Raw genomic sequence first — 54,633 nt, 5'->3', positions numbered from 1 at the left:
GATGGACAAAAACAAATGGATTTTGCTGCTTCTGAAACATCTGAATACTATATCAATCCATACATTCAGCCATCCATTATGCAAGCCACTTATCCTCACAAGGGTCTTTGAACAGTCGGCGAGTATACCCTGAACTGGTTGCCAAACCAATTGCAGCGTTCACAAAGTCGACTACTCACACCTACGAGCAATTTAGAGGACCCAATCAACCTACCATGCATGGTTTTTTGGGAATGTGGGAGGAAGTACCCAGGGAAAACCCACATAGACACAGGGAGAACATGCAAACCCCACACAGGAATGCCAGGACCTGAAATCAAACCCACGACCTCTGCACTGTGAGGTGGACGTCCAGTCGACCACCGTGCCACCCTAAATTTGAGGGTTAACTTCCCCTTTTAAATACTCCTACCACTTGCTGCGATCATAATAAAACGTATTCAAACACGCTTCCAAAACACAAACGTGTTTCAACCACAAAGTAACCATTTTCTAATCTTGACTTTATTTCAGCGATCATACTTTGTCAGACAAAGGGAAGAAAATGCGGAAAAAAGGGTCACATGCTCACTTACCTTTCCAGACAGGTAAGACTGAGGGATGACTGACGCAGTTGTCAGTGATGGACATTACATCCAGTGAGTAGTCCTGCCCGCACTCCAGAGAGCTGATACTCAGCTCAGTCTCAGTGGTGTTATGAGAAGTTTGTGTGCTGTTGTGTGAGAGCACAGCGATGTAACTGTTCGCCTCACTTGACCCGTTCCAGCCAATGGTGAGGATTAGTGACTGACAGTCTAAGTTGGCATCCACTTGGGGCCCACATGGAACTGAGAGGAAGCAAGCAGGAAAAAATAAAGGTTTGAATTTGAGAAAGAAATGCAATTATGTTATATGTGAATAAATGGAAAGGCTATTTGACAAAATGTCCTTGATCAACACTCTGGGAAATGTAATTTAATTGAATTACTCTCAAAAGAAATCCCACCAGATTCCATGTAGATGGGTTGAGAAGGCATGCTGGGGCAGATGCTATCATGATGACAGACGGTAATAGTGTAGAGTTGGCCACATTTCAGGTTTGGTACCCTGCAGGTGGTTGTAGTTGAACTACAGCTCAGAAGTCGGTCATCTTCATCCACAATGGTGGCGGTGTAAGAGTTCATTTGAGGTTGGCCATGCCATGAGATGAGCGCCTCATTGGCTTCACAATCCAAAGAGGCCGTGACATTACTTGGGGGGCAAGCCGCTAAAAACAGAGGTTGGACACGTTCCTTTTATGAAAAACTAAAAACATGTTTATGCATTTGTGTTGCATGACACTTGTTTATTGTCAATAGACAGAAAAGTGAAAGGGAGGTTTAACAAGAAGAGTAACACCACCTGTCTCTATGGTGACCGCCTCGCTTTGCGTGCTGTTGCACTTGAAGTTGGAGCCAAGGACATGTGCAGTATAAATCATGCTGCACTTCAAGCCAGTGATCGTACATGTTAGGTCCATTGTGTTACATAACACCCCTACTGTCTATTGCCATGGCAATGTAGAAAAGTGTACTGCCTGACACTGCCCAGGTGTCATGATCCGTCTGTTTTCGTTTCAGCAAGTGGGCGTTTCCTCCGCGCGCGCCCCGTCGCACGTCACCGGGCAGGCGCGCCAAACCACGCAGCTGACGCTCATCATCTCGTTGATTACGGACTACTTAAACCGCCGCCGAGGATCGCTCGGCGTCGGATTATTATCCCGCAATGCTCATGCTCAAGTTTGTTCCATGTTTTCTCGTGTGTTGATCTTTTCGTTCATAGTGTTTGTTTGTACAGCTACTCTTCGGCTCGCCTTTGGTTCTCACGTTCGTTGTTTGGAACTTTCTTTCCCTTTCGTGGTAAGACTATTTTCGTTTTGTAGTATTTCCTTGCGTTGCAAGCACTTTAAGTTATCTATCGTTTTTTGTTCCTGGTGTGACTTCGTCCTCCAGCGTTTTCTGTTTCCGTCGCTCGCGACGTTAGTCATTAATAATATCTGCCTAAATTTATGTATTCCCCTGGTCCATATCGTAGTGTGGATATGGATTGATTGTTCGCTGCCGGTCCCAATAAACATCTGGTCTAAACCTCTTCTTGTGGTCAGCGCTTTAAGAGTTCACCCTCCGCTTCCGGCTTCGGCCGGACAGCGATCGTATCACCAGGTCACTGTAATGGAGTCAGCTCCACATTCCTTGACTGCTGACACATTGTGATGTGTGCATGGGACTAGAGGAAAGAGGGCAAAATATAAGAATCATCTCATTTTTATACTCATCAACAATTACACACACACAAAAAAAGAAAAGTCAAGTGAAGCTGTATTGTCCACATCATTCATTTTCAGTCCAGTTTGAAGAACATGAGCAGGCTTTAAGGACTCAGTATATGTGTTCTGCCATTCTATATTATCATAATGGTATCTTGCTCAATAAAGGGCATCCATACTATACATGTTCTTTGGATGTAATTGGCCAAAAACAGGTTTGTGAAATAAACAGCCTGACCTGTTTCAGCAACAGGTCCCAGCCTCCTTGGACTTGCGCATTCATCATCAAAAGCTGTGATAAAGATGGTCAAGTATTCTCCACAGGGGATATTCTGGATTGCACAGCTGTTGGAAAGTGTGCTGCAGTTGTAATGGCTTATTGCCAAAAGCCTCCACTGTGTAACGCAGTGCACCCTCAGCCAGGTCCCACTTGCTGACCAAAAGGTTGGAGTTGCAGTCCGCCGAGGTTTGCAGATTCTGGGGTATACAGGGTGCTGGAGGCAAGCAAATAAGTTTCATTGATGAGATTATTTTAATTACCTCTTTGTTATCATTTGCATTTTAGCATCACTATACCTGTTCAAACATCAACTGTTGAACTTGTCTGGCTCTGGCACTGCTGTGATATGGAGTAGACTGTGAAGGAGTACTGCCTTCCACACTTGGTGTTGGTGAAATAACATGAGTTGTCCACTGTCAGGCATTCTTGAACCTCTCCCTAGGAAGAGAAACAGCATCAAAATTTGTATCGTGAAAGCCACCAAAAACAGTTTTTACCTCAAATAATCATTCATACAAACCACAAAACAGTACCTTCGAGTCTACTGCCGTGGCCATGTAATGGTCTGTGTTGTTTGTATGTTCCCAGGAAAAGATGATGACTTCACTTGAACAATCTCGCAACAACTCCAGGTTATTGGGAGGACAGGGGACTTAAAAGAGACAAATTACAATTACCAATGCACAGTTTTTTTTGGGGGGGGGCTGAAGTTTTTTGTCCTACATAATTACATAATTAATCACAAAAACCGGTTGGTTGTTGGGACTTGCAGCTTGTCCCATCAGGGATCAACCAAGTGAGTCACGCTCAGGTTTTTGTGGGCACAGCTTTTACACTTGACAGACACCCTTCCTGACATGTCCCACCCATTTTTTTTATTATCCCTCATTAATCACAACAATGGGTATTGTAGAAAAATTGAGGATGAAAGCAGCTCAAATCCTGATGCTGAGGATTGCACTATACTGTGGCTTTGTGTTCCTCCATATGAGGTTTCAGGTTTTGCACAAACAGAAGGCCATTCTAAGCAGGATGTACAGTATAAAACACAATGGGATAAAAATGGGAGACTCCGTTTTCACAGGAGACATCTACCAATGCTCACAAGTAAACATGGACTTGGGAAATTGGAAAACAAGTATTCCCAAAGGAATTACTGTATACAGTCGCCTCCAAAAGTATTGGAATGGCAAGATGAAATTTATTTGTTTACCTTGTATATCCAAAATAACTAAAAAATATCCAAAACACTCAAAACACAATGAATTCCGAAGTCTACAAAAACAATTTTGTTGGACAGTTTAGAGAAAAGTGCATCCAAACTAATTGAGAGATTAGTCATCATACAACACGATGACTTAAGACACACTGCCATCTCAACAAAGGACTTCATCAGCGGGAGAAAGTGTACGGTCTTAGACTGGCCGGGTCAATCATCAGACCTTAAGCCAAAAGAGCAGGCCCAGGGCTCTATCCTGCCTGTTTTAGAGCTCTCCCTACCCCAAACACACCTCATTCAAACCATCATCACATCAACAGCCTCTGTAGAACCCTCAAACAATCCTGATTATTTGAATAAGGTGTATTGAAGAAGGGAGAGTTGTAAAATGGGCAGGATATGGCTTTCGAGGAACCGGAGTTTCCTACCCCTGCAATCGCGCATGCATTTATGTCAAGTCCTGTGTTATGTTGCTAATATGTTCTCTCCCACAGTCCATCCTGGTGGAGTAGTGGGCGGAGTCACAGAAGGGAAGCAATTCCAATCAGTCCTATCCACCTGGTGCTAATCAGCAGGCTGTAGTATTTAGGTTCAGCCTCAAACAAGCAATACTGCCGGAGTTTTGCCTTCCATGTGGTCCTGCTGCTTTCCAAATCCCACGGTCTCTCGAGTAGTGATGGGCAAATGAAGCTTTTATGAAGCGCTGAACCATTTGAAGCGATCGGTTCAAAATGGTTTGAAGCGTCAAAGCTTCAGTGATAATGACATCTGGTGGCGAAAAACTAGAACTGCAGTCACATCCTATCGCGGCTTTTAGGCAGTAAAACATTAGTATCTATACACACGGAAACAATAATTGGATACCTAGTTATTTATACTAAAAAAATATGTTTTTGTGGATTGTGGCAGTTTTTGAGTAAATAAAAAAATCCATATACCTTGTTTAATGTCCAGCTAAGTAATGTGAATGTCATTTCATTATTTTTTCCTGACGTCTTAACTAAACAAAAGTGTGAAACAATGTTACGCTAAGAAACCACGACTCATATGTTTACACAGTAAAGGATACCAATTTCATCCATCCATCCATTTTCAAGACCGCTTCTCCTCACTAGGATTGCGGGGGTGCTGGAGCCTATCCCAGCTATCTTCGGGCAGTAGGCGGGGGGACACCCTGAACAGGTTGCCAGCCAATCGCAGAGGATACCAATTTCTACATACATAAATTAACAAAAACTATGGCACAGGAAAAGTACATGTATTTAAAAAATGTGTATTTAAAAATATTACTTTTTCCACGGTCTTTGGATTTAGAGGTTTTTTTTCTGAGAAAAATGCGATCACATGGCACAGATGCGCATAAAAAATGTAAACCGTCAAGATGGGTGCGCGGCTTGCGCCGACCTCGACGCTACTGTTACCTCGATGAGCGGAAGTGTCTCGACGAGACGGTCTGACGTCTTCAAAATTAGAAAATAAAAATAATAAGTGTTTTATATGACACTTTTTTTCATGTTTGTTTTTGCACCACCCATTATACAAAGTCCACTGCTGTACTGTGGCTGATTTACAGCAGTCACTGTACTTAAATACACTAATGTTCAATGGTCAAAATCATTTTATGAATTTTATTCAACCTTAATATACGATCGCATGCACGTCTACTTATCTTGCTTCAAAACATGTATATATAGATATCGATGAATTGGCTTGCAATGTGACTCGAGCTAATTCTACTTTCAAACCATACATTTAAGTACAGTGAAACCCCGCTACTTCGCGGTTCACCTTTCGCGGGTTCAGTGCTTCGCGGGTCTAAAAAATATTCGGGGGCATTGTCGTTTCGCTGAGCGGCACGACGGGGCGCTGGAGCGGTTAGACGGCCGGCGTGCGCCGAAGAAGAGCGTGGGCGAAGAAGAGAGTGGACGGAGAAGAGCACGTTCCCCCCGCCACTATCGGGGGCGAGTTTCGTGCGGTTCGGACCGTACCAGAGCTCCGGCCGGCGTGCGTGGCAGTTAAGCCGAAGAGGAACAACTTCCGCCCGGGCACTCGCGCGGCGACATTTCGTTTCGTTCGAGACCGTGCGAGAGCTCCGGAGGAGACGGGCCGGCGTGCGTGGTAGTTAAGCCGAAGAGGAACACCTTCCGCCCGGGCATGAGGGGAACGCGAGGCTGTCAGTTATGAATGAATAAATGAATAAATAAATAAATGAAAAATGCCACCTTTCATTTCACAGGGCACACCGGACGGCGTGCCAGCAGGTAAAAGTCGAAGTAAGTAAATAAGTACAAAAAGAGGTAATTGAATAAATACATAAATAATGGCTGGGGAATAAAAAAATAATAAGTTTTAATAATAATTTTTTTTTTGTTATAACATAAATTTCACTCTCTCTCTCTCTCTACCCGTATATATATATATATATATATTTTTTTTTTAAGCATTTTTGAAGGTGGGCCACGACTTCGCACCTATAAATATATATATATATATATATATATATATATAGGTGCGAAGTATATATAAGTATTTTATTTTATTTTTATTTATTTATTTATTTTTTTTTTTGAAGGTGCGCCGCTACTTCACGGTATTTCAGTTTTCGCGGGTGGTCTCGGTCCCCATTAACCGCGATAACCGGGGGTTTACTGTATTTGTATACCTGACTATGATTACGTTCAATGAATACACTTAATTTGAAAACTGAAAGCTGCCGAGAAGTACTAACGCTCATCGTATTTGAGCGTCGAGGTCGCCGCACGCCGCGCACACCCCGTGGGAGACAGTCACAGGGTTTACTAGAGTTCATTTAGAGAACGAAACGAAAGCTATTGTTTCGGACGTCACAGGTCACGTGTTTTCTCCTGACTGAACGGAGCGTCGGAACAATGTTCCGAAGCAATTTTATTTCCGGGTTTGAAGCGTGCGCCGGAGCTTCGTTTTCAGAGTGCCCATCACTACTCTCGAGTTGTATCAATTTGTCTTCGCGCTGGTAGTATTTAAGGTTCGTTAAACTAAGTTCTACTGTGTTTTTGTGTTTGTGGTACAAGTCTAGTTAGCAGACCAAGAGTACTTAAGGTGTGTTTTTGTTTAAGTGCTCTTGGACAATTTCTGTTTAGTTTTTGTAAATAGCCTATTTGTTCCATTGGTTCTCGTCCACTAGTCGTTGTTAGTGCAAACTAGTTTTTACTCTTGCGACGATGTCTCGTGTTGTTGTTTTAATCAGTGGTTTGAATAAAGCCAGTGTCACTGCTCTCAAACACTTGCCTCCGCGTGGTGATCCCTTCTCTGCCCGTAAGGCCATCCATAACACATTTCATTGCCAGGGGCCTCACTTATCATAGAGTGCAAAATCATTAAACAAAAATACAAATGTCTGTATGGTGTTACCTTTTGCTTTTGCAAGTACTTTACATTTATAATGTCTAGGTACTTTTTTAAAGATGAAAGTTATAATTTCACGTCATCGAAAAGCAATTGGTTCCGATACAGAGTTCACCTCACTGCAGTCAAAGCGGCAATCTACATTTGATATTCTTAACCAAGAACCTGACATACTTGAACTTGTCTACTTCAGGTTGGATCTTATCCCAGACATGGAGCGGCACGCCACACTTTTTTTGTCTGAGTACCATAGAGTCGGAATTTAAAGTGTGGTTTCTCATCTTGACCGTGCCACACAGCTGCAAATTACTCCAACAAGAGTTGAAGATCCATTGATCATTTTTTTAAATCAAATTTGATTAATTTCCAGATTAAGAATATTCAGTACCATTACAATTTGTTTTATACTAAAGGCTTTGGACTTTTGGGTCATCTCATCCAGCCCCAGTGTCTACGTTACTGTGTGTGTATATACTGATTGAAATATCAAATTAATTGCAATATAATCACCAGACTCACCAGTCTGAAAGGTAGCCCAGGTGGTGTTGGGCATGTTCTCACAGTTTTCAGAAATGGGTGTGACATGAACCATGAATGTCTGGCCACAGATTAGTCCACTGATGTGGCATTCTGGCCCATTACTGTGGCCTTGTAAGAGTCTGCCCCAAACGTTGCTGTCCAGTGCACCATGACGGACTGAGAGATGCAGCTGTTGTCCGCCGATACGGCAGACACTGGAGTCAACTCTGCAAGTTAAACAGTACAAGATTGCTGTTACAGTTTGAGCAAATTAATTTTTCATCAGCTGAACATAAACCAAAGATTCATGGAGAATTTTACAAATGTTTATGGTTGGAAGATTGCGGCACAGAGTGGCGTATCAAAATAGCTTGATATTGGCTATGACGGAAGGCTTAAACTCCTGTTTTCTCCGTCATATATTCTGACACTTCTATAACATCTTGGTTTAGCTGGATTTGCCACTCATTGGCATTGGAAATTATGAAAACCATAATGCGTTGAACGCATCATTCAGAACGAGACATGATAAGCAACTACAATGGAGGACACTGGGCTCTCAAGTGTTTCCTTCATAGTGATGCTTTGAATGCTTTGAGAGACAAGTGTAAGTCATTCCATGACCAAGCTCGTAGTTGTAACTCAAAACACTTTTATCTAAAAATTAGTTTCTGCACACTGAAATTAATGGAATAACCCAGAATTTTTTTTTTTTTTTAAAAACAGCACTCTGTAATATTAGACCTGATAAGAACACGCACTCATAACATAATTAGATGCCGTTAGGAATTAAATCATCATGGCGTGTGATACGGCATATTTTGGTATTGATTTGGTCTTGATGAGATACCAAGTAAGTTAGGGCCAATATCACTGACGCTGATACCTTTAAGTAATTAAAAAGCATCATCAAATCACTTAATCTTAGTTAACGTTCATGATTTTAAAGGATTTTTGTGACTGTAGGAGCGGATTTTTCATTGCACAGATTATTGCTTGTTTTTGGTTAACTGAAGAGCCAATTTAAATAGGAATTTTCCCTTGCCCCTGTGGGTGTGGACAAAATAAATGGACCGCGGGTTCAAGTGGCAACTTTGTCTCAGACATTCATTCATTTCAACCACACCAGGAAAGCGCGTCAATCACAACCTTAAGATGCGACATCACAGTGGCTTAAAGCTTTGGCTTAGCCGCTACAGTGACATTTGCTTGTTTATTATTAAATACTTAAAAGCCAGAATATAATTATGAGAAAGGTAATTGATAAAAAAATACAACTTTATCCCCATACATTGTCTTGTCTAGAATCTTTGTCTTAAACAAACAAGATGTTCACCGTTTACAACTACACGAGACGCTCGCTATTCGCGGAGAATAAGGACAACAAAAATCCATATATAATTGACGGCCTTTAAAATGCAAAAAGTTAGTGTTAATGACTTGGCTCTGCGTACTTACTGTTAGTTGTATATGTGTAGAGTGTGGGCTCGCTTGGTTCCAAGAACCAGTTGAATGAGGCTACTGATATTGTATATATAGAACATGGGAGGATGTTATCCAGATCCACACTGGTGTCTGAAACGTTATACACCATTGGTTCATCGTTGGGTTCATCAATGTTTTGGACCTCTATTTGGTACAACAGAACATCCTCTACTGGCAGCCACATCACCCTTGCTGAGTCATGGCCCGTTTGTGTGACCATGACAACCACAGGAGGCTGCATCACTACAAGCAGACAATTAGAGAGGAAAATATATACAGATTCTGCAATCTTCATGCAATATTAGTTATAGAAGTAAACAGTACTGTATAATTGTAGAAAATATACCTTGGTTGCTAAATATGGTACAGTTTGAAAACAGAAACTAGTGGCCACACTGAGGGAATGGGGGCATTACCAGGTGGTATTTTACATGACAGTTCCCACCTTTTGCATGATTTTAAAGATGATTGAATGGGATTATTATGAAGGCAAAGAAAAACATTGCAGATTAATAAATTCCATCCATCCATTATCTGCACCACTTCTCCTCACTTCTCCTCAAAGGGGCGCGGAGATTATTGAATTATAGTTTCAAAATCAAATGTTGATTCTCTCAGTTCTGATGTGGTTATATTTTGGAAAAAGGCCGAGTTATTTGTGCAACATGCCTGCCGATGGAGAATGGGGGGAAAATGTCTCCTCTACTCTAAACCTTCAATCAACAGACAAGCATACCTCAGCCAAACAGAGAGAGGGGCCCTCCTTGATAAAGGTCTGGACGCCTCTGCCATACATCAGCCAGAAGGAGTAGCCCATTAAGTTAAAAGTTTATAAATATAGGATAAAATATTCATTCGCAATGTTATTTGTTATCACAATCGAGTGCTGAGTTTTGATTTTGACTTTTGAGGTCTGCCCATTAAATGTTCTCAAAATTACATGACAGTTAGTTGATCCCATCTTTTTTTTTTTAATCAACTTAGCTTTGCTCAGAAAATACAGTTTGCTGCTACATACAATGTGAATTTAAGAAACGAAAACTGTTGATTAAAATGATTTGCTATAATGTCAATTGTTAGCCCCAAGTCCCTCGGGGAAAAAAAAGCTCCGCAAAATTAGACAGTTGCTGCGCAAATCACAGTCAGTCATTGATTCGCAAAGCGGCTCCACAAGAAAGAAAAAAAAACATGTAAAACTGAGGTGTTGAATGTGATGCGGTTGCAAATATTGGTGCACTTAACTTTAGTGCTGGTGCAACCAAGAAAAATAATTGGGCACACCTGTGCAACCAGAGTAAAAAGTTAACCTAGAGCTCTGATTAATGACCTAGTTGGCTGAAAACCTCCTCTTTTCTTCTGCCAAATTATTATTTTAAGAAACAGTGGCAACGGGACCCTGCTTACCACCCAAAATAACATGGGATGTCACAATAGCCACTGCATTAAAAGTTGCTCAATATCATCGCAGTCTTGTTTTGCTACTAAATAAAATGTTGTTCTGCTTAAACTGTAAATTTGTTCGCTATATCACTCGCTTCACCACTAGATGGCAGAGAGCCTCCAACGCAAAGCCTGAACATTTGGCTCAGAGAAGAAAGCGAGTGGGTTTTGGGCAGAAGCCAGGGCCAAATTAGGTCAAGAAAATTGTGTGTTTCTACGAGCCATATATTGTTTATCTGTTTCCATCGTTACAGAGGTGCGTTATTTTGTAAAGCTATATCTGTTATTGTGACAGCCAAACCGGATGTTATTGCGCAATGCACTTCCCGTTTAGCGACGTACAGTGACGTTATGAGGATCACTGCACACTTCGTCTTCTGAGCCAAGCACAGCCTGTATGTATATGTTATAAGTATTCTGCGATATATGTCAGTAGTAGTGATGGGTAGATGAGGCATCCTGTATCGTTTCGACACAGTGACACAATGTACTGACACTGTGTTGACACTGTGTTGCTGAATACTGACACCTGGTGGACTTGCAGGAAATATTTGACAGGGTCATCTGACACTGATCTGTCAAACTAATTTTATCCAATTCCATTGATTAGCGACGTGATGTGTTTTTATATATCATATTTCGTATTACTTTCCATCGCACTAATTATTCTCTTATCTAATTTATATATTTAACTGAATTATTGTTGTATTGCACTGGAGAGGGGAGCTCTCTTATCTCGTTGCACACTTGAGTACAATGACAAAGGGATTTCTGATTCTGATTAGGCATTTGCTTTCACATTATTTTTACATACATGCAATTTCATAAAAAAAATCTTTGATATTCGAGACGCAGTTGATAAATTAAGAGAACATCTGTCTGAATGCCCAAGTAAAAGTGTTGTGAATGACAATGGACTCATTGTAATTAAAGATTTTTATTCAAAAGAAATTAGTTTCTCCAGCGTTTTGTTATTCAGTCTATTTCTTTTTTTGAGGCAATTTCCCCCGCCTTTGAGAAAATCCTCTCACAAGGCACGGAAGAGGCCGGTGTACGCAACGCCAGTGTGGCTAATATAAATAGGTGAGGGAACGTTCCCTCCATGGACTTCCAGTATAAGAGCGGGTCTTCCGTACGTGCAACGTGTCCTGCTGACATATAGCGCTGCACCTCTGAGTGCGCATCAACAGTGACGTCTTCCATCTTGCGGATATTTAATGCAAAGTAACGTGCCAATAACTCGATGTTTGTTTTGAGCGTCCATCTTGTTGACAGATGCGCTTCCTTATGAACAGTTTGGCGCGCGACCGCTGTGTCGACACGATTCTGGTAGTGGTCACGTGACTTTCTCAAAGCAGTACGCGCACAGACACGGGGTTTGACCTGGAAGCTCGGCGCGCGCATCGACGCCTCGGTGTCGCTGGACCCATCACTAGTCAGTAGTATTGACTCAGTACTTACATTCCGGCATGTGATGATATGTGCTTATAATTAGTCTTTAAGATAGCGATTAGCGCATTAGCTCACGATCGTTAGCTAGCGATTAGCGCATTAGCCCGCGAACGTTAGCATGCTAACTTGGCTAACTGTTCGTCACGTAGCAACAAGGTGTGGTACATTGTTTTGTTGTGTTTTATTATGAAACAACACTTGAGTATTTCATGTGTTTATTGTTACAGTTTTACATCTTCCCGACTTGCTTCTACGGTGAATAAATAGCAAGATTCATCAACAAGTGTGGTCATTGAAGGAGTTGTCTATCTGCCTAGCTGCAACGGGGACGTGGCGAGGGCAGAATTAGGGTTCGAAGTTAACTTTAAAAACTGCTTGCCCAGTGCCACTAAAATTTGCCTTGCCCGAGTGGCCAAATTACTTGCCCAACTTGGGCAAGTGACAATTTTTTTTCTCTTGCCCGAAGATGAAATTACCTTACCCTGAGTGACTTTTTGTATGACAAAGTGTCTAATTACAAATTGCATGAATTTTTTGTTTGGACAGTTCCTGCCTAGAAAGAATTAAAAATACGTTACAATCATAAGGGTTGCTTATGTAAAAATGTATCATGTATTAACACATTAATTAGGTGTCTGATGACCCAGGATTATGTTATTCCTTCATGAGTTCTATGTTGCAGACGTTGCAGGCATTAAGAAACAGTCAATGAAGCATATGTCCGCAAGGAGCTGGCAGCTCGCAGGTAGAACTGATCCTGTGAAAGATAGACTAAGAATAAAATGTTTATGGTTGTAAAATGTGTGCCACAAATGTAAATAAACATATAATCTGATAAATATAAATTAATCTTGTTTTCATCATCAACCATGAAACCCTGCTCACAACAGCATGTATCATCCTGTGCAGTTATTGAAAATGTTAATTGTAGTTTTAATAATTAACAAATCTGCATGTTAAATTGGGAAAATGATATTACAGCAATCCAGATGATCAATTTTAAGTCCAGGAGAGCGTATTAATTGAGGAATCACATGAGTAAATTATGAGTGTGGGAAATTTGTGTATTCCTTTAAGACCAGTGCCTGTGGTGCTGCCTCCATAAGTTTCATAGCATAAACAGAACACAGTCACTGACACTATGTCAGGTCACATGATGGAGCTAATGAATTAACAGCCAATAATCAAATATTACTCCCTTCCTTACTCACAACTGAATTGTCTACTTAAAAATATTTGAGCTATTTTAGTCATGTCAGAGGAATCCGAAATGTTCGGATTTGAACGAACTCGTCGCCACTTGTAAACATGCGCAGAAAGATGCGCAGAAGGTCAGAAAACTTCCGGCTGTCAATTTTTGGCCGAAATATCATAGGTTTTTGTTGTGTTTTTCAAACTTCAAATGAGGATGCAACTACAGCGAGTTCCAATACTGCGGGATTTATTGACGTTCACTTTAACTCGACATTCACTGAACTAACTGATCCCTAGTGATGGGTCCAACGACACCGAGGCGTCGATGCGCGCGCCGAGCTTCCAGGGCAAACCCCGTGTCGGTGCGCGTACTGCTTTGAGAAAGTCGCGCGCCAAACTGTGTTCATAAGGAAGCGCATCTGTCAACAGGATGGACGCTCAAAACAAACAGAGTTATTGGCGCGTTACTTTGCGTTAAAGATCCGCAAGATGGAAGGCGTCACTGTTGATGCGCACTCAGAGGTGCAGCGCTATATGTCAGCAGGACACGTTGCACGTACGGAAGACCCGCTCTTATACTGGAAGTCCATGGAGGCAACGTTCCCTCACCTATTTATATTAGCCACACAGGCGTTGTGCACACCTGCCTCTTCAGTGCCTTGTGAGAGGATCTTCTCAAAGGCGGGGGAAATTGCCTCAAAAAAAAGAAATAGACTGAATAACAAAACGCTGGAGAAACTAATTTTTTGGAATAAAAATTTTTAATTACAATGAGTCCATTGTCATTCACAACACTTTTACTTGGGCATTCAGACAGATGTTCTCTTAATTTATCAACTGCGTCTCGAATATCAAAGATTTTTTTTATGAAATTGCGTGTATGAAAAAATAATGTGAAAGCAAATGCCTAATCAGAATCAGTCATTGTACTCAAGTGTGCAACGAGATTAGAGAGCTCCCCTCTCCAGTGCAATACAACAATAATTCAGTTAAATATATAAATTAGATAAGAGAATTTTTAGTGCGATGGAAAGTAATACGAAATAGGATATATAAAAACACATCACGTCGCTAATCAATGGAATTGGATAAAATTAGTTTGACAGATCAGTGTCAGATGACCCTGTCAAATGTTTCCTGCAAGTCCACCAGGTGTCAGTATTCAGCGACACAGTGTCAATACATTGTGTCACTGTGTCGAAACGATACAGGATGCCTCATCTACCCATCACTACTGATCCCCATAGCGCCCGCCCATTGCCCCCGATAAGGCCAATGGACCATACCACAACGTAAAGGGGTGTCTGGGTTAAACCATCACCATACAGTGACTACAAACAGATCACACCACAGTTTTCGTCGAAATCAAAGATATTTGTCTGCTTTAAAAAATGCTTGCCCGGTCGGGTAAGTTGCCCATAATTTTACCTTGCCCGTGGCCAAATTTCACTTGCCCCGGGCAATCGGGAAGCGGTTAACCGCGAACCCTGAGAATAGAAGTAGATTATCTGTTCACCCATTTAAACGTAAACCTATCTGCCTAGTTTGCTTGGAAACGCTATCAGCCATGAACAATTTCAACCTATCACCAATAAAACTTCAATCTCAAAACTACACAAACAGAGATTTTCTTAAAAACAATAATAATAAAAACTTTTGACAGTTCGTTTCAAGCGCATAAGGAGATACACAATTTGTGTCTTCCAAAAAGATGAATATACAGTGAACCCCCGCTACTTCGCGGTTCACCTTTCGCGGGTTCAGTGCTTCGCGGGTCTAAAAAATATTCGGGAGCATTGTAGTTTCGGCGAGCGGCACAAGGGGGCGCTGAAGCGGTTAGACGGCGGGCGTGCGCCGAAGAGGAGAGTGGACGAAGAAGAGAGTGGACGAAGAAGAACAGGTTCCCCCGGACACGATTGGTGGCGACGGACACGACCGGGGGCAACATTTTGCTTCGTTCGGGACCGTGCGTGAGCTCCGAAGGAGACCGGCCGGCGTGTGTGGCTGTCAAGCCGAAGAGAAACAACTTCCGCCCGGGCACCGGCGGAGCGCGAGGCTGTCAGTTATGAATGAATAAATAAATAAATGAAGAATGCCACGTTTCATTTCACTGTCATGATCCGTGCCTGTCATGCCGCGTGTGTTTTTGTTTTTTCAGCTGTGTGGGCGTTCCTCCAGCGATCGTCTCGCGCCATGCCGTCAGCTGCTGCGAGACGCGCTGATTACACTGACTATATTGTGATAATAAATATCTTTGTATCACCACCTTTTTTCCCGGGTCTGCGTTTGGAGAGTCCTGTTCAATCCTCCAGTTCTGCTGGAGGATCATAACATTCACAGGGCACACCGGACGGCGTACCAGCAGGTAAAAGTCGAAGTAATTAAATAAATACAAAAAGAAGTAATTGAATAAATACAAAAATAATGGCTGGGGAATAAAAAAATAATAAGTTTTAATAATAATTTGTTTTTTGTTATAACATGAATTTCACTCTCTCTCTCTCTACCAGTATATATATATATATATATATATTTTTATTTTTTTTTTTTTAAGCATTTTTGAAGGTGTGCCGCTACTTTGCACCTATATATATTTATATATATATATATATATATATATATATATATATATATATATATATATAGGTGCGAAGTATATATATACACAGTGTTTTTTTTTTATTTATTTATTTATTTTTTTTTTGAAGGTGCGACGCTACTTCGCGGATTTTCAGTTTTCGCGAGTGGTCTCGGTCCCCAATAACCCCGATAACCGGGGGTTCACTGGATTTAACACCAATTGTAGCTTAATTGGCCAAGCGGCTGTTTTGGCATATAATGTAGAGGGCATGATCGGGGATCAACGTTAGTACTGCTCGATACTGCACTTTGATTATAATTCGAAAAAAAGGTGTTGAATTTACTCAACTTAATTTCTTCAAGTATTTGCATGAAATAAAATCATCAGGATCCAGGCACACTTTTATATGTATTATTTTATGCTTAATGAAATAAAATTGAGTAAATTCAACACACTATTTTATGTACGCACATTTTTTAGTGTAGTGGTGAGTGAGTCAGCCTATACTGAAAAAATATTTGTTGAAATGAAGTCAACACGAGATAGATAATTTGTAGTAAATAGATTATACATCCACTGAAAAATGTATCTTGATGCAGATGATTTTATTTTGCGCAGACACTTGACAAAATAAAATTGAGTACCCAACATTTTTTTTGCAGTGTATTAATTTCTTTGGGGATTATGAGAGACCTGCAAGACAAACATAAGGAAGTATAACATTAAAATCTTTTAATGAATTAATTTTGTGAAAATGTCCACAGAAGGAGTCCTGCAGTTAATGTTGTTTGTTGTTTAGCAGTTTTGTGCCATCTTTGAATGGGATTATTTTTTTAAAGCTGCAGATCCTTATGCAGTGGTGGAAAAAAAATCACAGTATGTTTGGTTAGGTTTCCTTTACTTCAAAGCCTTTTGTAGTTCAGGAATGGATCGTTCATGCATACATTTGAGCATTAAAAATATTAAGATACTAATCTGTACATTGGTTAAATAAAAACGGATATAAACATGCCCTTATTTAAAATGGCATTTTGTCATCTGGAAGATTCAGATAAATTGTTTAGGAAGTGAATTTCTATAGGTTGGAAGCTCTCCTGACAGTTTTTTGTTTGGCGAGGTGATTACGCACAATTCATTATTAATGCTGAGTAGGCTTGCTGACTTATTTTGAATTGTATATAAGATGTGACTTACATGTGGTGACAGTCCTTTCTTTGCTTCTGCCACCCATTCCTGCATGGTTTACGGCGTACACGAAACAATCGTAGTTGGTGGAAGGAGTCAAGTTTGCCACCTTCGTGGAAAGGTCAGTCGTGGTCAGATTGAATATTTGGCTCTTGTCCTCAGAGTTCACCTGCAGGAGGTAGTACTCAGCTGAGGGAACTACTGTCCAGTTTACTATAATGGATGTACTTGACAGTGCTCTACCCTCGATAATCTGAGAAGTGTCAGGGACTGGAAGAGAATGTACATAAGTCTATCAGTATCACGATAAACACATTTTACTGCACACAAAAAGCACTGAAATAATAATAATGAACTGATTACTTCTAAAATAAATAAAAAAGTATTTGTTTAAAAAAAAAAACTAGTTACCTGTAGATGCTTCACTCTTGCTCATACACACAACGAAGTAGAACTGAAAAACTTTCAGTGTCACACTATAGTTAGTTCCTGGTCGCAGCCCTCGTACAATCTTCTCTGTCTGAGTGGCTGGTAGAGTCACCACAACAGGGGCAGTATTTGTACTGTTTTTTTACCCGCAGGTCCAAAAAATAGTTTGTTGCCCCAATATATGGGTTCAATTTTACCAGAATAGATGACGGACCAGAAGGTGTTGCTGTTGAGATTTGGCATTCTGGAAGAAATATACAGCTCAGATAAAAATGTGGGGGAAAAAAATTCTCATTTTTGTTTTTTTGATCTACCACCGGCCTCCGCTATTGATGGGCAGGGATAGGGACATGGCTGGACCTCGAATAGAGAAAATCTGCGTGTAATTGATGCCCTTTAAAATGCATTGGATTTTTTTTTCAAATACACAAATATTTCCAAAGAAACACTGATAAATATTTTACATATGTTTTCCACTTACAACAGGCTGGAAATGGGGAGGAACAAAGAAATATTAAAATATATATATATAAAAAATATAAACATAGGTGTCAACTGTACACACCTTGCCTTGTCATCCATTATGTCAACTTAAATGATTTACTCACCTTCTGCACCACAAGATATCTGAAAATAACTAATTTAACATTATAAATACCACACCCTAGATGTTTACATTGTTGGATTAATTGTTGTCGTTAATCTACAAAATGTTTACCTTGGCCAGAAATAGCAATGCAAAAGAGAACCCAGCGGCTCCTAACCATCCCATCTTTGACATTGACTGAGGGATTAGTTTAGAGTACAAGGGCGTCAAATACAAAAGGGAGTTTGGATTCTTTTGACGTTGAACCTCTTTGGGAACCAATCAGTCTTCCCCAAATGGGGACAGGCTGAGCCACCAACAGCCTCAGGCTGTCAAAGGAAGAGAGAAACGTGGAGCAGATTTGGTGGATTCATTTGAAGGCTGCATTTTGATTCTTCATCTTTTTGCAAACCACTGTAAAGGCGACTTTTTACATTCAACTGGGAATCTAGTTCTCTCCGAATCATATGTCCTCAAATTAATTAATAAGAATACATTTATGTGGTGTGGTGTACAAAAATTTTGACAATGATTATGTACCGTTCAGGAGTGGTCCAATTACTATGTCAATGAACTCGTCCATTTTAGGGACACGAAATAAAATTGGACATTTTCACTTGAGTTCCTTTTAACCATGTACAATGTCCACAAAAACAAATTGCAAAAAAATATAAAACTATATTAATGCAATTACAAGCCTGAGGAAAATAACAGGCTATGATTATCTGTCATTTTAGTAATTTCATAAAATGGTTTCATTTTGTATTTTACCAAGAAAGACTATTTGAGAGATGCCATTAGTTGCTTGAACCACCGATTGCACCTTGAGATAAACATCAGATCAGGTGTAGATATGACCGACATGATCATATCTTGGCTGTGTCATAATGTCTTAAGAGGTCACTGCTATTTGACTCAAATGACCTACTAAACACAGGCAGTCACGTCAATTGAACTTTTCCAAAACTATAAAGTCTTAATTCCTCTCTTTTTTTGTATTTACGTCTGTCATCCAAATTCTGCTTTACTTTCTGTATCCGTTACGTTTCATTGTTACTTTTTCACATGAAACATCACAAAATGCAATGTTATGAGTCTCCTTTTCATCAAAACGGGTGACAGGAGAACAACCTAAACCAAAAGCATAAAAGACTGGGAGGGGCCATGAAAGCAAAGGAAAGAAGTACCACTGAAACCAAAGTCAAGTAAGCAAACTTGGGAATTGGGACTCTGTCTTAATTTCATGTGTTGTTTTTTTTGTTGTTTTGTTTTATTTTGTTTTCAAAACACATTACACTTGCAGATTAAAATCTCGGGTCTGACTGACAACAGTCCTAAATTGTTAGCTAATATAATTGAACCAAATAGTAGATTTCCTGTTTGACAAACCTACCTAAGCTGAATGCATGTAGGTTACCAGCTAAAAGGGATCTTATGATGAATGGTGGGATAATGCATCCTTTTGGCTGTCAAGATGTACAGCACTGTCGTCAACATGAAAGCTGACACCAGCCTTGAACCAGCTTTGAACTTTAAGTGCAAATACAAAGAGAAATGTGAGAAAATGCTTGTGTGAGGAAAAAAAACATTACACTCTAAAAGCAGATTGGTTAAAAAAAACTATGTGTAGTTGATAAGCTTAAATTGGATATTTTAACCAATATATTGGTCAGAATTTTACCAATTTGGTCTGAATCTGACAAATTTGGTTGGTTATGGGACTAACAATTTTATTGGTTAGCCAAACAACCAATGAAATTGGTTACAGAAACTATACTTCATTATACCAACTGTTAGGGTGTATCCATGTGCAGTGTATAGCAGATAGACATAGAGAACAAGTATATTAATTTAGAAAATAATTGTAACTAATACATTTGAATTCATATAATTTTAATTCATACATTTCATCTAATTAACCAATGAACCCTTGACCCTAACTAGTGAAGAAGAAACTGTCACGGGAAGACCAGGACTTGGACCCAGAAGCAGACATGACACGCAAGTTGGAAAGTAAAAGTCCTTGATCTACGAAAATACAAAGCAACTACAGCGAGCAGGGCTGGATTCAGAAGACATGGAAGAAAGCTTGACGTATTTCTCAGGCATTATTTTTTACTCTTCATGATATAGGTGAGGAACACAAGCTATTAACCAACACCTCCAATCTTGTTCAAATGGATGGACCCTTGGTGTGCTGAGCACTGACTCAGATTAACTCCTGGAGTAGTCATTTTCCTAGGGGTACTCATACGTTTTCCACCCGGCACTTTGAATGACCGTGTCCAATAAAAACATAAACATGGACTACAGTACATAATTGTTTGTGCTGATTTAGATTAGGCAGTGTTTGTCTATTGTTAATGTGACCTTGATGAAAATCGGATCACATTTCAGGACTAATTTATGCAGAAATCCAGGTAATTCAAAAGGTTCACATACTTTTTCTGGCAACTACAGCCATCCATTCATCTTTGGCATTTTTTCCCATTGCATTGTTAATTGAGGTTGTTTGTGTCAATAAACATAGAACAAACAAAATAATGGGGAATTATTTTATTCACAGAAACGTACATTGACATTTCAAAGGGTTTTAATCATCCTGAGCAAAACAATCAACATTGAGTTGATGGTGACCAAAGGCACTCATCATTTTTGATGTTCAGACTCAGGAGGCTTCCTACTTGCCAGAATACTTATGATTATAGTTTGGATGGATAGATTCCAAATTATATATTTTATATTTCAAATGTATAAAATCATTGGAGCAGAGTAGAAGAACAATACAGTTGTTACAGTAAGTGGTTATCACTGAGGTCCCTGACAAGACATAGGCTACATTAGGTGGAGAAAAGTCATGATGATTTTAAGAGCCAGTCACTGACATGGGACCAATAAAATTTTGTTGTATTTTCAATTTGCACTGGAAGTACTGAAATAGTGGAAAACAAAGTCATATTTTTGTTCTCAAGGGCCTCAAATGTGTGGTGGTGCTGCAGGCCTGACATCAAGGGTTGTGGATTTGAACGTCAACTTGGCCTGGGTATTGGAGTGATGGATTCAATAGGCAAGGTTTTCGGCAGGTGCATCTCCATCAATTAGACCAAAACAATATGATACGATACAATCAATATACTTTCAAAGCTGCTCTGATGTGTTACGATAAGATTCATTTCAATTACGACACAGTACAATATGATGTATTACAGTCTGATTCACTTTAGCAGAAGACTTGGCCGAGCCTTGCGGGAGTCTTGAGGATATTTAGTTGTTGACAAAGGAGATATTATCCTTTACACACTAAATGAAATAGCTGTTTACCAACTGTATTGCTTTTTAAACAACACGTCTCAAATCATATATTGTACTAAACAATATTTCAAATAAGGCCACCACTTTGCATTAGTAATTATGGCTAAATGCATGTTTTTTACATCCCTGCAAGCTATTGTAACTAGTGCGGGTCACCCACATGTGCTTTATCACAATTAAATCCACAATAGGATGTGAGTGTTGGTTGCATATTTATGTTGAGATAGTAAAAGAGAATGTTTACAAGATAACATCCATCAACTTAACATGGACAAATGATAAGATGCTTTTATAACTGGAGGATATTATGTGTCCAAACGAGGAGGGATGATGCAGATAGACGATGATGATGATGATGATGATGACGATGATGATGATGATGACGATGATGATGATGATGATGACGATGATGATGATGATGACGATGATGATGATGATGAGTTACCGTGTGATAGCGACATAATCTGACAGCAAACCGTGGATACAGAATAGGTGCAGTTACACAATACAATTTTAAATGTCAAACCTGTGTGAGTTAATTATTTTAATGTTACAAATATAAAGACTTAATGTGCAATATATATTTACAGTGCTTACCTTCCTGATCCACACTTCTCTTGCCTCTGTAAATCACTGCAAGAAAGTTGATTTGTTCATTTAGATTTTTTTCATGCAATTATACACTGATCATTCTAAAGATAATAATCTATTAAAAAGTAGCAAAACCTAGATGAATGTATTACATGATTAAAATATGACTTTATACTTCCTCATGTCATTACAAAACGCACTAACCTGTGCCAACATCACTTCCTGTGCAAGTGACTGAAAGAGAAATAATATGGAATCAGCCCAGATGTTTCAGCTCTAAATTTAAGGTATCAATATTGTTTGCTGAGCGTTTAGAGTGAGTCAAGTGTTTTGCCACTATACCTGAATAAACCCTTTGAGCGCAAAATGAGACTTTGCTGCCCCCTGGTGTCAACGGAGCTACCTCTACATGATAAATGTCTCCACAATTGACATTTACAATATTGCAGCTGCTCTCTCCCGCATCTGTAGTACAGTTGTAGGTGTTGTTGCTGCCCATTATTTCGGCTATGTAACGGTGGCTGCTGCCAGTGGTGCGCCAGTACAGCCGCAAAGAGTTTCCAGCCATCTTGTACACCCTCACGCCGGACGGACAACATGCACCTGCCAGACAGAGACAATATGAGGCAGTGACCAGCATATTGTGGCTCTCTTATTTAATGGGGAAAAAAAAGGCTTTCTTTTTTTTAAATCCAAGAAATCATTTTGTTATATATGTTTAAGTAAAAGCGGAATGAGTGACATCGTTAAAAATGCAGACTCATTCTTCTTTGTTACCTGTGCCTTTCTGGCAACAAGCAAGAAAAACCCACAAGGTGCCAAAAGGTTCAGCGGGCCATTAAGCCCAAATTAGGGAAAATCACAATATTACCTGTGTATGAATAAAGGTTGGTAATTAACATACTTGTCATGCAATGGCTGCAACATCTTGGAGTGTTTTTTGATGATACAAGATGCTGATGTTGTCAACAACACAAAATGGGCTGCACAGGCAGTAATATACTATGAAGTACATTCGGCACAAAGAACTCCGGCTTCCTTTAACAAAGGGGTGGGCAAACATTTTTATTGGCGGGCCACAATGGGTTCTAAAATTTGACAGAGGGGCCAGACCAGGAGCAGATGGATGGAGTGTTTTGGTAACCTTACCTCATCGGAGAAAAAAATACATTTAATTTTAAATGAAAGTGAAAAAAAGCATTACAACAATATATATGTCTATGAAAAGCCATAGTATTTAGAAAATAAAACAAGGTTTACTCATTAAATTTTTTTCATGTTCGGTGGGCCGGATTAAAACGTTTAACGGGCTGCATGTGGCCCCCGGCCGTAGTTTGCCCACGCCTGCTCTAACAGTTCAAAAACATGTTTGTTAGGTTAACTGAGGACTCTAAATTAGATGTTGGTGTGAATGTGAGTGTGAATGGTTCACATTCACTTGTGAATAGTTGTCTCTTTGCGTCAATCCTGTGACTAACGAAGGGCGAGTACAACCTGTGCCCAAAGTCAGTCGGTATCGGCTCCAGCTTCCCTTTGAACCTACATTTCAGGTCAAATAACTAGCTGGAAATGGAATAACTCACTTGACGAGAAGCCCTGATAAGTGCAGTTGACACTGCGTCCGCTGAGACTGAAAGCCTCCATGGTGACTGTGTAGTTTGTGCCACAAGTGATGCATCCCATGAGGCAGTGGAAGTCCTGGGTGTGGCAGCTTGCATGACCACGTGGTGATGTCAACGAGGTCATAAATGTATTAGCGCCTTTAGCATGAGACCATGAGACATTGGTCATTGCCTGAGTGACCTGGTGCACAATGTGAGTGGCAGGACAACATGGTTCTGACGAGGGAGAAAAAGAGTACAGCAACCAATGACAAATTAGGATATTGAGTGTTTATGTTTTTGATTCCCAGTATGGAGCAGCATTGATTCAGTGACAAAGATGGAATTTTTTACCTGTTTCGAGTGTTTCAGAGTAGCTGGATAAACTCTGCCCAGCAGTGCTGGTTGCTATGACGGTGACCTCATAGATGGATCCACAGGGCAGACCTGTGATGTCACAGCTTCTTCCACTAGAGGTGCAGGTGTGTGTGCCATCTTCTCCCACTGCCCTCACACTGTAATTGGCAGCACGGTTGTTTGCCGTCCAGCTTACACTGATACAGGAAGAGTTTTTTGGATCAAGCTGGATATACATGGGCATGCAGGGGGCTGGCCAGGAAAAGTAAAAGATATTTAGAGTGATAGATAGGCAACATTGTTATTTGATATTTCACCATTTGATGCCAAACGTATCATGTGATTCTTCAGTTTCCGAGGCTTCTCCAAAGTGTGGTAAAAGTATGACTTTTGATATACAGGCTTCCTCTTGTGCAGGGGGAGGGAATTCGGTTCCTAGAGAGCCATATTCTGCCTGTTTTAGAGCTCTCAACAAATCTTCAACACACCTAATTCAAATGATAAGGATTGTTTCAGGCTTCTACACAGCTTATTGATGTGCTGATCGTTTGAATTAGGTGTGTTTGGGGTAGGGAGAGGTCTAAAAGAGGCAGGATATGGTTCTCAAGGAAGCGGAGTTCCATACGGCTTCTCTGTGGTGAGTGAAGAATCATGTTATAGAGGCTTAAATTTGTTTTGATTTCCGTAAACCACATTTGCTAAGTACAGTTCAGTTTTGTTTAACTTTGGAGGTCAATTACATTTAATATTTTAAAACTGTTTTGAGGAAAAGAGGGAACCTTAGGGAAAGAAACTTTTATAAACTGTAATATTCCTTTTCCGGTTCCATTCGAGTTCTCAATGCTGCGGGATAGTAGAACTTATACAGAATAATACTATCTTATAAATAGACAGCATGGTGGACAACTGGTTAGCACCCCCGCCGCACAGTACAGAGGTTCAGGGTTTGATTCTGGCTCTGACCTTGCTGTGTTGAGTTTGCGTGTTCCCCTTGCCTGCACGGGTTGTCTGCGGGTACTCCAGTTTGCTCCCACATTCCAAAATCATGCATGGAAGGCTAATTAAACGCTCCAAATTGTCTTGAGGTGTGATTGTGAGTGTGAATGCTTCTTTGTCTATGTGTGCCCTGCGATTGGCTTTGATTACTCCGCCTACTGCCTGGCGACAGCTGGGATAGGCTCTCGCACAGCCGTGACCCTTGTGAGGATAAGCTGCTTGGATAATGGATGGGTGGATCTTTTAAATAATTAAATGTTAATTTTTCTTTTCATATTTTGCATTAAAAATATGTTTCATGTGTTTGTGAATAATTTTATTTTTTGTTGTTTATAAAAGATTATATATCATTATTTTAATGGTTCATCAGGCTTTACACTGTCAAGTTTTCCGGGAACATCAAATAATTCAACTAGAAACGTATAGTCATGGATTGCCATAGTTTAACTATTCGAAAAGGCTTTTTCTGTATTTAATGAAAGATTAGGTAAACTACAGTTTCCTCATGTTCTATACATACAAAATCTCACATTGGAGAGTGGATAAATTGCTTTAATAGTAAATGCATTTTGTAGGATCTAGATTTTACAGAAGGAGTTCCTGAAACTAAGACGCATTCAAAATATAATATGTAGTAATCAGAAAAGGTCTAATGGTACACTAACTAAGTATCATAATCATTATTTTTTTGTTTTGGTCATACCTGTGTCTTTGATGTGAGTTTTGCATGCAAGATTACAGCCACTCATGTCATTGCAGGGTGTCACAACCATACTGTAGGCACTGTCACAGCTCAGGTCCGAGAGAACGCACACGGGTGCAGTGTCATTGCACAGGATGACTTCTGAAATATCCGCTGCTCGAGTCTCATACAGATCTGCTCCCCGAGATGCCGTCCATGTAATCTCCAGAGTTTCCGTGCTCACCAGGGAGACGGACACACCTTCTGGACAACAGGGCACTGACAAAGACATGGTGCATACAAGTTAACGCACCGGTAAATAGGGTCCACAGAAATAAATAATCAAATAAGGTCCAAATACACAAAGAGGAACAGACTTACATGTGGTATAGTTGACAAAGGGTCCTTGGGGACTCGAGCCAGCATAGTTGTAAGCAAACACATACATCTGGAACATGAAGCCACATTCGCAGTGGTATGTGCAGTTGTTGCTGGTAGTGTTGCATGTCTCCTCAACACCATCACCTTTCTTGATGTAGGCCATGTAACTATCTGCATAGAGCTCAATATCCCAGGACAGAGTGCAGTTTCCTTCCACTGACTCCACCAAAGCTAAAGATTTAGGTGAGCAAGGGACTGAGAGGGACAGGCAACAACAATTACAGATGGTTATAAAACTGGAACAATACTGAACATATTATGTTAATATTGTCTCTTAGCATTTATACAAGTCTTTGTGTTTCTTAAAGGTTAAGAAATTCCAGTGTGAATCGAATTTTTCATACTCACAGGTGATGAACTCAATTGGACTTGAAGGGTAACCAGGCCCTGCTTCATTGGAGGGCATAACCTGGATAGTGTGCAGCTCTCCACAGCCCACTGGTGAGAGGACGCAGGAGGTGGATGTGGTGTTACATGTGAGGCTCTGGTCACTGATCACATAGTATTCTATGTTGCCATAAACGTCTTGATTTAATTCCCAGGACACAGACAGTACAGCCTGGTCTCCAATCATCTCCACAGAGACTTCAACGGTAGACGGCGTCGGAGGTCCTATAAATACACAAGGATAAAACAAGGACACATCCATTAATTAACTGGCTGTGCATAACTGTTCAAGGGATTTTAATTGCCAACAATTACATGAGCTACTGAAGGACAGAGTTGTCAGAATTTCATTCCTGTAATAAATTCACCAATGACAAACAATCAGATCAGACTTTCAACAATGGACTGTAAATGTATTTGTCCCACCACAACATCCGTTTGGAATCTTGTGCAACCCATATCCCTGTTAGAAGAGACCATCCATCCATCAATCCATCCATTACCTGAGCCGCTTTTCCTCACAAGGCGTGCTGGAGCCTGTCCCAGCTGTCTTTGGGTGGTAGGCGCGGTACACCCTGGTCCGGTTGCCAGCCAATCGCAGGGAACGCATAGACGAACAACCATCCACGCTCACGCTCACACACCTAGGGGCAATTTAGAGTGTCCAATCAACCTGTCATTCTTGTCTTTGGTACGTGGGAGGAAATCGGAGTACCGGAGGAAACCCACACAGGCACGGGGAGAACATGCAAACTCCACACAGGACGGCTGGAGCCGGAATCGAACCCACGAGCTCTGCACTGTGAGGCCATTGTGCAAACCAATCAAAAGACTCTTTAAACAAATATAAAATGTCAAAGTGCTTCCTTACGTGTTGTCTGGTTGATGTACAAACTTCCTTCTCCCTTTCGTTCTTCAGCATCCCAGCCACATCCCATGATCATGTAGAGTGAGCCAGCTTCCAACCCCGAGAGTGTCATATTTGTGCTGGTGGTGTTCTGTTTCAGGGTTGTGTTGGACAAAACCTCATACAGGGCAACGGTGCACTGGACAGCACCATCAATTGGGTCCCATGATATAAAAATGCTGTCATTACTGGGAGAAGAAGTGGAGGGCTGAAGAGGGGGCAAAACTGTCAAGGAGAAGAGAATGTTGATGAGATGTTTAGTTTGAACAATACAGTCTCTCCACAGACTAGGAGTAAAGCACAGTTATTTGGTACAGTAATTCTGTTACAGTGATATGCACTTGTTTTACATGAATATAATATCAATATTTTCAATTCAAAATGTATCTTCTGGGTAGGATTTATTCTTTCTTGCTTCTCAAACGTGTGATTATGAAACCTGACTCCAGTCTTGTTGGTATTAACTGGATCCTCAAAGAGGTTTTGGGCTCTGGATTTTATGGACTCTATTTTTGTAGACAGGCCCCCAATGCGCTTGGCGTAAAAATGGACACGACTTCATATTCATGCTGGGGCAAGTATAGTTTACTGTGCTTAGGATGGTATTGCTCCTTAAATGGGCATTCCGCCGCACCTGACAATTTAGCCACAGAAAAAAACTGTTGCAAGCCAACAACTTCTACCTTGGAACTCAGGGTAAGATTAGACGTATAAGAAAAGGAGGGATAGTAAAAAAACTCTAGGGGTAGACGCTTGGGGTAGAGGTGGGTCATGCCACCATGGTCGCCCAAAATGCACCTAGATCGGTCACCCATGTGCCAACAGTCAGCTGAACTGAACAGAGGTGGGCGCCTCTCCAATGGCCGTGCAAGCCTGTGCATGTATGAATAGCCCTCGAAAGTGGTCACTCATTGAGTCACACTCATAATCACGCAATCTGAGTGATGGCTGTTTTTTGTGTTTGACAGTTTGCACATTCTTCATGTTATCACTATACACAGACAGTAGAACGGGTGTTCGAAGTTTCTCAAAAGAATCAAATAACACTGTCAACAGGGGTGCAAACAGGACTTTTTCAGTCTGGTGGCCAAACATAGGCGGTGTACTCATCATTCGCATTCAAATCATATCTAAAAAAATGACAATCTAAATGTCGCTTTTAATTTAGGTATGTCCCTGGTTGTATTATGTGTGTGCTGGGAAAGATTGGTCTATATGTGCATTTTTTTCATGAAACCGTGACTGTATGGTGACAGTATGATAAACACAGACCTCCCTGTCATGTTGTTGTTCTACTATAGTGTGAAAGTAATTGTTTTGTTGACATTGTAGAAATCAAATGTTCCTTAATGAAGGAATAATCTTTTAAAGTGGTAAAGTGTTTCTTTAAATATGCAATTGAATTAAGTAATTGTGGCAGAGTGTCAAGCGGTCTAATTAATACTGCACCCATGTGAAAATGCCAGAAAAATCACTGGTATTGAACTCTTCAACGAGATGTACAGTTAGGGTGGCCAGAGAGTGATAAGGGCTATTGCAGCCCCTGGCCAGCATATAGCTCCGCCCCGGGATGATTAAGACTGTCAACAGTTCCATAGTTCCCAATTTGTAACTTGAAAAATGTTTAAGTGCATAAGGCCATTTTTTATATCCAAATGTCCAAATATTTATGACATAATTTTCTATGCTTCTATCAACTATGAAGTACATTGGTTGAACTGAATTGATTTTTTGGGCTTACACTGTGCCAGTGCCATGACGGCTCATAGTTTCTGGCGTTTCTAAGACAAATTGTATCCATTTTATCAACTAAAAATGCCTCATAACTGTGATACACTTGTTCCTTTTATGTATTATAAGAACTCATGGGAGTTTGTTCATGCTCAACTCTCTTTTAAGGCATTATAATTCCTTTCATTGCTTCGGTTTTCAGCCTCTGGTTTCAGTCAAGAACTTCCATTTCTGTGCATCCCCAGTGATTGTTTTGGTGTTTTTGCTCATGGATTAGATGTGGCCCCCTGAGTGATAGGCGACAATAGATGCGTACTGAATATCAGGTCAACACTTTGTGTTTTACATCGAAGGCTCAGGTAAAGTTGCCACCAATAAAGGACAACCCCGGAAGGCTGCTGTCATATTTCTCATATGATGACCTAGAGTTGCTTGAACATTGTTGATGTATCAAGTGAGTGTGATTGTATGTGCTATGACAATCGAGAAGATCCAATGAACCCTACTGAGTATGGGGTGTAATGTGACTCTTTTTTAGTTTGCTACATTTAATACAGTATACACTTTCTGTGTTATTCCCCATGGACTGAATTGAAAAAGCTTCCCAGACATGAAAGCGTGAAAATTGTACCTGTCTTTCCAGTTACAGAGAGAGACGGCTGGTTTCGGCCTCCACTATTCACCGCCATGATGCTCAACGTATACTCGGTGTATGGTGTGAGGGAAATGATCTCAGCTGGGGAGGAATAAATTGCATCCTCTCTATAAAAACCATCAGAACTCTGGACTCGTACAATGTAATGAGTTGCTCCTGTCACCAAGTTGAATTCAATTATTAATGTTTGGCTGTCTTTTGGCTTGACTTTCTGGATGGGATCCATCACCCCAGGAGCTGAAATATTAGAAATAATTTCGATCAGATCAAGACATTTAGGAAGGGGAAACACTTTCTTACATTTTCAAATATGCAATACTTTGTATGGCCTTAAAACAGTTGTCATCCACTGAGGAACATTCTACCCTCATCACATTTTAAAATTACAGTAAAAGTGGAAGTATAGGATTAAATCACACATGAGTCATTTTGTCATATTACTGATTTGTTGTACCACGTAAATGCTCACCTGTTAATGACTGAACGGTGAAAATGTCCAGTGGGACTTGGTTAATACCCAAAGGTTGAACAGTGAAGACATATAAGTTGTTCGGGGAGAGAGAGTTTACAGTGCCCATCACTGTGTTTTCACCAAATTGGGTGAAAGCAATGACATCTTGCGAGCCTTCGAGGGACACTGTGATCAGGTATGAGGTGGCTCCAGGATACCTGTTCCATTGGAGAGTTGCACTCCTGGATGTTTGTGCGAACACTGATGCTGTGAAAACTGAGGAGGTAAAAAAAGTTTGGCATACAAAATCATATTTTTCTATTGTAAAACACATTTTTATTTGGGTTATAATGATTTACAATATAATTGGGAAATATATATAAATATATATCACCAATATCAATAGAAATATATATTAAAAAAATAAAATAAAAATACAATACCTGTTTGACCTGAAGCCTGTAAATTCCAGAGAAAATAAATGATTAAGACAATACAATGCAACTTTATTTCTACAGCGCATTTCACAACAACTTGATTTTAATAAATTCATGTTGACATCTGTAAGTACAAATCTGTAAGTACATAACTTTTTAGTTTTGTTTTTTCGTCCTTTTCATCAACATTTTTAATAAATAAACTTACCTTTGAGCATAGACACACCAAGACAAAACCAATCAAACCCTTTAACGGACCCATTCTTCACGATTCACTTTACTGTTACCACTCTCTCAGCTATGATTCGATTTAAAACTCAGTCCCACACTGAACTGTTTCGCCTTTTTAAAAAATCTGTGTGGGTCGCGATACACATACCAAGGCACGCCTTGTAGCATGTGTATCCAATCAAAGCAAAGCAGACACATGACAAAGAAACTGAATTTTACCTGGCTTAAGGCTTTGTAATAATAATAATAATAATAATAACAATAATAATAATAATAATAAATATTATTACAATAATAATAAATATAATAATAATAATAATACCATATCTAATTTTCAGAGTGCTCAATGTAGCTTTATGATGTTTAAAAAAATAGATGTGGCGGAAATTCCGATGTTGAGGTATTGTTCGGGAGTCACGGGTTGATAGGATACAAATGAGGATATCAGAGGGTCAACCAAGGTTATAGATATTCTGGGGGAAAAGTTTGATGGTTTGGACTCGTCCATAGGAGAGCGAGTATATCGATAGTAGGGTGACGATGATGGAGCTCCCACAAAAGAGAGCGAGAGCAAGACCCAAGAAAAGGTTGACAGATGCAGTGAGGGAGACATGACGGCAGCTGGTGCCAAGAGAGGACAGAGGCAGAAAAGAGATTTCAGTGGAAAAAGATGGCAGGCTGTAGCGACCCCTAACGGGACAAGGCGAAAATAAAAGTAGAAGAAGCAAGTTTAAAAACAACAGACCCTGACCTGAATGCTATACAACCAGAAATATTAAAATGGACATGAATGAAACAAACAAAACTGATAATGGATGGATTTATATTTCTACAGTCAAACGAATGCCAGAAGTGTTCTCTTTGACAGAATAACTACAACCGGAAGTCCTACCGGAAGTCGTTAGGTTTAGCTTTAAGCGCCACTCACATACTGATCAGCCAGGAAGAGGCGCAAGAGGGGAAAAAGTCAAGATGGCAACTGGTCCTGAGAACGGACTGAAAAGAATAGTTTGGAAAAGTAAGTTCGATATTGTAGTCAGTCGTCACCATCCTTATAAACAGCATACAAGACGGCGACTTTGTGTGGAAGAGATTTCAGTAAAAGTACCAGTTGCTTCCTTTGTGACTTTGCATCGGTGAATGACAATGTCAGTTGTCAATTTCGCAGCGAAGTGAAAGCGCACTTGGCTGTATAAACAGCGAAACAACAAGTCGTGCTTGTGACTCTCGGCTATTTAGGTGCTCTAACTTAACTCGTAACAGAAATCCGTTTTTGACCAGGGTGACTGTCAGTCCGAAACTGGGTCAACGCTCTTTTAGTTTGAAGCCACGCCTGTGAAGAGAGTTCGGAAAATGACAGAATACTCATTACAGTCTACGTAACGAAGAGCCAATAAAAATAATTTCAGAGCTTCTTAAACCACCTCGAGAATTGTGTTAGATGTTAACGTAACGTAACGACGCTTTGCAGAGACGCTCTTTTAGGGCGTAGTATTCCGACTATGTTGTCGTTTGCATGGATGTAGAACTGCGCTATGTTGAAAACTCGAGGTTTCATACGCTATATAGAAATATATGAATCAACCCCACCCCTCCACAGTCCTCATTGTCTGACATTAAATCCTTTTTATGTCCTTTAGGATAGTAATTAGTAATATTAATGTATGTAGTATTCTGACATTGAGGAAAATAATTAAATTTATTTAAAAAAAAACAGACTTCTGTTCATTCTCGCATTTAGGTAATTGAAATAATTTTGGTAAACCTAAATGACAGAGACCAGGGAAAGTGATATAGTGTCAGACAATGAGGGATGTGGAGGGGTGGGGTAAATTACAAGGGGTGGCATGGTGGGGGACTGGTTAGCACTATGGGCTCATAGTGCAGAGGTCGTGGGTTCGATTCCGGCTCCGACCTTCCTGTGTGGAGTTGCCATGTTCTCCCTGTGCCTGCGTGGCTTTCCTCCTGGTACTTCGGTTTCCTCCCACATTCCAAATACATGCGTAGCAGGTTGATCGAACCCTCTAAATTGTCCCCTAGGTGTGAGTGTGGGCACGGATGGTTGTTGGTCTATGAGGGCCCTGCAATTGGCTGGCAACCAGTTCAGGGTGTACCCCGCCTACTACGGCTGGGCAATATGACCTTAAATCAATATCGTGATAAGTTAAGAAATTTTACCTCGATAACGATGAATGCACGATAAATTTCCGCCCGTGGACCAAACTCAAAATAAATGCAGGAAATGCATATTGTTTTTTTTTATTGACCAACTGGTACACATTACTTTCAATGAAAAATAAAAATACAAAAATCATTTGTACAAACATTCCGAATAGCTTGCTTTGCATGACTTGAACAATGTCACAAAGAACAGGAGAAAAGGAGTACCTCTCGCAAAATCTTTTCTGCAAATAGATTGCGCCAAGGTGCTGTAATGCCATGTGCAAAGGCCTAGATTTGTGTGAAGGTTTCTTGTAAACAATATAAATAATGCCATGTGCAAATGAGCTCGCGTGGTCGGCAAATAAAATGCTAAATAAAATGGGAAAAAAGTCTATGCAAATAAACAAGTATGCATCATCGGGAAAATGTGCCGTCTCGAGTACTCTGGTGCGCAGTCGCCACTTGTCTATGTAATGCACAGTCAGGCTCAAACAGGGATCCATGTTGCGACTCGACCACAAACGACAGATGCCGAATTTCTTTTCGGGACAAGCGCAACAAGAACAACTTCAACTAACGTTACTTCATCTTCAACCGAGTCAGCTGGTTCTTGATTTGAATCTCCAGCTACGATTGCGTCGTCTTGTTTTCTTTTTTTCTTCAGCTGAGTGGAGTGACGTGACTACAGCCGCTGTAGGGGCATGAACATAGCCACAGACAGAAAAGACTTCTTTTTGTTTTAAACACCGAATTTACCGACATGGGCAAAATGATGTCGGTCATTGTATTAAATTTTGGTAACGGTAAATTTTCGGTTTATCGCCCAGCCCTACCGCCTACTACCCGTAGACAGCTGGGATTGGCTCCAGCAATTCCCTCGACCTTGGTGATGAGAAGCGGTCCAGATAATGGATGGATGGATATAAATTACAACCAAATACATTTCAGATGCAGCTTTTGTACACGTTGTACAACCACATTATGTTCACTGAAGTAGGGATAGGGGTTTTCCTGTGTCCAACATGATTAACTTGCCAAGTTGGAATGGAATCATTTTTTTTACTGCAGTGGTTAGTATTTGTATTCACTCCCCAATGATGCATTGTCTTAAAAACAGCCATTTTCTACCTTGTTATCTGACATATTTACCTTTTTATAGGAATTGAAGAAACAATTATCAAAGACTGTAGAAAATCAGAAGTATGGAAGGTAAGCAACCTTTCTTTACTTTCACTTTAGATTGATTTTCTTTTGCTAAGACAACCTTAAGTTAAATTTTTTTTTAATTTTGAATTATAACTCAGATTTAGTTTTTCTTTTTTATTATTATATACTTCCTGCAATTGAATGTATAGTGATTCATAATGTGAAAACCTGTTAATCTTCATAACCCTTTATGTTTATCTTCTCTGCAGATATTGATTCTGGACCAGTTCACCACCAGGCTCCTGTCATCATGCTGCAAAATGTCTGATCTAATGTCAGAGAAAATAACAAGTAGGTTATTATCTCCAATTAGCATGAAAAGTAGGAGTGATTGTCACTGTTTGCATTACAATTTGTTTGAAATTTAACAATCAAGATGTGATTCAAATGGGGGACTAGTAGCTTTAATATAGGATGCTTTTTAAAAATCTAACGTTTAGTATTTAGCAATGACAGGCAATCACACAACCACACTCAGTAATACTTTAATTTTTAGGGCCTCAAAAGTGTGTTTAATATTTTTAAGGTAAGAGCAGAGCCGTAAAATGTTACGGAGCTTCCTTATTTTGTTACAGACATTAATTAGCTTCAACTCATTATGCCCTAATTACTCGATTATTGGTCAAATTGTTCAAGCTGGTTGAAAATAAGCAAAGATAGTCTGTAGATAAAGATAAAGATGTCCTTTATTAGTCCCACAATGGGGAAATTTGAGGTGTTACAGCAGCAAAGATATAGATCACATAATTGCGATGTGTTTGACAATACACCAGTTGAAGATGCGGCATTTACAGTATTTGTGCTGTCTACTCGTCAATGGCAAATGGACAAAGGTGTGGTAATACGAATATTTCCCATGCTGGTGTAGGGCCAATTTGGCTGATCAAAATTGCCCACGACAGTAGCACTGCCTTTGTGCATTCATTCTGTCGATGTGTGAACAGTGTTCTCTCACAGGTCATTTTTGTACACAGAAGGGTTTGCCACTACCAAGGGGATTACCGTATTTTCCGGGCCATAGGGCGCTCTTTAAAGTCCCTAATCTTGCCCAAAATGAACAAAGCGCCTTGTAAAGCGGCACGCCCATTATATGGACTAAGCATCACACGAAGCATCACTCGCGACCATCAACCCTTTTACTCATTGGGCTGTTCGGAGTGCATGTTAGCACACCCTGCTGGTCAAAGTCTGAGTCATCTATGCTTCTAATTGACTGTGACTTATACATTATGTGACTATGGTGTTTGGGTGATGGTGTAGGAGAACGCTGGACAAAAGGGCAGCTGTCCACAATGTTGTAGTCTGTCTTAACATTTATGTTATTGCAAGCAAGAAACGTCCCAGGTTTAGACAACAGACAAAAAGCCCAAAGCACAACAGCACATCTCTCTAAACAGGCATATGATTGGCTGAGTCTGAGTGGCTCCCAAGAAGCCATTTCTGTAATTGGCTAAGGCTGAGTGGTTCCCAAGAAGCCATTGCTATAATCTTTTTGTGTTATTTTTATTTCTTGTGGGTATATTGATGGCATGAGAGATACATGTTTTGTGTTAATCTTATTTCTTTGTTTCATTGTTTGCTTGTATGCTGAGTTTTATTTGGTTTTGATTTGAAACCGTGACTCTAAGAAGTGTGGTGACCAGTGAAGTCCCTCCCCTGACCTTGTCCACTAGGCTAATGCTAAGACACCTTTTATTGGTTAGAGTCATTATTATTGACAGTGATTCCTATTAGTTTCATGACATCTGTCAATGAAATGGGGTGATGACTCTGGCAGCGATTCTTTATGGGATTGAGTCCTGGTGAACTGGCATCAGCCGAGCTAGCGCGAATGTGCTAGCGCGAGCAGCCGAGCTAGCGCCTTGTAATGCGGCGCGCCTAGTATATGCATTAAAGACGGAAATAGCACCCTCAACTGGTGTTGCGCCCTTTGAGGCAGCGCGTCGTATGGCCGTAAAAATACGGTAGTTTCCCTCCACTTTGTAACATGCTTTTATTTGGCACTGAGTGTGGGAGGTGAAAGGAGCTCCCGTCCAGCTGCTGTTGGCGAAGCTGATAGTCTTTCCCTGCTACAAGGAGCTCTGCAATCCCGATGTGTCCCTCATTCGCAGTCAGGGAAGAGAGCACCATTAAGTGAGCCTGTCTCTGCTCGGCACCTAATTGAAGCACATTATCGTATAGGGCTGGTAGCCATCAGACCTGATATTGGGTCACTATTGAATGCTGGCTCAAATAGACAAGTGTTGGTCTGTTCACTGTCACTTTAAGAGTACAAGCCTCTGCTGCATGACATAGGAGATGCTGAACACGACTTGTGAGCCATTTGTTAACACAGCTTTAATTTAGAGCGGTTTATTCGAACCAGCTCTCTAGACTGAGCCCAATTTTTATGATGTGGCAACTGAAAAAAATTACAAGTTAACGTTTGTTCAACTGTAAGAATAATATTTACTGTAAATATTTGCTGTAAAAAAAAAAATTCACAAGCGTAAAAAAAAAAATCCAAAATCGATTATACATTGGTTTAGGGGGGAAATAAAGAACATTTATTACATTGTATAGAGGTTTACTGGTATTTAGGGGGTTGTGAAAAAAGTGAACATTCCTTCCATTGAGATGTATAATCACTAATGTTACCATTTCTTTCATAATAATGCGGTGGTTTTGACACAATTCCTTCTTCCTTCACGGAACCAAGGACCAATTCGTATGTTACGTACATGTTTTTGGCCTGTCAGACTTCAGGTGTTACTTTGTTGTTTATCTTCACAGTTGTTTATGATCTGTAAATTGTTCTGTGATATACCTCCTACCACTCCCTTTATTTGATGGATGTGAGCACCATTATCCCATTCGGGGACTGGAGGTGTGCTAACTACCGGTTGCTAGTATATTGCTAGCTACAAGAATGAGAGCATCAAACTCTCAAAGTGTATTTGCTATTTTAATTTTATATACTGTGTTGGTGTCAGATAAAATAATCTTTTTTCTTTAGTTGTGGAGGACCTGTACAAAATCAGAGAACCTGTTCTGGAAATGAAGGCCATCTACTTTATGACACCAACAGCTCAGGTGTACCATTACGTTGCCTTCATCTCCAACACATATAATACAATAATTACACTGAAAAGCATTTTGACCCTAATTCTGACATCTTTTCTTTTACAGTCTGTGGATGCCTTTATCGCCGACTTCAAGCCTAAACCCAAGTACAAATCTGCAAATGTTTATTTCACTGACTGTAAGTAACTTGCTAATGGCTATTGATGCGCAATGATTATTATTTTAACTTATTTTGAGGGCATTTGCAGGCAAATAATCGTGATTTTTCCCTCAGATTGCCCGGATGACCTTTTTAACAATATGAAACTGTACTGTGCAAAGTACATTCGGATTTGCAAAGAAATAAACATGTCCTTCATGCCTCATGAAGCACAGGTATGTTTTTTTTTTTTTTTTTTTATCTTTTCTGCCCTTTTTTTTCTTTCTGATTTTGCTTGTAATCATGTGATTATGCCAACCTTTGTTTCCTTTCACCAAAAGACAACTTTTTTTTAAAAATTATTATTCTGAAGAGGTTGCCAGGATTCATCAATTAAAATTCTGGAAGACTTTCTAACATGAGGCACCTTTGTCTAAAGCAGTGTTTCCCAACCAGGGGTACGCACCCCCCTAAGGGGATGCAAGCGTATTGCAGGGGGTGCGTGGAACCATTTAATACATTAATCCCTCGCTATATCGCGCTTCATTCACAACCCAGTACAGTGAGCAATGTCGTTCAGCACAACGAATGGATAACATTTACTTGAACTATGAGAACGCTACGGGAAAGGTCAAAAGATGTTTCGCTTCCACGACTACCAGCACTGTGGTGTATTATATTGTTTTGTGAACGACAGTGCTGTACATGGGACTGATTCATCTAGTCTAACTGATCTTTGGTTACGAAACGGACAGGATATATTCGGCATGCGCTGTTGCTTTGTATGTGTGTAGGAGAGACTAGTAAAAGCCACCAACAAGCTTGCAGATGTGCCACAACGCGCATGCTCAGTCAATCACAAATCAGAATTATCAAATTACACCATCATTTACAAGACAGTAATTTCTAATGTGCTGATGCTTTGTATGTGATGTGTAGCAGAGATAAGTAAAAGCCACCGACAAGCTCGCAGATGTGCCACAAGCGCATGCGCAATCACAAATCAGAATTATTAAATTTACTACACCATTATTTACAACACAGTGAATTCTAAATCCCTTAGTTTACTTAGAAGCACTAAACATGAATCTTTGTAAATACCTAACATAAAATAAAATCTAGCGCATCAATGAAATGGCATGTGTACACTACAGCTTGTTTCACAAGGGAGAAAAGTGTTTTGTTTCTGATAATTAAAATTTAATTACATGCATGTAAAAAGGGGGCTTATTTAAACAAGCACCCATGTTTGGGGTAAATGTTAGATTTATCAAAGGCATGTTTATAATTCATTTTGATTAAATTTTTTTGTACCCTGTTCTCCATTAATTTTCACATCAATTTACATTTTGTTAATTTAAGTTAAAAAGAAGGTAATGCCTGAGAATTAATGAGCTGAAATGATAAAAATCATATAATCAGACCCAAGATATAACGAAAGAGTTCATGGGTACACAAGACAAAAAAGGTTTGGAGCCACTGAACCCCATTTAAAATAATTTGGATGAACGGTTTACACTTTGCAGTTGTTTGCTTGTCCAAAACTCAGCAAAAGATCTTGATCAAAAGTGAATATGAACTTGGATGTAAATAAATGTGAAATTACTGAAGATTATTTGAAACAATATTACATTGGGTGGCCATATAAACATTGCAGTGGAAACTTTTCACTATTAATTTTAATTCAGTGTTATCCAGTCAACAATACATGTTTTTGTTTATTTTATATTGGACCACTTAAATTTTGATGGGTTATTTTAAGGTGTTAAAAGCTTAATTGTTAAGAGTGTTTTTTGCATTTTTGGGTCTTAATCCACCCAGACATAGTCTAAACCCCCAAAGCAGATTAATAGTAATAGTTCTAATAAAAAAAAAGTCTTCAATCAAAACATATGAATGCATTTCAGGTGTTCACTTGTGATAATCCAGGAGCCTTTCGGAGCATCTACAGTCCCAACAGTCAGGACAGAAAAAAGACACTGGAGACACTCGCAGACCAGCTTGTCACGCTCTGCGCCACGTTGGATGAGTACCCAGGAGTCCGATACAAAAAGTACACCAGGGACAATGCATTGACTCGGATTACACACTTTAGCCTCAAGCAGAAACTCAGTTTAGATGTGAAAAGGTTGTTCTTAAGCAACAGGATTTGAGACTTAACCTTTTTTAGTGGAGGAGGAGAATTTAATTTGCATGAAATTCTTAAGTTAACAAATGCTTAAACTATCATCTGCAACATTAACAATATACCTTATTTGTGTATTAATCTTAAGAGTGATTCCTCACGGTAATATATTTTCCCCACTAGAGATGCCAACATGGAGTATGCCAAGACTCTTGCAGGATTGGTAGACAACAAACTGTCCCGATACTATGAGATAGATGACAGCAATAAGAAAAAGGTCAGACATCTCCTTCACTGAATATGTTGACAGAGTCTAACTACTGCTGTTTCACCTCTTCACCAGGAAAAGACTCAGGCACAGCTGCTGATAGTTGAAAGAGGGTTTGACCCCGTGAGCCCTATCCTGCATGAGCTTACCTACCAGGCCATGGCTTATGACCTTATCGATATCCAGAATGCCACATACAAGTAATGTACCCTTGCAGTATTGTTAACCACAGCAATATTTTCAATGTCTTAAAAAAAGAACAACAAAAGTCGGACAGATGCACACAAATGTTATGTCTCCTGACCTTGATGACACGAATTTGGTGTTGACAGGTACAAGTCTAAAGATGGCTCAGAGAAGCAGGCTCTGCTGAATGAGGATGACTTGCTTTGGGTAAAACTGAGGCACAAGCACATTGCTGAAGTGTCTGAGTAAGTGTGACAAATAAGCGGGAAATGTGGTCTGATGGAATGTCGACATTTCCTACAATACAAAATTCACTTTTTACAAGACTAACCATTACTGAAATATGTTCATAAAACAGACACATCCCAAAGATGGTAAAGGAAATATCTGCCAGCAAGAAACAACCAGATGGGAAGGTACAGTTGAGTTTACTTGTTTTCACATACCTAACACTGATTTAGTCGCACCTGCACAATCTGATGATATCCTTTTTTTTTTGTTGAGCAGTTTGTTGTATATGTCATTATTTGTATTTCTTTTATTTTGCCTCATTTTACTCAGCTGTCTGCAGCCAGGTTGGTATTGCGTTATGTAGCCATGAGAAAAAAATCACGACTCACTACCAGGGTTGTGGATTACAGCGTTACTAATTACATTGATATTTGAGTACCAAAGCAATGTAATTAATTACTATACTTCATTTTAACGCCGTTGCTGTTACTAATGATGCTGTTACTAATGATGTAACATTCCACATTAGGATGCAGCGCCACGGTTTCAGCATTTCAAACGTATTTTTAGTATTTTTACAGGTAATGGTTAACAATATCATTGCCATTCACGCTATAACAGGTACCGTATTTTTACGGCCAAAAGACGTGCTGTTGTATCAAAGGCACTATGAGGCCCATGCTAGCTCGCGCATGCTAGCTCGCGCATGCCAGCACTCATTCAAATAAGGATGGCTGCCAGTCTAGTAGCAGCCCCTTTAATCAATGAGGGATGTCATGGCAACACATCTAATCAACAACATCATGGTAGGGATTTCACTGGTCACCACACTCCTTAGAGTCACGGTTTCAAATCAAAACCAAAAATATCTCTGAACAGCATACAAGCAAACAATGAAACAAAGAAATAAAATTAACACAAAACATGCATCTCTAATGCCATTCATATTCCCAAAAGAAATAAAAATAACACAAAAACGGCACTGATGCATTATGAGAGCCTCAGCCTCAGCCAATCAGATGGCTGGTTAGAGAGATGTGCGAGAGAGGTGTGCTTTTGCAGTATGTTTTATTTGTTTTTTGTTTTTTTTTTGCAGTCTTTTGTCTAAACTTGTGATGTATCTTGCTTGCAATAACATGAATGATAAGACAGACTACGACATTGTAGACAGCTGCCCCTTTGTCCAGCTTTCTCTTGCACCCTCACCCAAAAATGTCTTCACATAATGTATTTGTCAAGTCAATTCGTAGCTTTGACGCCTCAGACTTTGGCCAGCAGGGTGTGCTAACATGCACTCTGCAATGCTCCAAAGTGATCAGGTTCAATGGCCGAGAGAGTTATAGGCACGTTGCATGACAAGGCGCCTCTATTGTTTTGGGTTAAATTTGGACGTGAAAGTGCGCCTTATGGTCGCGAAAATAAAATAAGCAACATGGCTGGAAGGTCATTGTTTTTGGACCTCAGTAATGGTTTCATTAAGTAGCATGCATCTGTCTCCAGAATCTTGCTCAGCACATTCATGGTGGAAGTGGAAACAAACCTAAAGTAAAATCAGGTATTTATGTTAATGGAGAATTAATAGATTTTTGAGTTATGGTGCGTCTGAGATATTATTTAAATGAATAAACCACCAATCTCAGTATGCATTGTGTTGTCGGTGATAATTGCTCAGATTGGCAGTTAGTCAGCAAATACAAGTAAGTGTAAGAGCTACAAGTACAATATTACACAACTTTATTATATCGCACATTTCACAACAGCTGGAGCTGTAACAAAACACTTTCCGTCTGTCGTAATATAAATTAGTCAAGTTAATGGCAAAGAGAGAGGCATCTACTAAATTAATCTCAGCAAAGGTTTACACTTTACTTGGACTTGGTCCTGCATGTGTTGCTGTTGTGTTGGTTGTGGATATGTATGAATTTAGTTTTATGGAACCATGCGTGAGCGTAGGATTGAGAAAAATCATTTCCTAGTGACGGAGAACACAGGGAGTAAAAGCATGTGATGCCGTGCATACATGCGAGTTTAATCAGCACATAGTAGCTTGTGCTCTCGCTCGCCCGCGTTCGTTACAGAACACATGCTGCTGGAGGTGCCTAGGACTAAGCTCGGCCTCAGAGGAGATCGCGCCTTTTCTGTTGCCGGTCCTTTGCTCGAGAATGAGCTCCCATTGAATGTTAGGCATGCCCCCTTTCTCTCCACTTTTAAAACCCTTTTGGAGACACATTTTTACTCATTAACTTTTGACTCAACATGAGACTGTCACTGCTCTGCTGTTCTTCTGGTATCAATTGCATATGTCTTTTAATTTGTGTTCTAATTACCCGCTAGTTTATATTACACCATAAGGAAAGCGCTTTGTTACAGCTCCAGCTGTTGTGAAATGTGATATATAAATAAAGTTATATTGTATTGTATGGTAAAGTGAAATGATGGGACATCATCTCTACCAAAATTAGCCGCTGTTGCTTCCTCTGCCAAACACAGCCGGCCACCGGGCCACCATTCTCCGCAAAAATCCTATTTATATATTATATATTTATATATTTTGAAATCCTTCCATCTATATCGTCAATGCTGTCCTGTAAGCAACCCCCGTAAACAAGCACACAAAGGTGGGCTTGTTTTTAGTGACAATTACACTGACGGACGAGTGCTTAGTCTGTCCTTTTTTTTTTTTAATTATGATTATTTTCTTGTCATCGGACAAAATAACGGGCATGTGACAGACTAATGGACCTTCCATCAGTACTGACAGAATGTCCTTCTCTGGGAATTACATTGTATGACAGAATAATATACAATGATCTGGAATAAACCGAACATGTCAAAGGTGGAATGGTTTGAATCCGTCAAAAAAGTGTTAGTGGTTGGTATAAGGTGAACAGTTTTAAGTTGGACTGGTTTAAAAATCTGTGGGGAAAAAAAGAAAACTTTTAATTTAAAGTATTGAAAGAAATTTGCGGAAGAAAACAAGTTGTGGAAGGAAACTACAAAGGAACAAAGCACGGCTTACGGCTTCCCCATTGTGGACGTCATGATTTCTTGATTATGTTCGGCCAGCAAAGAAGGCCCACCATATATATATGAAATATACTTTAAACATTAAAAAACAAATGTCTCATTGATACAAAAAAATGTGTAGCTGTGTTGCTCTCAGCTATAATTTAAATATTTCGTTTTTTATTGATGTTTTTGCTGTGGTATCTTTTCAGTACAAATATATAGCTATTTTATGCAGGTACAGTGTCAAACTAAGAAATTTGGTATCGTGACCATACTCAAATGTAATAAACTGTTACAGAAGCCAGCTTGTTCTAAAGGCCTGACTGTAATAGCTGAGTTTGAACATGTAAAAGGAATATGTAGATAAGCTATGATGAAGAATAGTCGTGTGGATGGATAAGTTTTACCAATAGATGGATGCCATATTGGCTTTGTGTGTTGAGCTGTAAATAAAGTCAATGAACAAAGAAATCCCAATTGGCACAAGCGCATTTCTTAGCAGAGGAAAAGAAACGACAGCATTCTCTAAGTAGCAGCTCTCATGCATCTCTACTTTAATATTAATGTCTTAAAATCCAGCTTCTGTACAATATTGCAAAATATCATATGAGGGACATTTTACATTGTAGCTATGATTTTTAACATTATATCACGCAATTCTACTACCAACTTAATCCAAATAAACATTGTGAAAAATAAGGAATGGATGTATCCAAAGCACAAGTTTATTTTGATGCTTGCACTTCCCTTATACATTTAGAATTTGCTTTTCCTTGTCAGATTACACACTAGGTAAAAATTGTATTCCACTTGTGTATTGGAATAGATGCAGAAATCCAAGAGGTGCACCATGGTATATATGTTTTGGTCTTATAGCGGTCTGTATTCCTTATCTTTGTAATAGTAGACTTTGATAACCCTCATGCTGGATTCCATCTGAGTGTGAAGGTGAATACCTAATAGAGGCCAGAGAGTAGTGTACTTTCATTATAGCTTTTTAAATCTCAATTTTACACCACGGAAAATATTTACCTATTCATTTATCTTTAATGTATTTATTCATTTATTTTCAGATCACCATCAGCAATTTGGCCCAAATGATGAAAAAGATGCCATCATTCCGTAAACAGCTGACTCAGGTATGTTTGCACTGTTACATTGACTGGCTTTTGCACATCTCAGGGACTTATTTGACAGGCTTTCCCACTTCCTGTAAGCCACTACACCCAGTTTGTTCGACTGGCCGCCCGCGTACCGTTCACATTCGACCCGTTGAAACTTTGCATCTGGCTTGCTGAGCATCATCCAAATATTGTAAATTATTCACTCTAACTGAAGCATCAATTTGTGCAATCAATACTCAACAGAAGGGGTTATGCAGGCATACAGCTCACGATGAAGCGTAATCTTCTAAGATCCCGTCTTCTGCAGAGGCTTCACATGAACATGGCGCTATCAAGAAAATGACAAGTAGTCACCAAAAATAGGATTTTTAACAGTGAAAATACGATTTTCAACAGCGAATTGTGTGGCCAACTGGTTAGCATGTCCGCCTCACAGTTCAAAGGTGTGCCGTTCTATCCTGAGCTCCGGCTTTCCTGTGTGGAGTTTGCATGTTCTCCCCATGCCTGCATGGGTTTTCTCCAAGTACTCCGGTTTCCTCCCACGTTTATACTTGGTAGGTTAATTGAACGTTCTAAATTGCCCATAGGTAGGGTTGGCCCCCTACCCTTGTGAGGAGAGGTGGCTTGGATAAAGGATGGATGTTTGTTGTTTGTATTGTTGCATGTAATGTTTCATATTGCTTCTACTGCTGGATTTTCAATTTTCAAGTCAAGATTTTTTTGTTTTTAATATTTCTTGATCTGTGCCCTTTTCTCTTAACACTAGAAAACTGTTCACCTGCAGTTGGCCGAAGATTGTATGCAACATTTTTCCAACAATGTAGAAAAACTCTGCAAAGCTGAACAGGTCGGTCTGCGCTTACTCTTCTGTTTTGAAGAAATCTCTGGATTTCTTCACTTTGCTTGACTTAAGATGGGAGACTCTTGTGTGTAGTTTGTAGATTTCAAATATGCATTATTTATTATTATTTACATTTATATTTATTATCACCGTATAGGACCTTGCTGTGGGCTCTGACGTGGATGGTGTGAAAGTGAAGGATCCCATGAGAACTCTGTTGCCAGTGCTCCTGCACCCATACACCACCTATGACAAGATCAGAGCTGTTTTGCTTTACATCTTCAGTGTTAACGGTACATTTTACACATTGAAACAATAGAAACAGTTGTTAAAATCATTAGTCAGTAGTATTACCTAGGATTTGAAAGGTGGACTTTAAAACAGAGTGACATGGCAATGCTGGAGGCCTTTGAGAAATGGGAGTATGATTCAGAATGCTTCCGGTCACTTGGCGGGACATGAAGCCCAATGCTAGGGTTCATCAATGCACACAGTTATTAATGGCAATTCAGTGGCAACAGACAACAGACAGAATGTTCACAAAAGGTCAAGCCAGTTGCTGATTGCCTCATGGGTTTTAGATCGTGTCCCACGGCACTTACAATCCCCTCCAAAAGCATTGGAACGGCAAGGCCAGGCGAGGTTTTTTGTTGCCTAAAGAAACACGTTTGGGTTTACGATCTAAAGATGTAATGAGACAAAAGTTCAGAAGTCCAGTTTGTATTTCATGGTATTAACATCTTGGTGTGGTAAACGACTCAAGAGAGAGCACCATTTGTTTGAAGTCATCCGCTTTTCAAATGAATTAACTTAATGAATGTTTATTATTTGATGTCATAACCTTGACCTGTGAATACTGCATTTTGCGTGGGACCAACTGACTTTGATTGAAATGCTTTTCCAGGCCTTTAATGCAGCCTCTTTCAGTTATTGTTTGTTGTGTAGCTTTCTCCCTTCAGTCTCCTCTTCAAAGAGGTGAAACGTACGCTCTATTGGCGCGAGGTCCAATAATTGACTTTGTCAGTTTAAAATAGGGGTCCCCATTCCTGTTCCTCGAGGGCCGGTGTCCTGCAGGTTTTCCATCTCTCCCTGCTGCAACACAGCTGATTCAAATGATCAGATAATCAGCAAGGTCTGCAGAAGCTAGATAACGATCGCTCAGGTGTGTTGCACCAGGGAGAGGTGGAAAACGGCCAGGACACCGGCCCTCGTGGAACAGGATTGAAGACTCCTGGTTTAAGACCTTCCACATGATTTGTTGTGTCGGCATTGTATTGTAAAATTAGGTCATTTTATTTTAATAATTTCACTACTCTGTGTAAAACACTTCATTTTTTTATGTTCATGGTGTTTCCCAAGTTACATACAATGGCGTGAGCACATCGAGACAGGGAACTGCTTTACTTGTACACCACGTCTCCTTTCAGAGGTATTTAATCAGGTTTATGGACATAATATCATCATATTATACCGAGTTGACTGGTCATGTATTTGAACAAAGTTACGCCAATCTCTCGTTCCGTGTATGACGCACGCACGGCCGCGTTGGTTTAGTTACGTCGTCTTCGTTGTTTTGAAAGATTCTACTTTGTTGGTTTAGCAGCTCCGTCTTTTGTCGGTTTAAATGACTCTTCTTCACGTTTGGAGGCTGATGCGCACTGCCTACAACACGCTCCAAGCCTTGGTCGTGGTATGCGTCCTCATTTTTTTTTCTATGGACCATTTTATCTAAGGCATTTTCTATTGATATTGATTCCGTGACTATCGCGATACATATTGATGTTGAATTATTGTCCCAGTCCCTTTTCCTGATTAATTTTTCTGTCTGTTACTTGCCAGACAAAATAGTTTAAAAAAAAAATTCTAGACTTCAGAATGCATTCTGCTGCAACCATCATGAGTAATAAATACAAGTGAGCTCATTCCAGAAGCTGCCATGCACACTCAAGCCATGACATTACCTCCAGCATTCTAACACAGTTGAGCTAGTGTGTTTTGCGTCATGAGCAGATCCTTTCTTTCGACATACTTTGGCCTTTCCATCACTTTCGTGGAGCTTAGTCTTGGTCTCATCTCAGCCATAAAACTTTGTTCTAAAACTTGTGTGGATCATCTCTGTAATTCTCTGCAAAATCCAATCTGGCCTTCTGGTTCTTTTTATTGATGATGAGTGGTTTGCATCTTGTGGCATATTACTGTATTTTCACAAGCCGACTGAGAGAAATACTTTGAGTGAACACTTCTTTTGGTGACTGTTTGAGACAGTTACCGTATTCTCCGGACAATAGGGCGCACTTTAAAGTCCCGAATCTTCCCCAAAACAAACGAGGCGCCTTGTAAAGCGACGCGCCCATTATATGGACTAAGCATCACCATCAACCCTTTTACTCATTGGGCTGTTCGGAGTGCATGTTAGCACACCCTGCTGGTCAAAGTCTGAGTCATCTATGCTTCGAATTGACTGTGACTAATACATTATGTAACTATGGTGTTTGGGTGATGGTATAGGAGAAAGCTGGACAAAGGGGCAGCTGTCCACAATGTTGTAGTTTGTCTTATCATTTATGTTATTGCAAGCAAGAAACGTCACAGGTTTAGACAACAGACTGCAAAAAGCCCAAAGCACAACATGCACATCTCTCGAAACAGCCATGTGATTGGCTGAGTCTGAGTGGCTCCCAAGAAGCCATTGCTTTAATCTTTTTGTGTTATTTTTATTTCTTTTGGGTATATAGATGGCATGAAAGATGCATGTTTTGTGTTAATCTTATTTCTTTGTTTCATTGAGTTTTTTTGGTTTTGATTTGAAACCGTGACTCTAAGGAGTGTGGTGACCAGTGAAGTCCCTCCCCTGACGTTGTCTAGTAGACGTATTGCCATGACACCTCTTATTGGTTAGAGTCAGTGTTGATGGCAGTGATTTCTTAGTCCTGGTGAGCTGGCTACAGCTAGCGCGAGCTCGCGCCTTTTTGTGCGGCGCGCCTATTATATGCATTAAATACGAAAATAGCACCCTCAACTGGTGTTGCGCCCTTTGATGCAGCGCGTCTTATGGCCGTAAAAATACGGTAATTAACAGACCAGTATGTACGTGTGGGCGAGAGCTGCATAAAAGGGCCGCTGTCCATGATGTCGAAATATGTCTTATTAATGTTATTGCCAGCAACAAACATCACAGGTTACACTACAGACTCTGTGGGGGATAAAAAAAAGAAAAATACACGCTGACCAAAGCAGACTACTCATGACATCATTTTAACAGCCTTGGTTGAGGTTGAAGGACTCCCAGAATACTTTGCATCACTTCATACAAATTTTGTGTTAATTTGATTTCTTTTTGGGATATGAATGGCATGACAGATACGTGTTTTGTGTTCATTGTATTACTTTGTTTGCTAATATGCTGTATTTTGTGGCTTCAAACAAAAGTTACTCTGTTTTGAGTTTTTTTTAACACACCTAGACGTTAAGACCATGAAATAAAAGCTGAAGTTCTGAACTTTTCTCTAATTCATCTTTTGATCTGAGTCTTAAATGTCTTCAGTATTGAATTAGAATTAGAATTAGAAATCCCTTTATTGTCATTGTACTCAAGTGTGCAACGAGATTAGAGGGCTCCCCTCTCCAGTGCAATACAACAATAATACAGACAGATAGAGTAAAAATAAAGAAAATGGACCTTGCTGTTCCAATACTTTTATTGGGGACTATCTCAACTCTACAGCTCTCTGCTTCAAGTAATCTCAGCACCCTTGTTTGAATCCCATATATTTTGTACTTATTTTTGTACGGTCATATCAAGTTGAGAATTTTTTTTTTCTCCATTTTGCATCAGGTGAAGGTCAAGGTGACTAAACAGAATTAATCAACTTGGTTGAAACTATAGTTTGTTTCATGTGTGTCACCAGGCACAACAGATGAGAATTTGAACAAACTCATCCAACATGTGAAAATTGAAGATGAAAGAGAAGTTATCCTAAACTGGAAAGAGCTCGGAGTCCCCATCATCACGTCTGTATGTGGAGAATCAAAATTGATTAAGTGAATGTTTACAACAGTTAATTGCTGAACAGAAATACTTCAAGGCCTTCTTGAAACACCAACATTACAGAGACATCAACCACCCAAAATTCTTTGCAATAAAATGTTCTATGTGCCTTCACGAGTCTAAACATGACATTCTGATTAATATTATTTTTGTCGAATATGAGTTAAGCAGCAAAATCCTCCCGTTTTAGCCATCTTATGGGCCACCATTTTGTCACTCTCTCTCGACTGAACTGGCATCACATTTGCTCAGGGCTCAAGTAATCACCAGTAATGGCTCGCCAGAAGCTGAGCCTTGATTGATAATTATCTGAGTTTTGAGCAACTGTGATGTCCTTTTCGGTCAACACAAATGGCCGCTACTGCTTAACTCATGTTGCGCAAAAGCAATATTAATCGTAATTAGTTTCGACTAATGGGCCTGATTAGAACATTGTATTGTAAATAACATCAGTGGGTTGACTTGCCCTTTAAAGGTTGTTGTCAGATTAACATTTATATCTGGAATGTAATTCTCCTTTGTTTTTCAATTCTCTACTTTTCTACATGTGATTTCAGCCCAGTTTCTTGTCCCGCAAACCTACCAGACGGGACCGTTCTCAGGAAGAGATGTACAACCTTTCCAGGTGGACCCCTGGCTTAAAGGATGTAATGGAGGTCAGTAAGAAATATCTTCTAAGGCCTCTACACACGCCAATTGTCGCGTCGGCCTAGAAGTTGGCTCGTCGGACCGGAAAATGACAGAAGAACACGCCGCAAAAGTCAATGCAGAGGCCAACTACTCCGGACCTTCTGCGCATCCGTGTTAAGTCGTTCCCCTCTGTGCCATCGGCGATAGTTACTGCGTAGCCTTTCACTGTTCTGTCCAATAACGGCCGCCTTTCTTATATAGAAGCGAGTTCTCAGAGCTCTTCTGGCCAGCCAGCCATTATGTCCATAGACGAGATGTGAAAATGAGCAAAGTTCATTTCGTTGTTGAGTAATCGCTTCCAATTTTCATCACTTTTCCGCTTTTGTCACTTGTCCAGTGCACTGATTCGCGTGCTGACAGCCAGTCACAGTGATCATTTGTCCCGACAGTCCGACCCGATTCTATATGTTGAATCGAACGAACATGCCCCTCAGACGCCCCAACATCGGCTCTAACTTTTGCAATGTGGTGCGCTACACCAAACAGACGCCGTGTCCCTACTTTCCGACGGCCAACGTTGTGTTGAGGCATTTACACAAAACCTGCCAAATTACGCCAAAACATGTATTGATTTAAATTCAGACCAAACAACCTGGATGTTGACATATATCGCATCTATAAATTGAAGTGATATGTGCACATAGTAGATGTCTTATGAAGTCATGTAGTTCAGGTCTAATTCAAGTCGAGTCTTAGATACCAAGTTTCATGTCAAATAAAGTAGTTCCCAAGTTTTTGGAAAACAAGTCGCAAGTCCTAAAAAAAGTCAAGTCATGACTCGAGTTTTTCATTTCTAATGTTTTGTGTCCCTGTTAAGATGATAAAAAAATGTATCCGAGAGTATTCCTCAGATGAAGTTAAAGTTTCAATACTAACTGTAACAGTATGTGGATGGTCATATTCACCTTTCATCACATCAGCACGGTATTAAGTGTTCGCAGTTTTACTTGCATTACACAACATTTTGTTATCAATAAATAAATGACAACTGTTATTTTTCAGGATGCTGTGGAGAACAAACTGGACACTAGGGAATGGCCACACCAGTCCGAGTGTCCAGCTGCTTGGAATGGTTCCGGAGCTGTCAGGTTGGTTTTGATTAGAGAGTAAAACAATGTAGTGTTCGGCGATGTACATTCTATGTTGGGAATTTTGTTAAACAGTGTTGAAATATAAAGATTGATTTTGTAAGATGACTATAATTCTCCTTTAGCATGCCGAAAACGATTTCAGATCATTTAACTTTTATTGATGGACATTTTCTTGTGCTGACTGAATATCATGACAGCACATTTCCTGCTGTATTTACTTTGAATTAGAGGTGTCCCAATCCGAGATTTGTATTGGATCATGGTCCGATATCTGCCAAAACCAGTATCGTATTTTATCAATCTACATCCCTAATCTCCGATATTAGCACTCAGGGACAAACAGTCCATTCCAATGTTCGCTCCTGGTTTTGTATCCACCAGCTAGCATGCAGAGCCCATGTGATCAAAACAACCACTCCTGTAAAATTGCTAAAGAAGTGGGAGTCACTTTTTGTTAAATAATGACGCTTGTGGTAGAAAAAATAAAAAAATTAAAACTGTAAAAAATATCACACTCGCATGCACTGCCGCCATTCACTTGAATGAGAGTCGTAACGAAGGCTCCTTCCGTGGTCTCCCACTTGACGGTTGTGGGCCCAAGTGAAGTCTGGTTGCTCGAGGGGTCGGATGCAGGTGCCGTGGCTTTTCCTTAAACTGTCTTTATACTTTCTCTGCTGGATTCTATAAGCATTTCGATGGAACTTGACATTAGATTACAGTACAAATTGATGAGTTGTCAAGCACTGTCAAGATCCCCCAGAAGTTAGCGGGATCTCCGTGGATCTGGCAGACTCTGTCATGAAAACAAAAGCGGGACTACGGAGCTAAACTAGTCACGCAAACCTCCGCTGTTGAGCTTCTTCGGGTGATTTGGAATCGAAATACTCGTGACTGTTGCACTTAAATCTGGCTACCTCTTCAGGTTCTAGCACAAAGTGAACTTTTCATTGACATCTTACGATTTCCAGTATTGCACAGACGACAAACGACAACTTTGCTGCATATTCATGAGCTTGGTGAGGTTAAGTCCTTCAGAAAATGGATGGATGGATGGATTGCAAAGACGGCGTCGTAACTGTCACAATAGTCATTAATACTTGTGGAGTAATGTTCATGACTCGCTGGCAGTGGAGCTATGGTGAGTGATATTGGAAATGATTTATTTCCTTGAGAATATCTTCACTTGACAGTGACCACCAGCGTTCAATTAGGGTCATGCATTTAATTAAAAATGTGTGTGCGTTGAAAGGCCACTCCTAAGTAAATCATTCTGTGAGTGATTTATTCTTTGAAGCATAAAATTTAAAGACTAGGGGTGTCCCAATTCGATATTTGTATCAGATTGCGGTCCGATATCAGACCAAAAAAAAATAGTATCAGATTTTATCGGACCACATCCAAAATCTATGATATTAGCAATCATAAACAAGCTGTAATGCGAGAATCCGCTCCAGGTCGTGCATCCAGCAACGTCGAGAGCAAGCGTGCAGAGCCCACATGATCAAATCAACCACTCCACTGATTTATGTCAGTTTTGATGCAAAATTTATGTCATTCAGTGTCATTTGGTAAATTATATCACTTTTGATACATTGGTCAATGTCAACTTTACATAAAAAGTGACAAAATTTACAGAATGACAATGACATGTTCATGACAGGTGTCATGTTATAATTATGACAGAATGATGAACAAACTTCAAATAAAGTGTTAACTATGTTTACGTGTAAAAATTAAATCAATGCTTAAATTCGCCCCTCTAAAAGACAGAGTAGTGATATGAGGGTTTTTGTGTGATGACATTTATCACTAATTGGCACGACCCTTTTGGAGCTCGGCTTATCTTTTCTAATCTCAGCTGTTAACGTCACAGCAGCGAGGCAAGCGTTGTAACATTGCTTGCGACCAATCGTCACCAAAATTGAAATGCACATTACTCCTCAGTGTTTCCCACACCATGTTAATACTTGGACGGGCTGACCAAGTAAACAGACAGCCGCCCAAGACGTTTTCAAGATAATTCAATAGAAATATTTAATTAAAAAAAAAAAAAGAAATTCAAGAAAAAAAAAACGGGTCTCGAGCGTAGATATAACGTTATCTGAAGGTTAGGTCCACACATAAGGCGCTCTGCATTATAAGGTGCCCGTCCGTCCATTTTGGAGAAAATTCAGGACTTTTAGGTGCGCCTTATGTTCTGTTAAAATATGTACCGTTAACTGTAAAAGAAATGTTAGTTCTTAAACATTTTACATTATTTTGGTGCATTGAGACTGAAATAAATGTATTGAAACCAGAATGGTGTTCCCATCCAATAATTTCCATTTCTTATCCTTTTGCAAATGAGGGCCCAAAGCAGCTGCTGCTTAGTCTGTTTATCGGTCTGCTGGCCCTGTTTTCAGCTGATCAGCTTTTAACTTTCACCACTACCAGAGCCATCTGGGCCAAGTCAATCAAAAATCCCGTAGTTCGGTTTTATTTAGTTTCTACATTATTGCAAATATGCGCCTTAATGTCTGTGATAGACTAAGATTATTTAATTGGTCATCATATGCTCCATGCCTCACAGTGCACGTCAGAAGCACAAATACAGTGCTCAGGACGAACGCCGGACGGGCTCACGCCTTATCATCTTCGTCATTGGAGGAATCAGCTACTCTGAGATGCGCTGTGCCTATGAGGTCACACAGACTGTCAAATCCTGTCAGGTCATCATAGGTGAGCTCTAAAGAAATACGCGCATAAGTTATGTTTCATTTAATTTAGGGTATACTGTATAGATAGTTGTAATATATTATCGTATTCATGTAAATCTTATTGAATGTTTATTCAATGCTATTTCAAAGCCTGGCATTACTTTTGTGTTTCAACTCAAGGATCTTCCCACATTGTAACCCCCACCAGTCTACTGGATGATATTAAGGCTCTCAGCAAACATCCTATGGAGACTTTCACTATTGAGGAGAGGAGCACTGACTAAAATGTCATCCAAGTAACACAGTCCCCAAATTCCCTGTCCTTCCCCAAATGTTACATTGGTGCATTCAACAAAACCCCGTTGGGGACATGAAGGGAATGTATTATTTTGTATGCTTTGTTGCGTATTCACACATTAAAGTAACTTGGTCATTTCTGCAGATAGATTTACACCATGAGTTTGCCTTTAGAAATTCAAATGTAGAGTTAGATATAAGGATTAAGATGGTTATTAGATCGTGGATTGGCCTCACCCGGTCCCGGAAAAATACTTGTAACTTTTATAAGATGGAATGGTGGAAGACTTTATTGCTTAATTAATGTACATATTGTATGTAAGCACTGAAATTCGTTCTGCCCTTGTAAACTTAACCACATCTGTGTATAAACACATTTTCTCTAATTGAACAACTGACTAATAAATGGATGAAGTGGTTCAAATCATCTCTTTTGTTTGCAGAATATAATCACACTCTGTCAATTGCTTAGTATTTTTAATTTTGTAAAGCAATTTTACTTATTTTACTCTTATGTTGGCTGTTATTGGATAGCGTCACTAATGACAGGTTGCATGAAAGTAAAAACAAAGTATGTAGTCATGAAAAGTAAAGCCAATTTCTTCAGCTCTCTCTAAACATGGCTGCTCAATACATAAA

The 54,633-nt window shown here is 39.9% G+C and overlaps 2 protein-coding genes across 3 annotated transcripts; one reads left to right on the top strand and one right to left on the bottom strand.

The window, feature by feature from the left end:
• Positions 1-20,720: 20,720 nt before the first annotated feature.
• Positions 20,721-30,920, bottom strand: LOC148324022 (fibronectin type III domain-containing protein 7-like). Of its 2 annotated transcripts, XM_088313483.1 has the most exons (15): positions 30,795-30,920; positions 30,593-30,608; positions 30,168-30,425; positions 29,675-29,935; positions 27,277-27,537; positions 26,367-26,630; positions 25,959-26,213; positions 25,599-25,856; positions 23,897-24,151; positions 23,525-23,779; positions 22,284-22,544; positions 22,146-22,175; positions 21,948-21,983; positions 21,773-21,814; positions 20,721-21,709 (listed from the first exon to the last, which is right to left on the bottom strand). In XM_088313483.1, exons 1-14 carry the CDS (start codon positions 30,846-30,848, stop codon positions 21,792-21,794), a joined length of 2,487 nt encoding a protein of 828 aa, XP_088169609.1. In that variant the 5' UTR covers positions 30,849-30,920; the 3' UTR covers positions 20,721-21,709; positions 21,773-21,791. The 2 variants fall into 2 exon arrangements, with proteins under 2 accessions (XP_088169609.1, XP_088169608.1); XM_088313482.1 differs by lacking the exon at positions 21,773-21,814 and having other exon boundaries at positions 20,721-21,127.
• Positions 30,921-31,704: 784 nt separating this feature from the next.
• On the top strand, positions 31,705-54,418 carry stxbp3 (syntaxin binding protein 3). Its single transcript, XM_088313468.1, has 19 exons — positions 31,705-31,835; positions 34,140-34,189; positions 34,396-34,477; positions 37,182-37,258; positions 37,355-37,427; positions 37,524-37,624; positions 39,296-39,441; positions 39,697-39,790; positions 39,857-39,981; positions 40,114-40,212; positions 40,326-40,383; positions 44,281-44,346; positions 45,098-45,178; positions 45,330-45,465; positions 49,081-49,187; positions 49,778-49,876; positions 50,913-50,998; positions 53,571-53,719; positions 53,878-54,418. The coding sequence occupies exons 1-19, from the start codon at positions 31,790-31,792 to the stop codon at positions 53,979-53,981; spliced, it is 1,779 nt and encodes a 592-aa protein (XP_088169594.1). The 5' UTR covers positions 31,705-31,789; the 3' UTR covers positions 53,982-54,418.
• The last annotated feature ends 215 nt before the right edge of the window (positions 54,419-54,633 follow it).

This window comes from Idiotropiscis lumnitzeri, chromosome 13 (assembly GCF_059441095.1).
Source record: "Idiotropiscis lumnitzeri isolate Australia: NSW breed Sydney's pygmy pipehorse chromosome 13, RoL_Ilum_1.0, whole genome shotgun sequence".
NCBI classification, from domain to species: domain Eukaryota; kingdom Metazoa; phylum Chordata; class Actinopteri; order Syngnathiformes; family Syngnathidae; genus Idiotropiscis; species Idiotropiscis lumnitzeri.
This window is presented reverse-complemented; position numbering and strand designations above follow the sequence as displayed.

Bases quoted from the DNA above. Each gene is read 5' to 3' on its own strand.
- LOC148324022 (XM_088313482.1), bottom strand. From the start codon at position 30,848: ATGGGTCCGTTAAAGGGTTTGATTGGTTTTGTCTTGGTGTGTCTATGC. The intron at 26,214-26,366 runs GTGAGTATGAAA...TGTCCCTCTCAG, and splicing joins TCCAATTGAGTTCATCACCT to TCCCTTGCTCACCTAAATCT. The intron at 24,152-25,598 runs GTATGACCAAAA...TTTCCTGGCCAG, and splicing joins AACTCACATCAAAGACACAG to CCCCCTGCATGCCCATGTAT.
- stxbp3 (XM_088313468.1), top strand. From the start codon at position 31,790: ATGGCAACTGGTCCTGAGAACGGACTGAAAAGAATAGTTTGGAAAA. The intron at 39,442-39,696 runs GTACACCAGGGA...TTTCCCCACTAG, and splicing joins CCAGGAGTCCGATACAAAAA to AGATGCCAACATGGAGTATG. The intron at 45,466-49,080 runs GTACATTTTACA...GTGTGTCACCAG, and splicing joins TTACATCTTCAGTGTTAACG to GCACAACAGATGAGAATTTG.